General features: G+C 30.6%; 4 protein-coding genes, 1 long non-coding RNA gene and 2 other non-coding genes across 11 annotated transcripts in view; 6 read left to right on the forward strand and 1 right to left on the reverse strand.

The window, feature by feature from the left end:
* Positions 1-4,617: 4,617 nt before the first annotated feature.
* Positions 4,618-4,689, forward strand: TRNAW-CCA (transfer RNA tryptophan (anticodon CCA)). Its single transcript has one exon. It is a non-coding gene; the product is annotated as a tRNA-Trp (tRNA).
* Positions 4,690-7,553: 2,864 nt separating this feature from the next.
* On the reverse strand, positions 7,554-7,625 carry TRNAW-CCA (transfer RNA tryptophan (anticodon CCA)). Its single transcript has one exon. It is a non-coding gene; the product is annotated as a tRNA-Trp (tRNA).
* Positions 7,626-23,354: 15,729 nt separating this feature from the next.
* Positions 23,355-27,958, forward strand: LOC114163868 (uncharacterized). Of its 3 annotated transcripts, XM_028048239.2 has the most exons (9): positions 23,355-23,587; positions 24,003-24,064; positions 24,189-25,201; positions 25,319-25,409; positions 25,525-25,682; positions 25,763-25,814; positions 26,113-26,192; positions 26,279-26,372; positions 26,525-27,958. In XM_028048239.2, exons 3-9 carry the CDS (start codon positions 24,272-24,274, stop codon positions 27,052-27,054), a joined length of 1,935 nt encoding a protein of 644 aa, XP_027904040.1. In that variant the 5' UTR covers positions 23,355-23,587; positions 24,003-24,064; positions 24,189-24,271; the 3' UTR covers positions 27,055-27,958. The 3 variants fall into 3 exon arrangements, with proteins under 3 accessions (XP_027904040.1, XP_027904038.1, XP_027904037.1); XM_028048237.2 differs by having other exon boundaries at positions 24,003-25,201; XM_028048236.2 differs by lacking the exon at positions 24,003-24,064 and having other exon boundaries at positions 23,410-23,587.
* A 12,726-nt stretch (positions 27,959-40,684) lies between these two features.
* Positions 40,685-42,457, forward strand: LOC114162574 (Tetratricopeptide repeat (TPR)-like superfamily protein). 2 transcript variants are annotated; one of them, XM_028046503.2, is made up of 4 exons: positions 40,685-40,854; positions 41,021-41,157; positions 41,565-41,811; positions 42,033-42,457. In XM_028046503.2, the coding sequence occupies exons 1-4, from the start codon at positions 40,686-40,688 to the stop codon at positions 42,254-42,256; spliced, it is 777 nt and encodes a 258-aa protein (XP_027902304.1). In that variant the 5' UTR covers position 40,685; the 3' UTR covers positions 42,257-42,457. The 2 variants fall into 2 exon arrangements, with proteins under 2 accessions (XP_027902304.1, XP_027902305.2); XM_028046504.2 differs by having other exon boundaries at positions 40,694-40,854; positions 41,027-41,157.
* An 8,149-nt stretch (positions 42,458-50,606) lies between these two features.
* On the forward strand, positions 50,607-55,991 carry ACBP1 (acyl-CoA binding protein 1). The gene is made up of 6 exons (XM_028048697.2): positions 50,607-51,315; positions 51,713-51,818; positions 51,982-52,085; positions 52,894-52,985; positions 55,099-55,196; positions 55,455-55,991. Exons 1-6 carry the CDS (start codon positions 50,831-50,833, stop codon positions 55,629-55,631), a joined length of 1,062 nt encoding a protein of 353 aa, XP_027904498.1. The 5' UTR covers positions 50,607-50,830; the 3' UTR covers positions 55,632-55,991.
* Positions 55,992-58,117: 2,126 nt separating this feature from the next.
* Positions 58,118-62,959, forward strand: LOC114163984 (importin subunit beta-1-like). 2 transcript variants are annotated; one of them, XM_028048409.2, is made up of 3 exons: positions 58,118-58,376; positions 59,094-61,517; positions 61,604-62,959. In XM_028048409.2, the coding sequence occupies exons 2-3, from the start codon at positions 59,101-59,103 to the stop codon at positions 61,800-61,802; spliced, it is 2,616 nt and encodes an 871-aa protein (XP_027904210.1). In that variant the 5' UTR covers positions 58,118-58,376; positions 59,094-59,100; the 3' UTR covers positions 61,803-62,959. The 2 variants fall into 2 exon arrangements, with proteins under 2 accessions (XP_027904210.1, XP_027904209.1); XM_028048408.2 differs by having other exon boundaries at positions 58,241-58,376; positions 59,098-61,517.
* Positions 62,960-70,637: 7,678 nt separating this feature from the next.
* Positions 70,638-71,370, forward strand: part of LOC146883932 (uncharacterized) — a 947-nt gene continuing 214 nt past the window's right edge. Inside the window, exons 1-3 of the long non-coding RNA XR_014984322.1 lie at positions 70,638-70,815; positions 70,903-70,964; positions 71,131-71,370. The exon at positions 71,131-71,370 is cut by the window's right edge and continues 214 nt beyond it. This is a non-coding gene — a long non-coding RNA (uncharacterized LOC146883932). The remainder of the gene's footprint in view (positions 70,816-70,902; positions 70,965-71,130) is intronic.

Consider the following 71,370-nt stretch of genomic DNA (forward strand, 5'->3'; position numbering starts at 1 on the left):
TTGAGGGATCTTGGCATGTGAAACTAATGAGTGGGTTAGAAATTAAAGAGGCATGATATTGGTACGAGATGAGGTCCTATACTCATCATGGATTTAAAATTTTTAATTAAGTACAATATAAGTCAAATTATTTAATAAAATATAAGTAAAAAATTGTATTTCATCTTTCTAAAAAGTAAACTTATGAATTGTAAAAAAAATATAAATTTTAAGTCTAAATAAAAAAATTTGAAATCAAATAGTAAATTATTATTTTATAATTAATATCTTTTTCAATATTAATTTTATTTTGATCACCAATTTAAAAATACTTAAATAAAATTTAACTAGTGGCGGATACCGAATATTTAAATATCAAATACCATGATACTTATAAACATTCTATCAACAATAAAATAATTAAACACCCGTATTTATTACTATAAATATCCATTAAAAATATTAATTTAATATTATTTTGTTTTCGAATTCCTGAGAGTACCAATTTTTTTGCCATCATCTCTGTGTCATATAGAAAATTGTTATTGAAAAATATACTTCTTTTAATAAAAGGTGTTAAGTTTTAATCATTAAATATAAATAGCGTTGTTTAAATAAATATTATGAATAATATTTCATCTATAGAAATTTTATTCGAAAACGTGCTAGTCTGAAAAAAAAAATTATGAAAAAACCAACAATCTATATTTTATTAAATTTCATTATATTACAAAATATTTTCAAAGTTATAGAATTAAGTTGGATAATCAAAGAGTTTTATATCAAACATTATATCTAATGTTTTGATTATTTTTATAATACTTTCCCTCCATGTAAATCGTTTGTTAAAAACAATTAAGAGATTATACTTTCTTTTTATCTCTAAAAAAGTTTGAGTGAACTGGCAATATGAATGGAAGATTATTGGAAAAGACTATATTGAATTCATAAAAATTATTGCATTTAGTCCATAAAATTCAACCTAAATCTTTTTATAAGTTTTTTATGGATACAAGTCTTTTATAGAAATTATAAACATATCACACTTTGTTGCTAATCAAATTTTAGGAGAGTGGTTAATATTTTTTTTTTCAATCTTAAGTTCTTAATTCACTCTTGTTGTTGTTATTTAAAAACAACAATAAGTATTAAGTTATTTTTTGACGAGTCATGAAAAAGCATTATTTTGAACTACAAGAATTATATTATCATGATTTTTGACTATTTGATAATTTTTTCTTCCATGACCAAACTATACCAGTGTATCGATGGAGATTTTAAATGATAAAGAAAGTGATATTTTCTTTCAAAACAAAAGCTCAGATTCAGCCCAACAATACAACATAAAAAAGAGACATTTCAAACTAAAGACTCAACGTAGAATCCATCTCAGATTTGTGAGGACATCTTCGTACTAGTGAATATACAAACTTTTTGCAATATTTGAAAATGTTGTTTCTGGATGAACTTTCGTCCTCTTTAATTACTTCTTTTTGGCTTCTGTGATTCAGAAGAATGTCACATCATTGAAGTTTCGAAATTAATTATTTTAATGGATAATGATATTTTAATTTATTATTTTAATATTTTTAATGATGTGATGTAATATTTGAAAATGATTAAAACAATAAATGAAAAATAAATAAAAAATAGATTAAAATATTATTATTTTATTTTATTAGATTTTATAACAAAAATTCGGAATTAGATGTTATTATTTTTAGCGAAAACCAAAGCTGGAAGATTACATATGTATAGAACATGTAGATTGGTTACTTGTTACAAGTAATATGATCCAACATATAAAAGAAGATTATTAGTTAGAGAAGTTACGTGAGGAATTGACCCATTTTACCTTTTTATCTTTATTTTCAAGTTAATTAGCTCAAAAAGCTAATTTGTATCAATTGTTAGATAAACATGCCCCGACATTAACTAGCTCTATCAAATTGTCACATTCAGAAGAAAATTCAGTATGACGTTGATATTAGAGATTCAAAATTTTCTTACTTTTACTTACCAAAGAGAAACAAGTTTATGCATGTTGTTATGGTAGATGAAATTCCCCTCTAAAAAGGAGCAAAAGAATTTTACAAAGTGCTAACAGCCTTCAATTCTGGTCCATTATGTAAAACCCACTAAGCAGATTAAGATGCTGAATGAAGTGAACGAAAAAGAACACTTTTCTTGAAAATCATTGGAACACAAAAGTTACACAAAATCTACCGTGCCTTATCTACTAAACTTTAATTAGTAGGTTCTTTGCTTAGCCACTCCTTGCTCCACATGTATACCACTTTTCCTACCAACCAATCTTCACTCATTTTTTTACTCGCACCACCAATTATGTCAAACCTTTGTGCATTAGGGACACCTACACCGACACTTCTATTTCATATTCTATTCACAACACAAACCCAAGCGCCTAAAGTTCACACATAAACAACAAAACAACCAAAATTAGGTCTCAATCTCAATCTTTAAGCTAAATCACAAAAAGATTCAAATTTAAGGTGGCCTTCTACCTGCACCAAAACTACTCATCAACTTCAAACACTTTTTTCTTAACAACATCCTTAAACAAAGTTACAATTTCACAACTTTCATTGAGAAAAGATATACCTATTCTTAGTAATTTTTAATATAGACAAGTTTTTAAATTCTGAGAGTTCTTAAATCTCCATGTAATGTTACAGGAGTCACCGAGAATAGTTAAACAGCACCCATAGATAGATACATACACCATTGAACATGCTCTAACAATAATTATATAATTCCACCATCAATGCCGTTTACCCGCTTCTCTTGTCTCCTTATTCCGTACAAAAAGAATTCCACTGTTCACATTGGGACACACCTCAACATGCAGTGATTGCAGTGTTTAACAAAATGAGAAAGAAAAAGAAAAAGTGTGAGCCAAACCATCTTTTATGCGCTTTGGCTATAGTTTATAGTTTTTCCATTTTGTTGGAGAAGTGGTGGAGCCAAACCTATTGTTGCAAGTTTTGAATCAGTGAGAACCATATTCAATTCAAAAAAAGGGCACCACAATAAAAAACAATTCATTGTATTGCACCTTATAAATTCAGTCACATGAAGCTCACAATGTGAGTAAGTGGCGTTTATTCATCTTCGCTTTCAATTTTCAAAGTTTCAAGGAGTCAGCATGTACACACCAATAGTTTTATATATATACGACTATTCAAGCGAAGAATGCAGCACTATTGCATTGAAATGAAGCTTAATTTTGTAAATAACAGAAAAATATTCAAAAGAGAAGAAAGACTTGGGAGAACGCATGCGATCTCAGCACCATTTTTTTAAGATTTCCAGCTTTGGAATACAGCTTTAGTCCATTGAAACCGAAATATAAGGTCCACTCAGTAGAATACACAACGAGTGTGGGGTCAAAAAAACTGTATATGATCATCGCCAACTTAATATATATATATTTATATAGAAAGATAAATTTCATGATTAGATAATTGCATATTTGAAATAAAAGATATTGAAGCGAAAAGGACGTTTTTGTTGAATGGAGAAGTATGCGATGTCAGCGTCAGTGGAGTGTACATACATTGTGTGAAGTTCAAATTACTCACTCAACATCGCAAAACGTCAATGAACTTCTGTTCTGCATTATGGTTTTGGTATCAGATTTGGGCTTTCTGTGTCTATCACAGCAAGAGAACGTTCAACGTCACACACCTTTGCACTCATATCAAAACATTAGTATTCGGATTTGTTAAAGGATGGCACTGTTTTTTTATTGTAAGACCGGTAGTTGACACCAATAAACTAACAAATTTAAATCTGCAAAACATTTTGCTGTAATCTTTTCCTCGAAACATTTTGTACTCAAGGAACATGTTTGTCCATACTTTTTGTGTGGGGGAGGGGTTTGAATGATTTGACATTGTGATATTTGTTTCGTACTGCTAAGAACCACAATCTCACTGGAATTGAACTAGATCCACAAAAGTAAGCACATGTGCTTCAATGATGAGTATCTGTGAAGGAACTGAATCAAGGAACTGTGTATATCTTCTACCTTCAATCGATCACCTTAACGTGATTCTGTCCCCTTTTGCTCTAATTGTTTCTACAAAACCAATTCATAGGATCACTCTTCTATCTATGTCTGTCTACTCTCTCCTTCTGTCATTGAAAGAATAGAAAACAACAATTTTTATGTAATATATGTCTTATGAATGAGTAAACATAGATATACCTTATGTTCAGGAATTTAATAAATACAAGTAACTTTAAAATATGGATTGTTGGATATGGCTTTTGGCAAGAAGGATGGCATATTATTTTTCACTATCATCCGTTTCTGAAAGAATTTAGGCATAATAGAGAATATTGGTCCATTCTAAAATTGTTAAATTATTGCATCGCGACATTAATAAAAAAAAGTGATACACTAGAAATTATATAAAAGTTATGATACACAGTTTTTCCTTTTGTTAGAGCAAAATACAGAGCAATAATCTACTTCAGTTTAATGCATAAATGAAACTAGAGCCATGGATGAACCAATCCACAAAGCGGCCCAAAAATTAAGTATAATGGCCCAATTCAAAAATAAAGTAAATGTATAAATATTAATATTGTATGCACAGAACAACCAACAACGGATCCGTGGCGCAATGGTAGCGCGTCTGACTCCAGATCAGAAGGTTGCGTGTTCGATTCACGTCGGGTTCAAACCCCGATCCGTTTGCTACCACCGTTACATTTTTATTCAATTGAATAAATTCGAAAGCAAGAAAACTATTTTAAAAAAAAAATTGTTAAATTATTTATAATTTGAGTCAGAGTTGTACTTGCTCCTTTTCATTTAAAAAGTTAAAACGAGATAATGCTGCTTGTCACAGTCAAAGTATATAATTTACCCAAAAACTATTTTCTAAATGAAAAAGGTTATAAATGGTAGAAATGTTTTTAAGAAATTTGGTGGAACTAATGTGTGAGTATTTAGCACGAAGAAAACGACATTTACTATGTTTTTGATTAGTTAAATTACTATTTAACCGATTTGATTCTGTTGGTTAAAGTTAAGTAATATTACTTAATAAAGTCTCGTTATTCTAAAAACTTATGTTTAAATAAAAAATACTTAAAAGAATATTTTAAGTATTTATATTAAACTTCAAATTAAAATAAATATTTATTTTATTAATTTTAATATATGAGTGATTCTCTGGTACAAAATGCTCAAACTTATATGAGATATTGTAAGATTAATAACTCGTTTAAATAGTAAATATTCATTTTGGATCCTATTTGAGATTTCTTAATCGAAAATTAAAAAAAATACATCGAAATAATTACTAAAGTTTTAAGTTTTTTTTAATCAGATTATAATTTCTTTCAGCTTCTAATTATTATGTGTAGTTCATAAAAACATCTAATTCTAACATATGTAAGAAAAACAAAAGTAGATAGAAGTGATTATTTCTTAAAAAAAAAATACAGTGAAACGGGCCTTACAACGAATAGTGACGATACAATATATTAGGAACTTTTTCTATTTTTGTTAATTACATATTTCATTTTAAGAGAAAGTGTGAAATCATATGCGTCAGTGAAGAATAAATAATTAAAATTATAATAATTCTATAAATTATTATTGCAATGCATATTAATCGGTAATTTTACAATTTACCAAGACATATATGAAATCAATTGAAATAATAAAAGTTTGAACATATTTAGGTGTTCAATGCATTTCTACAAGCATGTTGGAATTAAATGCAACAACTTTAAATTAAAACTTCATAATATTAAGTTCTGATTATGTAAACTTATACACTCAGCTTAAATATCTTGATTCCTATTCTTTTCGTAATTTTTTGTGATAATATGACAATTATATTCTACCAAAAAATCTTGCATTTTGATAAGTATACAAAACATATCAAAGTTTATTACAATTTAATTAAAACTAAAATGTTGTATTTTCGTGAAGAATTTTTCTAATAAAATTTTTTTCATTATCATATTGTACATTGATGACACATGTTGATTATCCGTGATAACATGAATGTCCCTTAAAAAATCAAGAGAGAGTTGATCAAGTATTTTGTAATGAAGGATTTGAGTCTAAAAAACAAATATAATTTATGTTTTAAAGTAGGATATTTAATTAAAACATAAATTATATTATTTAATAATAAAAATAATTGTGAAGTGGGTGCAAAAGATTAGATGGTTGATAATCAATTTTTACCCAAATTGAATTTTACTTTCAAAACTAGCATTGTTGTATTCTAACAATAAGATAGTCTTACATATTACAATTTCATGAAAAATGAAAAAAGATATAAGATGATTTAATCACAAGATGCATATATTTTGTTTCAGTTGAATATAACTTGTTGACACCAAGCCATTTAAAGAAGTTTTTGCTTTTGGGATGAAACGTAAGTTAAAAAGTTTTGATATTCATTCTTGAACTTGAAGAAAAGTATTACGAAATCAATCATATCTAATAATTCTTCAAATAAAACATTATATATATCCATATTAGATTAACTGTAAAGAAAGAGCATTGGAAGTGTCAAAGTCCCACACCGAGGCCCTATGTCACTCCATGCCCCCTTGTTTCCTGGACCTTTCTCTATAATACTCACTCTCACTTTTCACCAACATTTTTCCTAAACCCTCGAACTTTCGATTCGTGCCATTCTTATTTAATTTACCATTTTCTGCTTCCTTCAAACTTCAAAAGATAACCCTCTTCTTATGCATGCACAATAAACCCTTTCTTTCCTCGTCTACACACCATGTGTTTGATAAAATCCCTCAATGAATCGAAATTATCTACTAATTCTTTAAACACGATTTTATGTTAAATATTAAAAATACATTTTATTAAAATTTTAAATATTTTTTTAATATATTTTAAAATATCAAAATTAATAATTAATGTATTATGAAGACAAGTTTAAAAAATAATAAAACATAAAATCTAAATTCTTCCTCGATGCCTAACACTTCTATCGAGATTGATATCAAGGGATTCCTTCCGGTCAACTCTTTATGATTCACCGCACAAAGTTATGATTTCCACATTTTGTTCATTGAACCCATTTTTGTGAAATGAATTAAAGGAATTAAATTTAACCCGTTCATGTTGTTTCAACAAAAAGCGTGCTTTTGGTTCCATTAATCCCTTCTTTCAAACTTTTCTGCCTTCTCACTCTTCCCCAACCGCTCATGCGACATTGATACTTAACATAATACAGGGTTCAGATGTTTAAAATTTAGTTAAATGTTACGTCATAATTAATTTTGAGGGATCCAACTTAACTTCCGTGATTCAATGACCTTGAATCCTTAGTTAATACTATTTAAGATGTATGCCAAATATTCTGCCAAACTCTCCTCCTACCTAATGTATATTTGGTGTATTTTTAATTGGATAAACTTATTTTATTTTAAAATATAAGTATAAAATTCATAATTGCAAAAACTAAGATTATTTAACTAGTTTTCTTCCTTAACACAGTTTTTCATGTAATAATATTAGAAAAAAAATGTACGACGGTAGCCAACGGATCGGGGTTTGAACCCGACGTGAATCGAACACGCAACCGTCTGATCTGGAGTCAGACGCGCTACCATTGCGCCACGGATCCGTTGATGACAGCTTTACATATAAAGTTATACTATCCTTGTACAACCTTTTAAAAAAGTATTATCTTGATGATTCTAGAGATTCCAGAAGTTCATAGGAGTTTATTTTGTATTAATTTTAACGAAATAATAAATGATGTATTAATGTGATCAATTTATAACTTCATTCCAGTTTTGCCTTTTGAGATTTCACTTTAATAAAATAGGTGCGCGCCAATATTATAAACTAGGTTCCTTAATTTCAAGGGAAATTTTTTACTATATCTACTTTTAATTCAAAATTTATAATATTCTGTATTTTCCTTTAATATTTTAGTTGGAGTGAATAGGTTTGTTTGAGCTTTTTAAAAGAATATATTTCCTTTTACAGAAATAAGCACATTTGTATTTTATAATATCTGTTTGTTAGTGGATAATATTTATTCACCATATTCTCTTCTCCCGTAGTTTTAATTTATACAGATACTACAATTTTAATTTGTGAAATACTACTAAATAGGATTTTTTTTTCTTCATGTAAATAAAATTTACAGCAAACCATCCACGTTTATTCTCAGTCAACCCCAGATCCCTCGACATGAATTGCCCCTTTCGTGTCATTTGTTAATCAATTAATTAATTAATTGCGATTAATTGGAAAATATTCGATAAATTATTTGGTAGTTACGCCCTAAATGATTAAATAGCATTATTGCTGATATTATTGGCTTTTCCAACTTTCGATGATACCTTCAACTATTAAGTTATTAGGTTTTGAATTAATTATTTTCTCTTGATTTCTTAATTAGCCTTGACCTTGCATTTTGTTTCACGATAATGCATTGCCAGAAAGCGTATTGGTAGAAACTAGTTAGTGTTTAGTAAATTTGGAAAAGTGAAATTATTTAACTGGAAATTGAAAAGGAAAGATAAAAAGGTAATGAAAATAAAAATATATACTATTCAACCTGTTGTTGCAAGAATATAACGTTTGTTTGTATTTGGAGCAATGAGGCTTACCAAACATTAACTAAACTAAAATTGGACGGTGGTGTCGGCCAGAAGACACGAACAAAAAAAACACTAAAATATTTAATACCATGCTTATACACTTCATTACCGACACATTATTCACATTAATTATTTATTTAAATTATGTCGGTTTTCAAATTTATTGAGCAGATTATGTAGCTCAACTCGCTCGTCACTTCATCGTACAATGACAATCTTAGATACTGAAAAAGACAGAGTATATAAGAATGGTTAACTACTTAACTTCTTCAAACACAAAACACAAAAAAGATGGTTTATCGTGATTCTCAAGGTTTATGTGACATTCCCACGTATACAATGCAATAACTACTTTCCATTTTATCCACCTAATTTTACTTCTAATATATATATCTCTTCACGTTGCAAACACGCAACATATTAACACAAATAAATATATTTTTTATTTTAATTAAATATATTAATATTATACTTTTTCTTTTGTAATAATGTTAATATTTTTTTTACTATAGATAGTTTAGTAACTACACCATTATTCAACTTTCAAAACGTAACCACTAAAAATTATCTCCTACTTCATTCAGTACACAACTCCTCCATGCATTCTTATCAATGGAAACTAGAAAATTGAAAAAGGTGTTAAAAAGAAGAAGAATTAATCCAAAATATCGGATAACAAGATTTCCAGCCTAAGAAATTACAACGGAAATGGAAAAATTAAGATTTATATTTTGTGGAGAGAAAATTACATATTTTGCAATTTTTATTTAAACTTTATAAATTTAATTTATTAATTTTTAATAACTTTCTATCAAATTTACAGAAACAACTAAAGCACACAAACCATAACCTAAATAAATATGTTCTCTTCATATCATAATTAGACTAAGGTTTAAACGCAAACTAAATTTAATTCAAAAATAAAAAAATTAAACCATACCTTATATATCATACAAAAACTCAAATCTTTACATACACCAATGTAAAACTGTACTACATGACAAAAGTAACAAACAAATAAATTTAAAACAAAACACAAATCCTTACATATATCAAAAAAGTATATGTATATATATACTATAAGCTAGGTCTTTAGAGGGAGATGTTCAGTGGAAAGATACTAAATCAATGAAACATGAGTCCAATCACATATGGAATTGACATCATTCTCAACAAAAAATCTTAAGACAGTGGATTTATGTAGAGATACTACACTTAAACTCACACTTAGATTTCCAATAACTTTTTCCTCAAGGGTGAGTCCTTTCCACATTAGTATACTCCCTCCAGCGTAATTGTTCTTCTTTAAGGGACACACTTAACTGAACCCTTGCCATAAATATTTTCGATACAAGGACCATTGTACTCGTCTAAGTCGGTCACTAAAACTAACCATCAGTTCTCCATCGATTCTAATACCACTGTTAGGTCTTTAGATGGAGGAGACTAATTGGGAATATACTACATCAATAAAATCTCAACCCAATTACATAAAAAATTAACAACACTCTCAACTTAAAAGCTTAAGATGGTAAGTTTTTGGGTTTTTATCCTTAAAAAATATATAGAAATTCAAATTCACACATTTATTCTGCCTCAAATTCATAACAAAACCTTAAAGATAGATTCAAGTTAGACAATCATACAATAATTTAATAAAATTTTCTGTTTAATAAAATTATATAGAAAATGTTTAATTATGATTTACAGGTTGATTTTTTATTATAAACAATATGTTATATTGTTGTAATAATTGTGATAATTTTAATATTACTTGTACTCCACTTGGCATGCATGATAATCTCCTATCGCAACCATGCAGACTCGTGTGTGGTGATGTATATTTGTCAAATAATATAGTTTGACTTTTGTTTATAATACTAAATTAGTTAAGTGGTCCTCTAAAACAATTTTCCTCCGTTGGTAGTTGGGAAGGTATGGTTTAGAGAACACCATGCATGCAGTCTTCAATGACGGTGTCCACGGAATTATCATCAAATTATCTTAGTATATACTTTTTTATTTTATTTATTGTTAAACAACTTTTATTAATTAGTATTTTAAAAAAGGCCGATCAGTAAATTGGTAAGTATGAGTTTACTAAAATACAGTATTGTTTTATTTTATTCAGCAATTACCAATTTACCATAAAATAGCAGTAGGAAGAGAGTATATCGTTTTATTTTAGTTTACGCATCCAATCAAACATTAAATAGAATAAAGTATAGAATAATAGTGAAAAAAATGTTCTTAAGATATATAACTGATTTTTATTTTTAATATTTAAATATTTTATATACTGGATATCTAATAAATTATAAAATTTTAATTTAAAATTTTGAAATTAAAACTATTTACATTTTCCCCTTATGTTGTCATTTTTTCTCATCGTGTGTTTCTTCCAACAATAAATGGAAGTCCTTTGGTTGCTAAATGTACCCATCACCAAAGCCGTTAAAAGATAAATGACTTTTAAATAAACCTTCCGGACAATTAATTCTCCATAATCTCAATCTCTTTAATTAAAATATGCATGCATGTCTTCTTCTTTTTTTTTTATCAGAATTTTAAGTTGTTTCTCGCGAGTTTTTTTTTTTATTATTATTTGAAGATTGCGCAATTTTAACGACCTCCTCATTCTTAATACATAAGAATTAAAGTATTTTTATATGATAATCAAGCAGTTCCTTAAATATAAAAATCTAATTAAATAATTTAATAAAATTAAAAATACTAATGCGAAAAATCCTATTTTACATCACAAAAGAACATTAGTTTATAAGTATTGATCTGGTATTATATATTGACTTAAGTATTAGTTATTTTTGATATAAAATGTTTCATTTAAAAATATTTTTGTTCAAAACAGTTAAACACTAAATATAGTAACAAATTAAAACGTGGATATACCCAATACACAGAAGAAAAGAACTTTATAGATACTCACATGTTTGGCTCCTTAATGGACCAGTATTATAGTTGCCACTGTTCAACACAAAGTTGAACCAACAGATCTTTACACCAAGAATGTTCAACTTGATCACGTTCAGAGGCAAGAAAAGTAAAAAGCAACAAAGCATGTACACAACAATCGCGTTTCATTCACTACTAAAAATATTATATTACATCATTTTTTTTTTTGTAAATTTATTAAGAAAATTTAGAAAAAAAAATTTCTGCTATTTTTTTAAAAATCTTAATTGGTAGGTAATTATTTTGTAAATAATTATTTTTATAAAATTATAAAATTCGTAAATATTTCTTACTTTGTGAAAAATATTTTATACAAACTATGTTGCAAAATAATTGACAGTTTTATAACAAAATTTTAAAGTATTTCTTATAAAATAAATTTTAAAACAAAATTGACAGGGAATATGAATTTTTTTAGTAATGATTATGGAATTTTGGATTATATTATTGATTTTTTATTTTATTTTTAGTATTGCTTTATGTTAATTTTCAATAAGAATATTTAAAAACTTTTTTAATACAATTATGAATTAAGATTTATTAAATATTACGAAAGCATGAATAAAATTAAATAAAAAAGTAAAGCCACACAATTTTAGAGAAGACATTGAGGGCATCTATGAAGAAATTAATGATACACTTAGACTCATCAAAGCAGCATGAATTTGTCTCGTATAATCTGGTAGTCTGCTAAAGTCAAAATGTTGACCAGTTTATCTTGTTTAGTAGTCCACAATATATTTTAATTTTTTATTATTATGTAATTATGATAAACAATCTTTATTATTGAATTTAAGTAATCGTTTTCATTTGTTATTTCATCTATATTAAATACTTACAATCTACATTTTATTAGTTTTTCATATTACCTAATGATGAATAGATATTAAAAAAATTGTGTGAAAAGATGGAAAAAATTGATAATTGAATTTATTGAGGATAGCTTGGGCGGTGAGATCATGAAAGAAAGATGGAAAAAAAAAAATGTAACGTTGTTGAACGAAACTTATCTGAGCATAAAAGGTGTTATAGTTATTGAACACTGTTGTGGCCGGAGAAGTGGTCACCGGCCACGTCGCTTTCAAGTTTTAAAAGGTGTTATACTCATTTCAATTTTCTGCTACAACAACTATTCCCACTTTTTTTTAAAACATATTTCACTTTCATATAAAAAACATTCACAACATGGAGTTTTCGTATTAATAAAAATACCATTTTAAGTAGATTTCTTGAAAACCAAGAAATTACATGCAAGACATGTCAGTAAAATTCACATCAAAATAATATTTTATTTTTTTAAAAATATTCATAAAAAAACGTTTAAATTAAGTTAAAATTTATCTTAATCCGAACATGCTGAAATTTAAAAAAAACAAATTGTGTAGAAAACGAAAACTGTGTAGCGACTACTACTGCACCAAGTGGTCGCGGGTATTGAATGCAAGTCAAAGAAAGATGGTAGACTTATAAACGCATGCGCATGTATGAGGTATGATGTGATGCGACTGATGCTAAGGCTTGAACCAGAAACAAATTTTGAACATATGATCCAACAACACAATGTTTGGAGTTAGCAATGTTGGAAGAGATGGTGTTTTACGGTACTAATAACAGTCTAAGATATCTTCTCATTTAATATCGACAGCTACAAATTCTTATATTACATTAAAAAAAATTATAAATTCATTAAAAAAAATTTAAAAAAAAGACTTTTTTTTGTTATTTTTTTTAAGAATTTTAATTGACAGATAATTCCTTCGTAAGTAATTATTGTCTATAAAATTATAAAATTCATAAATATGTTTTAGAAAATTTATTGTGAAAAGTCTTTTGTACAAAATATTCTGTAAAAGAATTGACAGTAATTTCCTATAAATTTTTTTTTATAACAAAATTTATAAGTATTTCCTAAAAAGAAATTTCAAAACAAAATTGACAAAAAATAAGAATTTTTTTTAGTAATTATAATTACTTTCAAGTATCATTGTTTTGATTTCAATATATATATATATATATATATATATATATATATATATATATATATGATTCAATTTAATTCTTACATATGTCTCCTTAATTCAATTTAGTCTCACTTATTTGTAAAATAGATCAATATTGTCTCTCTCCAATTTAAGATTAAATTTATTATTTATATAAATGTTATACTAATATTTTTATTTATTAAAAATGACTTTTTTAACATATTATATTGTATATTATTAACCTAAGTTTTGTTAATCAGGACTTTCGTCACTAAATTTTAATATAAATATTAATACTTTTGTAAAAATATTTATACTTAATTCATTTAATCTTATAAAAAACATAAATTAAAAAAATATATTTGAATTATTTTAACATTAGAGATTACATTTGACAACAACAGAATTTAAAAAATAAAATAAAATAATGAAAAGAAATTAACAAAAATAAATATTATTAATAATTTTTTTAAAATAACCTAATTAAGACATCTTTTCCAAAAATTGTGATGCAATTAAATTTTTTTTAAAAGAAAAACTAAATTAATACATTCGTTACGGGACTACAGTAAAATGAATCAGATATTATTAAGTTTTTTTGTCACACAAGAACAAGTTTGAAAATAATCAATATTTTATGTCTGAAAATTATTTTCAAAGTAATAAGATTTCCAAAATATTTTTTCAGGTGACATGTTATTCACAAATTCACAATATTTATCCAAATAACATCTTTTATTGTTGTTCATGGTTAGATCCGTTCCAATAAACTGAATTCCAGACTTCATTTTTGACATCTTAATGAAAAAAAAAAGGTTAATGAATCCACGTGACTTACGCTTCCAATCAAATGTTTTCAAGGAGAAGATTCATCGTTGGAAGTTTGGGTTTGCTAAAGGACAAGTAACTTCTTAGAAATGGTTTTTCTTTTTCAAACTGTCAGGTTTAGATGTTTCGGTATAAGAAATAAGAAATGGACTTCCAAACAAAATTTTAGAAAAAAATAGGCCTATGTAAAAAAAATAAATAACAAGAGATAAATATTTTTTAATAAGATATTTAGTATTTGAGGACTGGTTAATAATAGTTTGAAAAGGAACAATCCTTGAAGTACTTATTTTGGTAAACTCATTTTTATTACTATAGAAGTAATAAAACTAGTAAATTAATTATTTGCATTTATGAAATTTAAATTCTTTGTTAATTCTTTTTTTTTACTAAGTCTTCAAATTATAATGATAGTCACTATTTTTTTTATGTTTAATAATATAGTACAAATCTTTTTGTTTCGGGTGTAGGGACCGAGAACCTACTAAAGAGTCTCTCCAAGCTGGCTCTACTTCCCACTGCTACGATAACTTCCAGAAAATCCACTTCTTAGCTCGATCGGCTGGGATGACGATCGTGGTACCTGTCTAAAGTACTCCGATGCTTAAGTCAGTAAAGGACCGATCGGTGTACCAATATATCTGCTGTAATAAATGCGAAATTAAGATTCTCACCAACCTACCTTTGAGCCCTATTTATAGTTTTCTGTGTGGGCCTGTGATTAGGGTTCCTTAATCACGGCCCAATGATCCCTTAATCAAGATTACTGACTCGTTTAACTTTAATTAACTCGTTTGACTGATCCTTTGACCGCGTGACCGATGGCCGCTTGACTGGGTTAATTATACTGTAACAAGTGTAACCTTCGTGTATGTCTGATCGACTGTCAGACGCATGCGAAGGACTACACAAGTCTAAAGAGATTGATCAACCGATGGTTGATTCGTTGATTGTCGCGTTATGGTTGGGTGCAACACGTACTTGTTTGATCGACCGATGTGCCATTAAGAGCCGATGGACCGATGGATATGAACATGGTTAGGTCGTGACTTATATGTTCAACCGTTTGACCGATGGTCTTATAGTTTATTCGTGATCCGTTCGACCGATGGTCCTTTAACGATGCTACGTGGCTGATCGACAAAGCCGATTCGCTGTTCGACCGTTCGACCGCTGGCCTTTCATTTATTACTTCTTCAACTTTGACCTATCGACCGATGGGACGTACAGTACACTTTTTAATATATCAATATTAATATTTTGGAAGTTCAGTAAAAAATTAATACAAAAAAAAAATCAGTGAAAAATTTGGATTCGAATTCATGTCATCTTATTGTAATTATTATTATTATTATTATTATTTTTATTTGAATGTCAAAATATATAATTGTTATTAATTTAAGTTTTTTAAGATTGCGTAAAATGAATCTTAACCAAAGAAACAGGAAAACAGGAAAAATACATTATTAACCTTAAAAATATTGAATTATTTATTACATAAATATATAAAAATTTGAATAAAAACTTTATGGACGAAAATGTTGCAAATAATTATTTTAATATTAATTTTAGTTAAATGTTGATTTTAATTAATGATTATTTAATGTTGATTAACCACATGACAAATTAGTACACAAAATTTAACTATTTTACTAATACATCATTTAAAATTTTAGTTTTTGGCATATCATAAATTTATTATATATAGTATATGTTTTCGTACTTTTTATTTTTATATTTCTCTTTTTACTGATTTAATAGTATGAGTTAGAAGTGACAGGAAGAAGCCATGTCATGTCATTCTACTTTGGCTTGCCTGTTTCTAATTGGTTAAAACTAAGTTACCACAGACTAAAAACATTAGAACAACTTCATAGAAAACAATTGTCAATCCACTATTTTTTTTAATTTAATTGTGTAATATATATATATATATATATATATATATATATATATATATATATATAATCCACTATTTTTTTTAATTTAATTGTGTAATATATATATATATATATATATATATATATATATAATAATTATTATTATAAACTAATATCATGATTATTTATAAAAAAAATAATTCTTCTAATAAAAGTATTTAAATATTAAGTTAATTTTAAGTGTACAATTAAATTGATTTAAATATTCATTTTTTATAAATAAAATACATACATACAATTTATTTTTATTTATAATGCATCATAACTAATTTATTTCATATTTAAAAATTGAAAAAAAAGTAAACATATAAAACAAATTATACCATAAATATAATATGTAACAATATAAATTAATTAATAAATTTTTTATTTCAAAAAAATTAACATATAAAATATCAAAAAGTAGCGTAAAAGATAATAAATAATTTAAAATAATAATTAATCATTTCATTTTAAATATAATTAATAAGAATTATTTTAATAATTTTTATAATAATATTTAAATGGAAAAAAAATATTGTATTAGTTAAATGTTAGTTATCATTTTAAAAAAAACATATATACTAAATATAATTTAAAATTAAAATATTAATTTATATAAATATAAAATTTAATTTGATAATTTTTAAAAATTTCTTTAATAAATTTATTTTTTTAGTCTGTATATTTTTATTTTTAATTAGAAATTTTATTTCTTAGCTTTGGATTAGCAACAAAATCATTTAGTAGCAATTATAACTAATTAACTACAATATTAGTTTATCGTTAATCCTTTGCTAATTAGAGACAAATTAGTGAGCAAATTATTTTTTTCACTTATTTCTCTCGCAAATTAGCAAATTTGTTGTAATGTGTTGATGTTAGTGCTACATAACAATATCTAATATTGAATTCAGTACCTATATTTAAAATGTTGACCAAATTGGAGTCCAACCTTTTCTTTATTAAATGATCGACACTCATCGTCTTTATTGTTTTTGTACATGTTAGTTTATAGTATTTTCAAAATTTTATTACTTTTTTTATTGTTACTGTTTTATTTTTCTATTTTTTTAGTTTTTTTTGTCACATGTCAGATCCTTATAGTGCCATATGGAAGCGTAGGTGATACGTGTCACTGTCAATGTCATATGTTGGTATCCGTTTCACATAAATTGAGACTTAACTGAACAAAGAAAAAAGGTCAATTTAAATATCAGTATGAACTTTGACATCTTAAGTATATCGAACCAACAAAATTTATAATCAATTAACATCATATGAAAATTTATTAAAAAAATAAAATAAAAAATACAAATTATGAAGAGAGTCACCACCTAGGGATGTCAAAAAAATCCGTACGCGCAGGTGTCCGCAGATAAGACCTACAACAGGTAGGAAATAATATTGTAAATGGATACTCACAGGTAACAGGTACGAATATTTTTTATAATTGCATGTAACGGGATGAGTATGGTTATCATAATATTTGTACCCATGGATACTCGTACTTGTTATACTTCAATTGAAATTAAAAAAAAAAACATAATTAAAAAATTAACACATCAATTTTGAATGAATTATTTTTTATCAATTAATTTTAAAAAAGACTTTCTTTTGTAAATATTCACGGATATCCGTAATATATATAGATATTAAAAAAATATATAAATACCCGCATATATCTGTATAAATATAAATACGAGACATATATTTATCTGTCAGATAAGGTAATTATATGCACGTTAACATTCCTATGGCCACCAAACTTAAATTCATATATTTAATTAGCAAAATTAACTTAAATATTTTAGCAACGTTGTAAGGATCGACCTATTAAATGAATTTAAATGCTTAATGAGTTTGTTTTGGATCAGTTGAGAATTATCTTTTCGAAAATCTCATTTTAAGTCAATAGTCTTTTCATGAGAAAAACATTATGTAACTAATGTTTAACAAAATAGCATTACTTGTGATTTTTAGAAAGTTCAGGAATCAATTACGTAATTTTTCGAAGTCTCAGGATAAAAAATATTCGTGATAAAAGTTGAATGGGTAATACCGTTTCCAAAAATTTATGTTCGACAAAACACGAGCAAACACAGTTTTAAATTTGAACCCAAGATTTAAGCAAGAGTAAAAAAATGATTTTTTTTTTATCGAATAACAGTGTAGTTGAAAGCTACAATCCAAACATGATATGAGTTGCTCACGAATTACGATTAATAATAACAAAATTAGGTTTGAAATAAGGGGTGATTAATTATTACACTGCATGAAAGGTTTGTCGGCATGTCGATTAAGCCTGTGCAACCTAAAACTAGGTAGGAACAAAGGTGGAAACATGGAATCATTAATGTTTTGTGTGAATACAGTGAGTGACCATTAAAAAACATTTTCTGATTTATCTCTCTTTTTCAGCACTCTTTGTGAAGCTTTATCATAATTACACTTGTTCTTACACTTAATCTGGCATATACAATAAGACAGATACCAAACACTTTTAATTAAATTGGAGGGTGGGTACTAGATTAAGGATAGTGTAGGGTTAGTAGACAACAACAATAAAAGAGTTAATAAGTAATTTAAAGTAAGTTGTTGGATTAAATTGAAACAGAGGATGTCATCTTTTTGACTTTCTAGGGTTTGTATGGTTCTCAAGGAGACAACCACACCCCTTAATTTCTACCCTAATCTCACTTCAATTGCTACCAAGATATATATAATCATTTATTTTATTTTATTTTATTTTATCAGACTATTGTTTCAGTTTAAGTATCCTTTAATCTTAATCGTCGGTTTATGTATGACCACGTAATCCCTGTTTATTTGTTTTACTTTTTAGAAAATTATCATCACTACTTAATCCGAAAGCAAAGTTGATATCAAAAGCTTTAAGTGTGATTAATTCAGAAGCAGTTCAATGGCCCATTTCCAAGAGTAAAACTTGTGAAGAAATATATGCTTGGAATTTCATCCAAGAGTGCTAGTTATGATTGTAAAAAAATAAAAACAAATTAATTAGTACATACTTTCAATCATTACAAGAATCTTAAATGAGATTTGTTTTTCATAAATTTTTAAATATTTAAATTTGACTATTTTTTGGTAAGAAAAAGTTATTATCTTGAAATTATGAGTATTAATATTATAAAAACATTAAGCAAAAATCATAATATTAAATTATATAATTAAAAAATAAATAAATTAAACATATATATAAATAAAGATAAATACTTATAATTCAATTGAAGTTTATTAAACCCAATCCAATTTAGAATTGTCTTTTGATTAAGCTAAATATATTTTAGCTAAACAATCCGTCTTACATAATTTGTAACTTATGGTTAGTAATGAGTTGGTTTATATTTGGACTACATAATTTGTATTGACTTAAATTTTTAAAATCCAGCAACACCAACATAACACGCCACATGTGTTTCTTCTAAGCAATTTACTCATTTGTGTTTATTCTCCAATCCATCCAAAAATAACTTTCTGATTCGCTTCTCTTTCCTTGTTTTAGTTAAGTTCATGGTTATTTCTATCTTCGATAAACTTGTAATTACACATTACAAATTATAAACTTCTAAATATTGCTTATTTTAAGAAAGAGACTTGTAAAATTTATTATTTCTACTAATTTAATTAAATAAAAGTAAAGTTATAAAAATTCTACACTCTGATATTTTACAAAGGAAAAAGAAATTACAAAACAATTAAATTTCTTAACTGAGTTGCGAGCTAACTTGCAAACCCGTGGACGAAATGTTATGCAAAACGAGTTAAAAAAGTTAACTTACAATTTTTTATGCAGGACGGATCAACCCAACCACCTTTTACAGATCAAATGCAGAAAGAATTAAGACATGAGGAACCGACTCATATTATCTATCACTAACATTATTTTAATTTATGATGATAAATAATCATATATGTCACGAGATAAAGTGAATTACATTATCCTAATCTATGTAATAATTGCTTCACATAAAGATGACGATGGCAATTGCATTCCGAGTATGATCTCCCATATCCTGTTCCCATTTTTATTCTCTGAAAAAAAAAAGGAATATTTCAAGAAAACGACCAAAATTATAATGACCCAATAATTATGAGGAAAAAGAAAAATAAAAAAATATAGATGGATATTGAGGATGAAGTACGATCCTTATCCCAAAATATATATGCTGGTGGATTTTTGTCCCTGTCCCCATTTACACGAAGTAAAAATAAAAATCTCGACTTTCCCATTACATCTCTTAATTGTAGTGACATGGTGAACATTATTAATCTAATCAAATCATAACATCACTTAATTCTGCTATTTTTTTTGTTTTCTTTTGTTCGTGTAACAATCGGATCCAACACCTCTACCTTCTATTTTATATTCATTATCTCACTCCACAACACGTCCAAGGGAATACAAACACACTATTTCTCGGGAGTACCCAACACAAAGCAACAAACCCTAATCATATTATTATATATGGAAGCACAAATTAGTTAAGAATTTTAAAAGTTAAGGTCCCATCGTGGGGTTCTACATAACATGATTGAGATATACATCTTAACAACCGTTAAAATGACTCTCACACACTCACACTCTACAAAGGAAACATAGATGCATGTAATAGTATCATTGTACTAATGTTGAATAATGAGGATACTGTTTTTCGTGGCGATTCTGTGTTTTTTTTTTTACGTGAAGAAAAAAGCACTTTTGGGTATAAAAGGACGTTTGTGAGGGTAAATTTGGCATGACATAATTTGCCCATGCCCTGCTAAATACAAGGTTAGATGAGCTGGGAAGAAAAGGTGACAAGGAAACCATGTTTGCTTCAACAGTGTTTCTCAATTATAAAGAGAATAAAAACAATTTATGGGTCGTTTCTGACCGTTGACTAATTCCTCTTCCATGCCCCTTCATTCTTTCCATAAATAATAATCAATAATACACTTTTTACCAATCAATTCAACCCTAAAAAAATTACAAAAAGAAAAAAAAAACCTATATAATATATGAAGTAGGTATTACTGAAGCATTTCCGGGTCAAAGAGTCGTGCTATATGTTCGGTGCAAGTTTAGGTCATTTGGTTTGATATATTTTATATGATCAAACTCTGTTTAAGATTATGTCAAAATTTGACTGAGTATAGTGAACTATAATTAATCGAATATTTTGGTCATAAAACAAATCATGGTTTCTTGAAAAAAACATCAAATTTAATTTTAAACTGATTAGGACTCAGTTGGTTATGACCAAAAGAAGTCATTGTTGATGTAAGGGAATGTACCTATCGCAGTATAAATCAAATCCATTTTTATTATTATTAAAACAATGCACTTTTTTTAGTTTGTACGCAGATTACGTGATTTTACATGATTTTACAGTTATTTCTTTTTATTGTGGGAAGTAGGTTAACCAGTTTTCCACCTAAAAGGTTTATTATTTTTCATTCATTACAAGAAGTTTTTTAGATATGCTTTATGAGTGTTTAGTCCATTAGATTTGAGTAATTATTATTATTTTATTTGAAATAGTCTCAAAGTCATATATTTAATAGGACATGATATTTGTTTTGTGAGAAATAAAAAAAAAAATCTTACTATATATGAAAGGAAAAACTTTTTGATTCAATATAAATATAATGAAATATATTCCTATATCTATGAATTTGATATTGTACATCAAGATTTAAAATCCAAACTCAGGTTTACATTTCAGTTAACTGAATTTAAGTAAATAATATTTGTTAGCATGAATAAAAAAATATAAAACGGCGGGAAATACTTTAGAAAATAAATTTGCTTGGTTGGTTGAGAAAACAATGTAGTTGGTAAGATCTAATATTTGATAGTGTCAACTTTTAGATGTGATGATGATAAATACAATATATATATATATATATATATATATATATATATATATATATATATATATAAACAATAAATCTTAAAATTATTATCTTTTTAAGACAAGTATGTAAATTTAAATATAAAAGTTGAATGAGATCTAGCTCCGTATCTCTGAAAATTAAACTTATATCAAATGTATTTTTTTTTAGTATGCACCCCTTATATCTATCTGTTAGAGTAATTGAATTAAATTTATATAATTTATTTAAAAATACAAAATATACCACAAAAAAATGGTCGGTGTTTGTTGTATTAATTTTTTATCAATGGTAGCTGAGTACTCCGTCAATAGTATAATGTAATAGTAATTTGTTAAAAGTATTTTGATCTGAATAACACCGTAAACATATTTTTTAAGAGTCTATAAAAGAAACAAAGTGTACTCATCATATTTTTAGTAAAATTTATATAATATATTTAATGATAAGTAAGTGAAGAGATATAAAAAAAAGTATTTAAAATATATATTTCAAAAAATATTATATTTGTTTTTCATCATTTTCTGATGAAAAAAATAGAAATTATTGACACTTTTAAGTTCTAACTTATTTGACATTTAAATGGATAAAAGTATATAGAATATTTGATAAAATTTGTAGGGATTTTACTACAGAAAAATATGTTGTGATATCATTATATCACTTGTTATCTTGGGTAGCAAACAAAAGTAGTAGAATGTGTTAATGATGATAGGTTGACATGTTTATAATAATTGTACAATAATAACACGACACTTACTTTTGAATGAGGACATGATTTTGTTAATTCAAAAGTTTGACAAAAGCAAAAATTAACTACCCCTGAAATAATTTATTTATTACTATTGATTAGCAAAAGCAGAATTATTTACTATTGGGTCAGAGAGATACAAAAGCTTCATGAATTGTCTTTCTGTGTTTTTCTTTTTTATTTTAAAGTTTTAATTTCTCGAGTAGCACAACAGAAAGAGAGAGAAAGAAAGAGACAGAGGATGTTGCGTTGCGTTGCGAGCTCACAACACAAAGTCTGAACAGTGTTTCTCCCAATATCGTTTCTTAGGCCATAACCATCACCAAAATCGATGAATGTGTCATATTTTCCTGTTTTACCCTTTTCAACCCTCCTATTTTTTTTTTTTTTTTTTTTTTACATTGAAAACGGGTTTTCTCCCTCCGACTTGTTCACTTTTTGCACTTTAACATATTATTCAAGCATGTATATATTCCACTTCGTATTTTCGGCTTTGCTCGCTCATTCTGCTGCTCCATCGTCTCATCGCAACACAAAGCAGTACTTGGGTGCTATCATTTTTTCGTCTAAACCCTCTAAACTTCCCAAAATACAATCTTATTCTCATCATCAACATACCCCATGTAAGCATATATTTCGTTATTACTTTCTCCTTCTGTTTTCCCTTCAAAAGTTGTCTCCTTCAAACTATTCATCTGCCAATTTCTCTTCTCTTTTAATTCAGTTGTCTTCGTGGGGTTTTAATTTTTAAGGGTTTTGCAATTTCCACATACTTCTTTTGTGGGTTCATTTTGATTTCTGTGTTTTTTTTTTATAAAAAAAAGTTCTCATTTTTGTGATTTCTCGGAAGCGGTTTGCGCTTTACATTCCCAATTGTCGAATGTAATAAGACTAGGTTAAATGGGTGTGGATTGGGATCTATGTTGGATCTCTCGGTATCTGTTGTTTTATTAAATTATTGTCATCGTTGTTGTGTGGTTTAGTGAAATGTTTATTTTGGCTAATATTGGTTTCTGTGCTGCTTTTTTTAATGCGTAGTTCATGATCTGGGTGGCTTCGTCTGGAGAGAGAAAAAAATTGGATTTTGACAAATTCCTTGGGTATAAAATGTTGCTTCTTTGAGGGGGGGTCTCATGGGTTGAATTCAGAGAATCATGGGTAGCTTCACTGAAGACGATGAATGTCGGTTTTTCGATGCTCAAGAGGATGTTTTTTCTATTGCAGATGATGAAGGGGTGTCCAATGCTTTCGATTATGGATTGTGGATTCGGAGTCCAAGGAGTGTTAGAGAGCGTAAGGGCAAGTTTATGAAGAGTATGGGACTGAGTAGCGTGGATTTGACTGCCCTAGAAAGTGAAAATTCAGTAGATGTGGATAGTGTTCTGTGTGAAGAAGGAAAGGATAGAGTTGAATTTACTAGTGGAGCTGTGACCCAAAATTGTGTTGTTGAAGAAGAATTCTGTTCAAGCCGGACATCAATGTCTTGTTTGCATAGGGAGGATTCTTCAGAGGAGCTTGGTTTGGTTGATAACTCGCCGGGTGGAGATGAGAATTTGGAGGGTAATGTGGATCAAGAGATGAGTGATGGAAGAGATCTGGATTCAGATCGATTGGTGGTTATGGCAGAGCCTAAGGATTCAGAGAATGGCTTTAGGGAAACGGATGCCAATGCTTCTGGTGGGAGGACAAGCCAGGTTAGAAAGGGTTGGTTCAGGAGACTGCGGTCAATATCATGCATGGTTAATAGTCACGGGGAAGGTGATTTTGGAAGAGAAGGCCTTGGTGAAATGCCAGGGTGTAGGCTTCCGAAAGTTAAGGTCCGTCAGTCAAAGAAGCCAATGAAGGAACTTTCAGCCCTTTACATGAGTCAAGATATCAAAGCTCATGAAGGTTCAATTTTGACCATGAAGTTCAGTCCTGATGGGCAGTATCTTGCTAGTGGTGGTGAAGATGGGGTTGTGCGCTTGTGGCAAGTGGTTGAGGATGATAGATGTAATGAAGTTGATATTCCAGAAATTGATCCATCTTGCATTTATTTCACCGTGAATAATCTCTCTGAATTGACACCACTATTTATTGATAAAGAAAAAATAAGCAAACTGAAGAGCCTGAAAAAAACATCAGATTCTGCTTGCGTAGTTATTCCTCCTAAGATCTTCCGGTTGTTGGAAAAACCATTGCATGAATTTCATGGGCATAGAGGTGAAGTTTTGGATCTCTCTTGGTCAAACAATAATGTGAGTGAATGACATTAATACGGTTTTTGGTTTTTTTTTTTAATAAACTAAACACCATACACTTAGGTGAGATAAAAGTTTGGAAATTGATTTGGTTTTTCATCTTCTTGAATGCAGTATCTTCTGTCATCTTCAGTTGACAAAACTGTCCGACTATGGCAAGTGAATAATGACCGTTGCTTGAAGGTTTTCTCACACAGTAATTATGGTGTGTCTTTGCTGCATTGCTCTAATTTTTTTCTTCAGGCTTCTTGAGCCGTCACTCTAATTTTTATCATCTTCACAAATTATCTCACAGTATGTTTGTGTTTGATATATTGCAGTGACGTGTATACAATTCAATCCTGTGGATGATAACTATTTCATTAGTGGATCTATAGATGGAAAAGTGCGCATCTGGACAATTGCTGATTGTCACGTTGTTGATTGGATTAGTATCAAAGATATAGTGACTGCAGTATGTTATCGGCCTGATGGGAAGGTAAAATTTTCTTCAAAACAATTTCTTTTTTGTAGAAAAAATTCAAAATGATCTTAAGATGAATGATATTCTTTATATAGGGAGGGATCATTGGCTCCTTGGCTGGCAATTGTCGATTTTACAATGTATCAGGTATCATCTTTTCACATATATCTTAATATTTTGTTTTGCCTAGTTAAACCAGTTCGGTGCCATTTGGTATATTTCCTTATGATTGTAAAGAAGTTAATATTGAAATTGTGTTAATATTGGTATATATCTTAATGTTTGATTTATTGGTACTGCTTTATCAATATTCTGTATGCCTTGAAATGCCAATCAAGTTATCATTGGCATATTACGAGTTTCATTACTTATATATTACAATTACAACCATATGAACTGAAATTTGGCCTTTAACTAATCTGATTATCATTTTTGCTTGATCCAGAGAATCGCTTGCAATTAGATTCCCAAATATGCTTAATTGGTAAAAAGAAGCTTCTTGGCAGAGAGATTACTGGGTTTCAGGTATTTTACTTTTTCTCATGAATTTTTGGTTTTCTATATAAGCTTACTTATTGTGTTGTAAACTAATTACCTGTTATTTGTTTCAGTTTCTTCCACAAGATTCTAACAAAGTTATGGTCTCGTGTGCTGATTCACAAGTCAGAATCTTAGACGGCCTTAATGTGATTGGCAAGTACAAAAGTATGACCTTTTGTCTAACTCCGATATTTATTGAGCAGCATATCTGTACAATTGTCTTGCTTTTAGTTCCTATAAAAAACATGTTTCGTATTAATTTGAATTTTATTTCATTTGTATTCTATTACTAAGATTCTTATGTATTTTTGTTCCAGGCCTTAGCACAGGGAGCCCAATATGTGCATCGTTTACTTCTGATGGGAAACATATTGTATCAGCATGTGAGGACTCTAACGTATACCTATGGAATGTTAGTGAGGAAGAGTCTAATCCTGTGAAAGCTAAGAAGATTACGTCTTGCGAGCGATTTTGCTCAAATGCATCTGTAGCAGTACCTTGGCATGGTTTGAAATCTAAAAATATTGAAAACGAGCATCAGTTGAATTTGTTGGATAAAGGATCATCTCAAGTTTTTCAGCTTAGTCCACCTGCATCCTTCTCTCTGAGCCAAAAGTTTGTTTTGGAGTCTTTTTCAAAGGGGTCTGCAACTTGGCCCGAGGAGAAGCTTCCTGTTTCAAGCTCCAAGGCTAAAACATCACTGATTCACCAATCTGAATACAATTTCTTGAAGTCTTCTTGCAAGAGTACCTCATCTGCTCATGCGTGGGGTATGGTCATTGTCACTGCTGGGTGGGATGGTAGGATAAAATCATTCCACAATTATGGGCTACCTATACCCGTTTGAAGTGAAGTGACTTTTCCTAGGTTGGAAAGTAGAATCAAGATTCAATCATTCCTTTCCTTGGACATATTGTCCTTGGAAAATTCCATGCAGCTCGGAGATTTTATGAACGATGCTAAATTTGGCAGAGTACCAAGGTTGAGGTAAAAACCTTCAGCAGTAATTGCAGTTCCAATGAGTTGTGATGGTTCCCTTTCAGATTTCAGAGGATTCATACTACTCATTGGTTCATGACAAGCGGTGGCACTATTGTGGTTCTAATGGCCAAGTTTTGCTACACAAGAATCTGCTGGCCCCTAAAAGAGATGCAAAGTCATGTGTTGGAAGTTGAGAGGGGGCCTATGAGATATTATTATGATATGTCGTGGGGCTATTATTTTGGTGAGATGAGAGGAGGAGATTGAAGAGGTAGTGGCTGAAGCTCTCACTGTGATGAAAATGCTGGAGTGTTGATGATTTTACTATTGGCAAGACTAACTAAATGAATCTCTTTGTCTGCCAATTTTGGCGCCCATCTCATGGTAGGGCCTGATGTGCCTGAAGATGATAGTTTCAAGTGTGGTGAGGATGTGTGTGGCGGTCATTTCTGTTCGAATAGATGCTTTTAGCTGCCTGTTGCTGCAATCATACAAACAGTACGAACAACCAATCCAATTGCTTTCTGTTTTGTGGCTTCAACTCTACTTGACTGTCACAACTATTATTATTAACAGACATTCTGATTATGGTCTCAATTTCAGACTGACATCATTTTTTTTAGTTACATTACAACTATCTTATTATCCTTTTTAATTTGACACCACAATACTATCTCCATTCTACTGTAGGCAGATTTGTACATTTGTAACCAATGTAAGTAAAATTTTGTGGGCTTGGTGGAAATACAATTAAACACGAGTTCTTTCTATGATGCTTCTTTTTACTTCCCCTTTTGTAGTGTCTTTAGATTTTTGGAAGTGCAAGTTTTGCAATGTTGGTACACATGTTTGGTTTTACGTCTAGGATATGAATCTTAGAAGGTAATGGTTATGATTTTCACATCTTAAATATGATGTCTCAGTTCACAACTAGTTCTCAAACACATTTCTATTGACATTTCAAACATCACAATCGACTTTCAACGTACGCACTTCCAATGTAAAATTTGTGGTTAAAATTACTTCAGATACACATTTCAGTTTTTAAAGTAAACTTTGATGATTGGTTATATAAAAATCTGAATAAATGGACAACTTAGTGATGAAGAAAAGATAAACTTTTTTTCTTGAGAAATACTCACTGCTTCTTCATCAAACCGAAAGGCCAGAATCATGATTGTTAGACTCTAACAATGCCACGATGAAAGGTTAATTAATCATATATACTTTAGTGAAGGGACTTGAGGGGAATAAGTCACAAAAGTTGTAGCCAATAGATTTGAAGCGACTTGATGGTTACTTTGTCCCTTGTCACAGAACAGTTGCACTAACGCGTTGCTTTGTCCTGCGCTCGAATTATAACCCTCTTTTGGTTTTGATTGCTCATTCACATGAGGTCTGTGCTTAATTCAGTTTTGTGCTGCTGTTCTCTTTTGTGGCTCAAGAGTTCGAGCTAGTCTTTATAATCAAATGTGGCTTTCCACTTCCTATTTTGATGTATGAGTGATCATCCTTAGTTTAATGAGTATTGGAACACGTAATGACAACGTGGTGACTACAAAAAACTACACTATTTTCACATTCAACTGTTGAAGGAGATCGATTCATGAACATGCCCACACATTGCCGATGCAATATTGTCTTCCCTGCATATTATAATGCTATTTGATATTTCAAAAGTAAAATACTTTGTTATTGGGAAAATAGAATGTGTGATTGGCACATGGAGGGTATTTATCATTAGTTTAATCTTTTTTATAAATGATTAGTAGGCTTTATTCACTAGTGCTTGAAGGTGGTGTTTGGTTTGTTTTCTGTGTTTTGACACCTTAACTGTCACAAAATTAGGTTCTTTTTTATACCTCTTCTTTACCTTTTGTGTTGCACAAAATAGATAGATACACACCAGATACTTGCAAAAAACCAGCAAGGTCCTGGTGAAGAATATCATGATAGAAAAGGGCAAGTTGCAAAGGGAAAAATCAGTGAGATAGAATCATATAAGCAACAGGATTAAAACCTACTAAAAAATAGGAGCATTACTTGAAAGAATATTTATGTTGTCTTGAAAATAAGATATTGGATGTGAATTAAAAGAAAAAACGGGTTTTGTAATGTTGGAACACTCTGTATGGTCTATAATTGTGCTGAATAATATTTAAAAAGGGAACAGAGGCACCTAAAACATGATATGGTGATTGAAGAAAAAGCGTCTTGATACATTTACAGACTAAAACTTTTGCAGAGAGAAACAAAAGATGATCAATTAATGAAGGTCATTGGAGAAACAGAAAAGCAAAAACAGGCAAGCCTAATCAAATGCACATGGTTTCGAGCATTATGATGGCAGATAATAGACCCAAGAAAGGAATCGAATTAGTGACACAGAGATTGGGGGAAAAAATGAATGTTTATTTTGAGTAGAGCCGTGGGTCGCCCAACCCGGCTCATCACGGGTTGGTCTTTTAGTGGGTCAACCCAATCCGGCTCACTTATTAGTGAGTCAAAAAATTTGAATTCGGTCCAGTCCACCACGAGTTGGTGGGTTAAACGGATTGATTCACTAGCCCGTTTAATTAAAAAAATATAATTTTTTTCTTAAGTTAAAAATTATATTTTGGAATAAAATTTAAATAAACTTGAATACAATCTCAATATAATCCAAAATGATGTTAAACTCCGATACAAACCAAAATAAATAAATAAAAATACAAATTACTATCTAAGATCAAAACATTCTTGTGACTTACCCAATCTTTTATTGAATGCAATACTTTTTTTCAGAAACTAATTATACTTTTTTCCAATAGTTATACTTTTATTAGTTGAAGCTAGGTTTCCATTTGTCAACCCACCAATGTGTTTGGTTAAAAAAACAATCAAACATTGCAAAGTTCAACATAATGTGTGTCACCATGCGGGTTGGTGGGCCAACCCGGCCCACCACGGGTTCAACTCGGATGAGCCAGGTTCTTGGTGAACCGGGTCAAAAATTGACCCGTACTGAAATTTGTAAAAAAATTTCAATCCAATTCGATCCGAATCCGTGGTGGGTCAGATTGGTCCACAGACTCTGATCCACTTTGACGGCTCTAATTTGAGGCAGTTTCAAATTAATGAGTTGGGTAATTGAAAATCCAGTGTGAGGCTTTTTTGTATTTAGGGGTTCTTTTAAATTCAAATTTGTAAAAATGGGTCTGTTGAAATTTTTTTGCAAAATATGGTCAAGTCGTCGGGGTGGAGGACGACATTAAAGGTGAAGTCGTCCTCCACGGTGTCGATTTTTTTTCTTTTCCAAAAAGCGAAACCGTGCTCTCAGAAGCCGGTTTCCATTTACTTTAAAAGTGAAGTCGTCCTTAGGCCTGACGACTTCACTTTTTGTTTTTTTTTTTTTTACATTCAGCTTTATATATATATATATATATATATATATATATATATATATAAATAATTATATATTATTTTTTTTTAAATATTTATTTACAGTAGAGAAACAAAGTGACATCCTCCTTTACAATTTTTCCGCTAGTTTCTTCCGATTTGGTCAAAACGTTCTCTACTTCTTCGTTTGATTTTACAAATTTAGTATTTTATTAAATGATACCTGATAGTTAGTAGACTAACTAAACCACAAATAAAATAAACCTAAACAAATTAAATATTCAAATATAATTATCAAAGGATTTTTTAATATTTTTTAATTTGTATTATTTTATCTTTTTAATTTTGTATTAAGATTTAACGACTAAGTATTTTAGAATTTTTTAAAACTATTTTTTATATTTTTACTGTAGACAAATATTTAAAAAATAAATAAATAATATATATTTAAAAAAAAACAAACAAAAAGTGAAGTCTTCATGCCCAAAGATGACTTCACTTTTAAAGTGAATGAAAACCGGCTTATCAGAGCACAGTTTCGTTTTTTGGAAAAAAAAAAAGGAAATCGGCATGGTGGAGGACGACTTCACTTGTAATATCGTCCTCCACCGCGACGACTTGACCCTATTTTGCAAAAAAAAATTAACGGACCTACTTTTACAAATTTGAATTTAAAAGAACCCGGAAGTAGAAAATAAAAACCCGTGTGATCATATCATATCTGTATGCTTATTCTTTTGAATTTTTTTAATGTGTGAGTTTAACCTTTTGAAATTAAGCCAACCATGGTAGTAGACAGTGTTACCCACCAAAGAGCATTGGTGCAGAGAATGAAATGCTAAAAGCTGTGTTAATCAATGAGGAAAAGACAAAAAGCATAACTTTGGATTAACTTAGCAGAGAGATATGTTGGATAAAATTATACATACACCCGACAAAGAAACATGTAACAATGGTTTTTCCTCTCCAAGCTCTGCATCATCATTATAGTTAGTTAATTGTTGATTACTTTAATAAAAGCTTTGGGTTTGTTGTGTAGTGCTGTAGAATGTTCAACATTATGTATTTTTGAGAAATATAAGTATGAGTAGTTTTAGAAAAAGTTAAATAACATGTAAAAAAAAGAGATTTATAAACTTTAATGCTGTGTATTGCTAATCAAAATTTTCAAAAGATTAATCATGTTGTATATATATGTTAACAACATTCAAAACCATGTTTAATATATATTTTTCATTATGTTGACTATTGTTGTTGTTAGTGTGGGGGTTTAAATTGATAAAAATGGTAAATGTTTTTTCACATGTTTTATGTGATGAAAGCAGTGGTTTGTGTGTAGTGGCTCGTCATTCTGCAAATGTTTGTTTTCTAGTAATATTTGGGTTGGGTAATTGGTCGTTATCGTGCTTTCATGTCTCACTCTTAATGCATTCTTTGTTTACTTTTTCTAACTGCGTGTGAAAATTATTTTTGATTTTTCATATCGTTCAACTTTTTATTTTTTTTTATGTTGTGTAACAAATTAGGTTTAATTATGACTAAGTCTTCACTTTATTTCCAAAATTCCAATTTAATCCTTATTTTTTTAGAAGTTTCAATTAAGTTTCCAATTTTATTAAAATGTATCACATATGTTCTTTATGTGAAGTTATGGTAAAAGTAGTTAAGTAAACAGTGACTTGAAATGGTGAGGGTAAATTTCTTTGTTAATATTTAAAAAAGTTTCCAACAAAAACAAAAGAAAAATATTTTAAAACAATAAAAATAATTGAACTAATGGATTTATTCTAAGACAGAACTAACTTATCCATATGTAAAATGATTTTATTAATTAATTTATTTGTATTTTAATTTATAAAGATATCTGTTTAATTTTTTCTTCTTGTTTTCCTTTATAAATGATTACAAAATTTTACTCAACTCAATTTTATAGATTTTTGTAAGGCCCATTAAAAATCTTTTAGTTTTTCTGCCCTTGTAAGTGGGTCTAAGGCCAGCCCAACATATATAGTCTTTAGGTCTGCCCTAAACCTAGTATTCCTTACCATTTCAGAAAAGTTGCCGTCCTTGTCTTGAGCCGCAGCCGTCTTTCACTTCTGCTAGGGTTTCGACGTTCTTCAGATTCACGCTTGGCTTGACCATTGTTCTGCTCACTTGCGAATCGGGCTCTAGGAGCTGCTGTGGTCCTTGTTCGTACCCAAAAACCCAACTGTTAGCCTTTTTCCAGGTACGGGAAGTTAGAGCTCTTGTTTTCCAGTAGTTTTAGTCTGTAATGGTGTGGATTCCTGCTTGCATGATTCAATCCTTCGATTTGGTGTATGAGAATGCTTTGTATGCTGGTTTGGCTTGATTTTTCATGGCTGTTGCAGTGAAGAACAGTGGCGAGACCTGTTAATCTCACCCAAGCGAGTCCATCTCGCCTAGGCGAGATGAAACAGGGAAGCTCGCCTAAGTTTTTGCACGAAAGGTCGCCCAGGCGACTCGCTTAACTTTTGAGCGAGCAGGCAACTCGCCCAGGCGAGAGGGATCTCGCTTAAGCGAGATCCCGCATTGCTCTTGCACTTGTTTTTGTGCTCTCGCCTAGGCGAGGGGGAGGCTCGCCTGAGCGAGCATGTCTCGCCTGAGCGAGACCCCTCAGCCTGAGCGAGATGCTGGACGAGACAGTGCTGTGATTTGGATGTTTGATGTTTCCTGAATGATCTGTTTTGGTTGAGTATGATTGTATGATGATTGACCTGTATATAACGGAGCATGAAGTATATTCTTGGGTATGATTCATGAATTGTGGATGAATGGGTTGGTATGAGACTTAGCATGTGAAACGAATGTGAAGTTTGAAATTAAAGGAACATGGTATTAACATGAGATGAGACACTAGACCCATGGGATGGTGAGGATCAGAGGTATGAATTCAATATGCGATGCGTATGAGGAATAAATCTCATGGATGGGTATGGAATTGTAAACATGCTTTTGATGTTCTCCGAATATATTGTTTTATGAATGTTGGTCCGTGTCAGCGTGTAATTCCTTGGGGTCTCTAGGTGAGACCTCCGGGGCTACGCTTCAGTGGTCGGGACGTAATTCCATGGCCTCTGTTAGTGGGTGTCCATGGTGGTGCCCCATCTGTATAACTAGGTAAGGATTCAAGGTAAGGTTGCATCCTGACACTCTGAGGAGCCAGTTAGTCTCACCTAGAGCGGACTGACTCCTGTGGTGAGAGTAGCAGGAGGCCTGAAATCCAGTAAGGGCTAACCTTGTGGTGAGGGAGATTTGATTTATCGTAACACTTGAAACACATAGCTCAGGATCGAGCAGCTCAGGATCGAGCAGAGGTATCCACCACAAGTGCAAGCATCCGCTGAATCCGACCAAGTTATACGTATCCGGATGAGTCGAGTCGAGTCGTAGTGTATTGAATGAAGAGTCATGACATGTTTGGTTGTTATATGGATGTGAGATTATGAAAATATATTTGACTGTATGATGAGTATGTGTTGGCTCTAGCTTACCCGTTTTGTTGCATGGCTGTGTTGTATGCGGTTGTTCTTCTTTGCGATGATCATCAACTTGGTTGATGGGAGCAGATGGGCGAGGTTCTCGTGGTCAGCAAGGGAGCGGTGATTCAGTAGCTTAGCCATCTGGGCTGGAGGCATTTTTATTTACGATTTCTTTAGGGCTACAGCCCCTGTACCATCTTATGATTTCTTACTCTACACTCCTTGTTAGATTGTATCTGTTTTATGTTGGCATCGTGGTGTGCCAGGTTGTAGAGATTGTGTTAAGGACCCCAAGACTACGCTGCTATACTTTATCACGTGACGTTTTCTTTAATTTAGTTTAATAATTAAATGGGACGTTACAATTTTGATATATAATCGTAATTCTAATTGAGTTTATACTAACATACTAAAATGCTAATTGCAAAATTTTAAGCCGATCTTTTGAAATAAAATCAGATTAAATTTTAGAATTAATTAAGATATACTAAAATAGTAAGTGATAGCTTATACAATAATTTTTTAAACCTTATTAAACTTGTATTAATTTGAATATTTCCAAACTTTTTAAATTAGTCTGTACTCTAATTTCATAGTAAACCTTAAATACTTAGAAAACAATATATTTAGGATTTTGGAAAAATAAAACAATGAAAAATCAAAATTACATATGTAAAAGTAGAAAAACTTAATTAGTTAGAAAAACATCGAGGAACAAAATCACGCACAACTCCAACTAAAAAAAAAACCTAAAATAGTTATCATGTCATGATAAAATTTGCCAGTTTTAGTTTTAAAATTAAGCTAACTAATATTGGTAATAAAAAAAATTGCATTTATTTAAGAAATCAGCAGGTGTTGAAATTGTCTTTATTTTCTTTAATATAGTATTAAACATATAATTTAGTGTTTTTGTCCATCAATTATCAATTTTATTCATAACCGTATTATATAGCAATTATTGAATTATTGTATGTGCGAATGTTTTTTGTATGGGCCATTCATCATGTATTTTTTTTAAGTCCTAACAAAGTAATATATTTTAGTTTAATCCATGTAACACATTTATACTTTTGATCTTATTTGTAAGGCAATATTAAAACTGCAAGTAACAGATATCTAATTGATAATATTTTTATGTGTAAATAAGCTTTTATCTATGACGGGTCAATTTCAGAATTTTACACACTATAGGCACTAAATTATATGTTTATTTAACTTTTAAACAGTTTATAATCGAAATCGTTTAGATAAATGGGCTCTAATTATTCAATTGTGATTATTTTTTTTTTACATCAATAAGATTTTATTTAAACTTTACAGTACTTTTCCTTTGTATGTTGATAAAATTGACACAGAACACGCACAACAGAGTGAAAAGAAAAGCATTTAAATTAAATTGTGATATGATATGAACACATATGAAACTGTAGTTAAGTAGGCTCTTACAAATGTTGTCTCCCTAACACCAATCAAGTACATTAGTACCTGTAAAAAAAAATGATATTTGACAAACTTTTCAATTTTTAATGAAGGAATTCAAATTTTTCGATTTTTAATCTTCTTAATTTATTAAATTCACATAAATGAGTATTTTATTTTTTATTTTAATTCAAGACTATTTAACTAATTCATTGAAAATACAAAATATCAACATTTTATAAGGTTGGATTATACTAATTTGAGAAAATATAATTAGAGTTCATGCCAATTTCATAAAAAAAAATCCTAAAATCATAATTAGGATTCATACTAATTTGGAGAAACTTAATTTGGGAGAATTATCATAATGAAAGAATCATAAATCTAACATACATAAATCATACTAGGATACTTATTCATGAGATTATGTGAGTATGCATTTTTTGTTCTCTCTTTCTCTAATTTCTTTTTCCTAATCAGTTTTTCTTTTATTTCATACTTTTTTGATAACTTGTTGTAGAAAAGCCTTATAACCAGCTATAGAACCTTAATCTCTTTAATCCAATTATGAATCCATCAAATTAATTTTTATTTTACTTTTTTAAACAATAAAAAGATATATGTAATATATATATATATATATATATATAATTTAATAAAAAATAATATAATAATATAATTTTTAAATATTTAAATAAATATATATATATATATATATATATATATATATATATATAATAATAATAATAAATTAAAAGCTCGAAAGAGCCATGACTCTCCCTTAATTCCAAACAAGTTCCGTCAATTCTCTACTGATTTTTTTTTTTATATTATTCCTATTAATAAAAATATTAGTGTACATGAATGTATTTTAAATATTTTAAAGTAAGAGCAGACTGCAGAAAAAGCCACATTGAATATTGCTAATATAGGATATGTTTGTGATTAAAAACTTGAAAAGTACAGTGGTGTTAAAGTTAACTATGTCTCCCACGGTGACATGCTTTTACACAATTTTATGCTTTTACACCATTTTAATATAAGCTTCGGCCTTTTTACCATTTTTCATTATTTATTTCCTTATTTGGTTTTATCACATTTTATTCGTCTTCTTTTTCTATTTCTTAATAATTTATACAATCGTTTTTTTTAACATTTATTGCTATTTGTATTCCATTCACCGTTTCTTTTCCTTTAACATTTTGGAATTATAGTAACTTAATTTCTGAGTTATTACATACTCGTATTTAAATTTAAAATCTTTTTACCTATTAATTTTACATTATCATGTTTATCTTTTAAAGATATTTCAGATTTATGTATTTTGTTTTCAAGTGTATAAAGGTGATCATGAATTGGAATTTTTAAAATTTAATCTATATATAATCTAAATCCAATAAAACAAATTAGTTCTAAAATTCACATCTATTTTAAATATATAACATTAATTTATATTTTTTCAATCTAATTTAAATTAGATCAAATCCAATTTGTCAAACGTTAAATCCAACATGGGATTGACCTAATCAACTCAATGTAAGATTAGTTTGACATGATCCCAAACACATATAAGTTTGATGCATTGGTTAAACACGCGTCCAAAATGACTTGAACCAACCTTACCCATTTTGTCTTGATCTCATCTAGATCCAAGATGACTTAACAGTAAATTAAAATATCAACCTACATAACTTAATAAAAAACTAAATAAATTAAATATTCAAATATTATTAAATAACATTTTATTATTTAAAAAGATCAAAATGACAACCTACATAATTAGAAGTAGTAAATAACTATAATATAAAATGAAAAAATAGTAAAAAATTAATAAAAACTTATTGTTGGTGGGTTAAAGGTCAATCTACCTTCAACCAGCTCAAACTCGTTCAACTCACAAGTTAAATGAGTCATATTCAATTAGACACATTTAATAAAACTAAATTTCTCAACCTAAATCGGCTCGAATTAGGGTGAGCTATGTTGACTCATGGATTGAGACTCATTTTAACATTTCCAGGGTTGACTCACCTTGACCTAGGCTTAGGTTAACTCAGCTCAACTTGCATCTAGACTTACTTGTTTGACTAGGGTCCAAGTTGACATGACTAAACCAAGGCCCAAGCCAAATCGAACCAGTTAGGGTTGATGCCTACTTGGCTATACCTATAACCAGATTGACTGAGCTTAACATGGATAAGATCGACTTGGCTCGATAAGGGAACAAGACGACTTGAGTCGACGTAGGATAAGATCGACTTGACTCGATCTGGGATAGGACTGACTCTCCTTGACCAAGGATTGGGCCAACTCGACTCAACTTGTTCTCAAGTCGAGTAGCCTTATCCTAAGCTCGAACTAAGTTGCCTTGACCTTGGCTTAGGCTGAGTCACCTTGACCTCAAGGCTTAAGCTTGACCTAAACCTAGGATGACTCAGCTTGATTGAGGCATGGGCTGACTCACCTAAACCTAGGCCTTTATTGACCTACCTTGACATGTGTCTAAGCCAATTCGTCTCGACTTGAGCTTAGTCTAACTCAACTAACTTAGGTTTGGGCTTATTAACTTGGGCCCTGACCAACTTGACTCGACTTAACCTAGGATTGATCCAACAAGGCTTGACTATAGTACAAGTCGACTCCACTTGAGTAGGAACTAGGTTGACTTAGCTCGACCTAGGTCGTAGCCAACTCAGCTTGACCTTGGAGGATTGACTTAGCTCGACATGGGCCTTGGCCAATTTGGCTCAAGATTGGCTTAAGCCAACCTACTCGACATGGGATTGGGCTGACACATTTGAATTGGGTCTAATCTTGATTCGGTGGGGCTAAACTTGGTCTTGATGGGTGAAGTCGAGCTGACTTTAGCCCAACTCGACTAAATATGGGTTGGCCTTGAATCAAATGAACTTGGACCCGTCCCAACTCAATTGAATGTCGATTCACCCCAACTTAACTCAACCGATGCACCAACCGACTTAGTTCAACTTAGATCTAGGTTAACTATAATTTACCTAGGCCTGTATCGATTTAGCTCTACCTAGGTTAGGATAAAATCAATTTGAGATGGACTCAAGTTGAGGTGGCTTAACTTTGACCCAAACTTATTTGACGTGACCTTGCATTAACTCGGCCTAATTCTATCTTGGGTCTAACTCGAAATATAACTTAAAATGACATGCATAAACTTAGGTTTTACATTTTTCAAAATAAAAATAAATGTTCAATCTAAATCTATTTAAAAGAAGTTTTCGCAAACAAATAAAAAAAAAAACTTCCTTGTACATGTTAATGTCATTTGTAATTTGTTAGCGTTTATCTCAACCAAAAATAAATTGGACATTCATGCACATTTGATATACTATTGTTTTCTATCTTCTATGCGGACACAGTTAAGAATATAATAATTACCAAAATCTTAAATGTAAATAAATATCTTTGAAAATAAATAAAAAACTAGGAATTAAATCTTGTAAGAGGAAACAAAGGTGATCGAAAAAGATTAAAATCCCATAAATCATAGATTATTTTTGCAATAAATAAAATAATGAACAGATATTTTCTAAGAGATTTTATTAAACTTACCTTAAAGCCCTGGAAAGGTGAAATGTGGAATTGCTATGAGGTGGAATTTCATAATACAATAGGATTATCGAATTTTACATGAACGTGAGATTTAAAGAAGAAGAGGAGGGTAAAATGTAACGACAAAGCAAACAAGAGAACGATGCATACATACATACATATATATATATATATATATATATATATATATATATATATATATATATATATATATATATTACAATTACGGATAAATTGAGATTGGACAAAACCAAAGAAGTGAAACAAAGGTTTTGAGGGTAGATTGAATTACTGTTTGGAGTTGTTAGAGAACGATGTTGTTTGAAGAGGTGGAAGAGGAGGAAGAGGAAAGGGAAGGGAGAGGGAGAAGAGCATCGTCCTTATCGTCGGTGGAGAGATAGATGCAAGAACACCGTACTAGGGAAGTGAAGAACGTCGTCGCCAAGTTCACCTCAAACCACCTCGCCACGGTGTCCCACGCTCCTTCTTCTTCACCCTCCATCTCTCTTCCTCCCTTAACCAACAAGTTTGATTTGTTCAATTGCTTTTGTTAGCCTCTATTATCAGATCACGCAAAAGTAGGACTATCATTTGCACAAAACTTGGTGCAAAGAAAGTAAAAATAAAAATTATATAATGTTATATATATATATATATATATATATATATATATATAATTTAATATTTTAAATAGAAATTCCTTTTGTTGAATTGAAATCAACTTTATTTTTGCTTTATCAATTATAATTTTTTTTTTCAAATTAACTAATATTTTAGCCTATGTAAAACATATGATAAATATTCATTTCATTCAATTATAAAACTAAAATTTCTAATAAATATAGAAAGATGATATACAAATTAAAATAACCATATTTGATGAGAAAATTTGCCAGACTATTTTTTAATTTCAATATTTTTAAGATTTGTACATCAACAATAAAATTATTTTAAGAATCTTTTTAAAAGTTTTATTTCTTTTACTTTATTTTAAATCAAGATTTAATAATTTTAAAATGAATAATTATAAATAATATCTTGATAATAACACTATTTGACCATCATTTAACAATTCTTGAAAAGATAAAATAGTTTTAACAAAATTAAAAAGAGAAAATAAATAGTAATTAATGATACTGTCAAGGAGATGTGGTATAAATATTCTATATGCACCTAAAATATGCGTTATACGTTAACATATTTTCTTATTATAGATTTTAGTTAAAATATAGCATCTATTAGAATTTATTATAAATTTTATTTTAACTATGAAAAACAAAATATTTATCTTATGCATTGCAGCTGGCGCAAGAGTAGCAGTAGTTAATCAATTTACTATTTAATTAAAAAATAATTTGATATGTAACTTATGACAGCCTACATCTAAAGTTTTGAGACAAGGTCCAACAAATGTAGTGTTCAAAATACAATTTCTTTTTTTAATTTTATCTCAATTAGTTAACATGTACAACTATCAAAACTATTTCTTTAAAAGTTTCAATGTCTTTTCTTTATTTTATTTTATACAAAAAGAAAATGTTTCAAAAAAACAAGCAATGATGTAGAGCCACGTGTGATGCCACGTAACATATTTATCCGCGGATAAGCGATGGCGGAGAGGTATGTGGAAGTTCCAAGTTCCAAAACTGAAGTGAAGAGCGAAAAGAAAACAACAATGGCGAACGTTTCAATTCCACTCCCTCGAAACGGTTTCTGCATACCCAATTACGCAACCAAACGCCCATCTTTCACCCCTCCATTCACAATTTCTTGCTCTGGTCTTACTCTTCCTCTCTTATTTTTCTTACATTTTTATATGATTTAAATAATGCTTAGCTTACCAATTTTCTCTACGTGTTGTCTAACAGTTTTGCCTCTTCATCTCCGCATGAAACTTAGATAACTAATTATTTTGTTGGTAAAATGATTACCCGTGTTTTGTAGGAGTAGCTGAATTAGATGGATCTCATCAGAATAAGGGAGGTTTGTTCAGTTTCAATGGAATGAAGGGCGTGGCCTGTGGTATTCTTGCAGCTTGTGCTGTTACTTCTTCTGCATTTCCCGTTCCTGCTGCAACCCAGGTTCAAAATGTGTTTAAATTTTAACAGTTATAGAAAAACTTTAATTTAATTCTACACATTGCATATACGAATCTTATACTTATTTAATTTTTCCTACTTATTTTTATCTATCCCTAAAATATGTCATATCATTTATAGATTGCAAGGTTCTACAGGTTGCCTGATTTGGTTGTAGTAATCATGTAAACTACATATGTAAACAGAAGCTGTTGCAATTGATGTGCTTTGAATTCCTAATTTTAACTTTTAAGCTCCCATTTGCTCTCAGAAGTTAATTTGCCCAATGAGGAAATTTCATGGATGAGTTTTCCTTTTAGGAGGCTCTTGTTTGAAAGGAGAGTGGTAAAGCAGGTTTTTGTGCAATATAGGTACTGAAATTGTTTAGTGCTTATATATTTTCCATGCAGAGACTTCCCCCATTGTCGACTGAACCCAATCGCTGCGAGCGTGCTTTTATTGGCAACACAATTGGTCAGGCAAATGGTGTATACGATAAACCATTAGATCTCCGGCAATGTGATTTCACAAATGAAAAATCAAACCTGAAGGGGAAGTCCCTCTCTGCAGCACTCATGTCAGATGCTAAGTTTGATGGTGCTGATATGTCAGAAGTTATAATGTCTAAGGCTTATGCTGCTGGTGCCAGCTTTAAAGGTAACATTTTTCACTTGTGCAAAATCAATCTAACGTTAGAGATCAAATACAAGTTCTTCAACGTATCTATATTTCTGAAATGTTTACTAAGCTTGAATGGCAGAAGATATAAAACTATTCGTATTATTCATCTTTCACACAACTGTAGACAACGTGCAAGTTGTGATTCATTCTATTTGGCACGTAGACAAAGCAATGAATGATCCAGGGATATTTTACAGGGGTGGACTTCTCAAATGCAGTGTTGGACCGTGTGAACTTCGAGAAAGCTGATCTTGAAGGAGCTGTATTTAGGAACACAGTATTGTCGGGCTCCACCTTTGACGAGGCTAAGCTGGACAAGGCTGTTTTTGAGGACACTATTATTGGTTATATTGATCTCCAGAAACTATGCACAAACAAGTCCATCGGTGATGAAGGGAGAGCTGAACTAGGATGTCGATGAAAAGAACAATAGTATGCTGCTATGCCATTACGTGCCACGGCTATTTTGATGAGGGTAGCCACTGGATTAAGTCTACGCCGAAAGAAAATTGAATTCTTTCTTTTTCTTGCATGATGCTGCATAACTTTGTAGTATTCCTCATGATTTTAACATACAAATCGAAGACCTTGGTATATTTACATGTATTTGGTTTTTTTACTATGTCCAGTTGATTCTAAACAACCTTGTTAACTTCGCAGTTTTCGCCACGACTTTAGATTAGGAAATCTAATCTATAAGCTTTATTTTGTACATTACTGATATCAATTTGGAAGCATGGCTTAGAAGCAAATGACGAGTGTTGTTTAGAAGAACTAAACCGTAAGAAGTATCTGGTGTAGTGGTATCATAGTACCTTCCAAAGGTAAAACTTGTATTAAATTGGTATTATGTCATTCGAATGTTGAGGAATAAGATTGACTAAATCGATGAAAAAATCTTACGTTGTCTCTGTCTTGCACTCCCGGGCACATGATGGGTGTTGTGATCTTCCATCATTTCTCCCAAAGTCGCCAACAACGAGTGGTATATGGATTGACTTAAAGCTAATTTCATACAAGTTTAAGAGATCATTGAGAGATGGCGTGTCTTTTTAAACTAATTTAAGGCATGACATTAGGGATAATTTAAACGGGAAATTTACAAATTTGGTGCAATTTTTGTTGAACATTACCTAAATTGGTAGTGTTTTTAAAAGTTATGGATAAGTCTTGACTGAGTGTTTTATGAACTCGACTTTAATATCAGATTTGACTAAATTCGTGATTGGTATGACAACTTCAGTGATTGAAGAGAAGTATGGAAGATGCGCGACCTTTTTCTTGTGGAACTTTAATTGAAGTCACAGAGAAGCTGCATGAATTTAGTGTCTCGGTGGTTAAGTAAAAAAAAGCACGAGTGATATCTGAGAAGATATATTATGAGAAGAAAGAGTTGGAAATGTTATAAAAACATGAACAAAACTTGATTCATGAAGTGTGTATGATGTAGGTTCATTTTATAGTTTTGCAAATATGGTGTTGTGATCATTAAGAAATCTCCATGAATATTTCCATGAAATATTAAAATAACAAGTTATCTAGTTGTGAATGTTCAATTTTATAAGCTCCAAAATAGAAGAGAATTTATTTAAACCAAGAAACAAAATAACAAGATTGCAAAGGAAACATAAAAACAGAATGGAATTAAGAAGAAGATGAACAAAAGATGGAAAGACATGAAAGGGGAGGGGATGACAAGTGATGACACACCACTTAGAGGGGTCACAAAGCCAATCCAACCCTTAAGATGAATGATGACGCCACCACTTGAGACGTTGCTGAAGGTAAGGCTAGAGAAGCTTCATCCAAAGAAGAACTCCTCCCTAAATGGTCGAATAATGTGTATTATAACTCAAAAGATTCAACCGTATACAAGTCAAGTAGAGCCCCTTAAATTGGTGAGCATGAAAGCCCTCTAAGCAAAGAAAATACAACCTAAGGGTGTCTAAAAAGCTAGCTTCTAGAAACTAGGTTAAAAGGATGACAAATTTGGTGTGGTAAGTGGCTCCTGCATGGTTTGTGCCTATGCATGGTACAAGGGACCACATGGAGGTACATGGTACATGTTGATTTTACTTTATGCTTTCCTCTCTCACCACCTTGATTGGATGTAAGCCCAAGCTCTTCTCCACTCCAATTGGTGTTATTCCACTCCTAATTAGCATAAGCTTAACATATAAAACAAAACAAACAAAGAGTCAACATGTCAATTTAAGTCAAGTCAACCTGAATCAATGACCAAAAAGTCAACCAAAATCAACTTAGGGAACACTTAACATAAGGTAATAGAAAACAAATAATTGGGAGAAGGATTAGAGGTCTCCCTTGTGGTCATGCTCCTTGTCACTCTTCTAGGAAGGTACTTCATAGCTTCATGGTGAGTCATGGACTCATCCTCCCCTTCTTGGAGAGAATTCAACCACGAATTCTTAAAACTTATATCAAAAGGACACATTAAAAGTGTCACTCATGTTATAGTTAGGGGCTAAATCTAACTCTATTACGTGTTTGGAAAGTGTATCAAATCGTACAAGTAATACAATGGACAAGTCCAGATATCATATTCCACATGATTAATGTGGTTTAAATTGATTTGTTACTGATAAAAGATGAGAATACCAAAATATTTGTAGTTTAAAGGAAAATAAATGTAGAATTAAGATGTAAAATATAAACAAAATTTGACACAATGGAAACAAATAACTTGATTGAGAAAAATATAAGATAAAATCTTCATCGGGATTGAATTTCATAATCTAATTTAAAGCAAAAACACCAAATAATATTCTTCTAATTCCTACTCTAACATTCACACCTTATGTAACAAAGCCTAACGTCTTAGCGACAAGTTTAAACTTTAATAAGAATCATAATGTCTTCGACCTTTCCTTATTAAGATTCACGATTATGATCAAAATTTTGATGTTATGAATGACCAATGATGTACTCTAAGCCTAGATGCACAATCAATTAGTTGTCTACTCTAGTATAGGTTCTAATATCGTGTTCAGTAATTAGAAACCCACACATATGCAATTAATAATTATCATGCAATTAAAACAAGAATAGAATACATGAGTGATGGAAAAGAATTATATTGAATAGTGAAGTTCATAGAGAATTAAGAATACATTACACCCAATTCCCGTGAATGAGGAAGTTAGCTACTCCTAGACATACTGAACACAAGACTAATGTTGAAATTGTTGAGTGATCCTTTTGTGTATGTGTGTGAGTTTTATCTTGAGCATGTGGCTCAAGTGGCAGCTCCTCCATTTATCTCATTGGTTCTATTGAGTGACATGGAGATGGGCACAAATTCCATTTGTAATAAGTTTCTTCACTTATCTCACGAGAGAAGGGAGTGGCGTGATGAATAACATGTTAATACATCATACTCCATCCCTAATCCACATAGTTGGCAGAACATGTTAAAGGGGACTAACAAACTAAAAATATCAGTTGTTTCACTAAATCAGTAACAAGTTCTCACCCTAATATCATATACTAATTATGAAATCCTAATATATTTGGAGATGACTCGCATGATTAGTTATAAAAGTGGTTAGATGTCAAACCCTTTTGCACGAATCATATTCCTCCTAACTCATGTGAAAATTATTTAGCTTAATGCATACGTATCATACAAAATAAACTATTTTAGAAAAAAAAAATGAAAAAAAAATCTTATTATTGTTTGGATATTTATGGAGTAGAATAAATGGTTGTTTTCTACATTATTAAAATTTTCATTATATAATAAAAAAAAGTCTAATTTAGAAAAGTTTCTTTTGCATTGCAAAGATGTCTTCATTATTTTGGATTAACCGAATCAACTCGATAATTGATATATACAAATTAGGTTTAATTATGTCTTTGGTCCCTATTTTGGAGTCAAAATCTCAAAATGGTACCCAAAATTTTAAAAGTCTCAAAATGGTCCCCTTTTTTGTTGAAACGTCTCACGTTTGCCCTTGCCGTTAAGTCAACATTGACGCCGTTAGAGGGAGTGCCACGTGTCAGTTCCTCGATTTTTTGAATTTTTTTATTAATTTTTTTTTGAATTTTTTTATTTTTTATTTTTTATTTTGAATTTTTTTAAAAAAATTAAAAAAATTGCCACGTGTCAAGTTGTCATCGTGCCACGTGGCAGTGACAGTGACACGGATCAGTATTACGCCATGTGTCATTTTTTTAGTCTCAATTTGGTCCCTTTATTTTAATTTGTCTCAATTTAGTCCCAATTTTTGTAAAAATTTGCAATTTTGTCCCTCTCCAAATTGAAATCAAATTTAATTTCTGTATAAATGTACACAAATATTTCCATCAAAATTGATATTTCAAGTAAATATTTTTAACCAAATTAAGTTCATTTAATTAATATTTTACATTGAACTTTATTTAAAATGGTTTAAAAGTTGTTAATAGAAAATAATGTTTATAGAAAAAAATTCATAAATTACCTAGTTCATGTTACAATAAAACACATATAAATTTAAAATTTTAAAACAATTTTAAGTAAAGTTGAATGTGAAACATAATTTTAACTAAACTTAACTATGTTAAAAATATATAATAAAAATATCAATTTGAATACAAATATCAAATTTAATAAAAATATTTGTATAACATTTATATAAAATTAAATTTTGTTTCAATTTGAAGGGGGACAAAATTGCTAATTTTTACAAAAATTGGGACTAAATTGAGACAAATTAAAATAAAGGGACCAAATTGAGACTAACAAAATGACACGTGGCGTAATACTGACATGTGTCACTGTCACTGCCACGTGGCACGATGACAGCTTGACACGTGGCAATTTTTTGATTTTTTTAAAAAAATTCAAAAAATAAAAAAAAAGAAAAAAATTCAAAAAAAAAATTAATAAAAAAATTCAAAAAATCGAGGAACTGACATGTGGCACTCCCTCTAACGGCGTCAACCTTGACTTAACGGGAAGGGCAAACGTGAGACGTTTCAACAAAAAAGGGGACCATTTTGAGACTTTTAAAATTTTGGGTACCATTTTGAGATTTTGACTCCAAAATGGGGACCAAAGGCATAATTAAACCTACAAATTACATTAATTTAATTTTGTTTTGTCTAATTGGATTAAATACAAACAAAAACCACATAAACTTAAGAATGATTTGTTTGAATATCGTATTTGTGATTTACTCATATATCAAAAATTAAAATAAAATAAACAATGTTAAATATTATTGATATTTTAATTTTTTAGTTTCTTTACCAAATATAATTTACAGTTATTGTTTTTTAATATGAGTATTTATACAAAGGTCATCAACCACTTCAAAATCATATTTAGAACTCAAACTATACACATTGATTGAGATTAATGACCATTTTATTATCGACTTAGTACATAAAAGTGTTTTCAATAATGGGTATATATCTTTACAAGGAAAATAATACTCAGTACATATGTCTTTGTTGTGGCACTTATATATGTTTCACACATTAATAAATAGATAAAGCAAGCTTATCTAAAGACTCTTACATGTTAAGAATGAAGTTGTCTCAAAATGTGAAGTTGTTAGAATAAAAATGGTTAAAACTCGTTTTTTGAAGAATAATATGTGAACATACATGTTTTAAGGCATTAGGCAAAATGTCGTTTGACATTAGACAATAAATCTTCTTTGGAATAAATGAATCATCTATACTTAAATGAAACACAATTTATATAGAGTTAATTGTATTTATGACTGGAATTATATTTAATATAATTTTTTGTAGTGTAACGTTTACGAGAAAAATATATGTTAAGACAACAAATTGTATAAGAATTATAAAAATGTGTGCTGAGAAAAAAAAGGCCTACCCCTATTACATGTAAATTTCTTATGCATAACAAGTCTACTATTATAACAATTTTATCTATTATTGACAAATCAAATATTATACCATGTGAAAAAAAAAAGAAAACTCATTAACAGGAGTGACAATTAGGGTCCGGCTTACCAGCCCGCTGGCCCGCACAAAATATGCGGGACGGACTTAGAAGTTGAACCTACAAGTCTGTCACAGTTCGGCCCGCATAAGCCCATAGCTAGCGTGAGCTGGCCCGCGACCCGCATAAAAAAACTTGCATTTGTATATATTAGTTACTTTTTTTATAGACTCTTGCATTAATATTTCAAATTCTTGTATAACTAGAAAAGACAAGTATTATATATTTTTTAATGTGCTAAAATTTAAAGAATACATTATGTATGTCATAGTATGAATATGAATATGATGAAAATGTTAAATTATCAATTTATCATCCAATTCTTCAAAGTCTTTACTTAATTTTGTGAACTTCTTAAAGTTTCCTAATTTTTAAACATTGAAAATTTTATCATAAGAATTAAAAAAAAAAAGCGGACTAACCCACGTGTCCGCTGGCCAAGTGATGTGTAGGATAGACCAATAACTACAACCCGCATAAATTATAGTGGATGAGACGGACCAGTCCGCGATGAGTGGACTTTATGCGGATCAAATCAACCTGCATTGCCATCCCTAAATTTTAAACCATAGGTAGATTATGACGACGAATTTAAAAATATCCGTCGTTGTAAGTTGCACACATGATAATAATTATAAGTTGAAATATTATTTAATTAGTACCATAATTGCTAACTTATTTAATTAGGATGCACTGTATCGTGTAATTCTCATGTATGGTATAATTTATACTTAAATAGGGGAGTGGAAATTAATAAGCAGCCACTTTCTCCTTTTTTTTTTATTATTTAGTTTGTAACTTTATGGTTGGATCCTGCTTTAGCATGTTATGATTAACTAATTGCAGGATTTTTATTACGTGCTACAATTGATACCACTTTTCTCCCTCTTATAGTATTTATGAATAGGTGCAATTTATGAATCTTAGCCACCCAAAATGTGTTTTCTTAATTAATTTCTTTTTCCTTTGACTTCTATAAGTTTAAATGTACAAAGACAAAATACATAATTATTCCCGGTTATTCAAAATAAAAGACAACTAATGTGTTAACAATGTAACAATTAAAGTGAACAAAGATTTCTAAATATTAATAGCTCATTTTTAGTGAATGATTGATACTATTTATTTCATTAGTTATATTTTGGATACATTTTCTATATACAAAGAAAAAAATAAAATAATAAAAAGAAATTAAAATTTTGCATAAGCTAAATTAAGTTTCTCATCAAGGTAGGATACTTAAATTAATTTTAAGTTATAAAAAGCTGAATATATTTTTATTTTTATTTAGCACTTTGAATTTGAGTACTTTTCTTGGTTTTCAAATTACAAATTAGTTGTTTAGTCTCTTAATTTGAAAAAGCATTATTTTTTTGTCTCTTAAATCAAATGTCTTTACAGTCATGATTAACGTGATTAATAGTATTTATGATAATAATGACATATGTTTATGTTAATAATGACATATGTGACTAAATTATACAAAAAATTACGTTTCCTTTGTAATCTCTCAAATTTATATCCAATTTTATTTCAGTTCCTCAAATTGAAAAATTAATTAACACCTATAATTTCTAGTGTAATAATTTGGATTTTTCACTAGGTTTTTTCTCTGTTGATCATCTGATGTACCTTCAAAATTATTAATTTTAAAATTTTAAAATATGTTAAAATTATCTTTAAAGTAACAAAATAATATTTCTAATACTCACTAAAAAAAACGGACTCAATAACGTAGAACTTTCTGTTTTATTAGGCTATTTTATATATAAAAAAAAACTTTTAAAAAGTTGTACTTAACGTCTATATCAATGTTTTTAAGAGAATATTAACACGTTTCTACCAATTTTAGAAATAAAATTACCATAATTTTAAACTTTCAAAGTTTAAATTATTGAATAATGTTTAAAGATAAATTTATTTATGATTGTAATCAGTAAAAAATGAATAAAGCAAAAAGGAAACATTGTATCCATATATTCTAATAATTATTATACACTTTAATCTCAAAATGAAAACTTCTTTCATAACAATGAAATAAAGTATAAGATAAACAAATAATATTGTAATTAAAGTAATAATCACTTTGACCAATTTTATAAGAAAAGGGAGAGTGGGACAAAGACAAAAAAAGAAAATTCAAATACTATTAAAATAATCTTTCTCAATTTAAATATGCGTTGGTTATGTGAATAATTTAAACATTGTCAACTTAAAAATTATAATGAGTTATTTCCCAATTAGAAGTTTAAAAAATAATTTTATTTGACTATATATATATATATTTAGAGGATTAAAATAATTATTTTAAATTTGAGATGCTTAAATGTCAATTTTACATTTGAAAGATAAAAAAAAGACACTTTAAATGCTAGGCTTAAATAAAATTTGGTTCAAACTTTAGGGAGTAAAAAATATTTCAGTAATTATTTTAGAAAAAAGAAGAAGGAGAACTTCCATGTAAATTAAAATTTTACTAAAAGAACAAAGTATTTTGGCTGTAGTGTAGAGTTATTTAACAAAAGCACGCATAACCAAAACATCACTTATTTGGACTAAGAAAATTCGAAATCAAAAGGAACAACAACCTGGTCCATCTTGTTGGGAAAGGCATAATTATTCCAAAGATTCGTTTCCTTTTCTCCATTCTCTTTAACCCTTTGAATCACGGATCGTCGGTGGTGATCTCACGTAGACTCATCAAAAGGTGACACGTGTCACTCTTTCAACAACTATACGGTAAAGCACAGGTAATTCCAGGAAGCACCTGATAAGTGCCCCCGAGCGCCAACAGCACAGAGAGAGAGAGAGAGAGAGAGAGAGAGTGAGAACGCTCTCCGTTTCCACCGTGCCAGCGCATGCTCCATTCTGAAAATTCCTCTGCAATCTTCTCAATTTCTCCGTCAACAATCCCAACATGATTTATCTCCTACTCTCGCTAGGGTTTTAGCTCACCCTCGCGACTAAAGCGATTTCTTCGTGAACCTATTTTCAGCTTCTAGGGTTTCGTCAACCGCCATGGCCGAGTGGCAGTCTCTCCTCCAGTCGATTATCGTCGGCCTCATTTTCTCTTACCTTCTCGCCAAGCTCATCTCCATCGTCGTTTCTTTCAAAGACGACAACCTCACCGTCACGCGCGCCGCCACTCCCGCCGCCGCCGAGCGTGTGGAACCCGAGGCTGCCAAACGCGAAGACGTCGTTCCCGATTCCGCGGCCTCGCTCAGGTTAGAGGAGCAGTCCGTGGTGGCCGAGCACGGTAGCGTGAGGAATGATAGTGACGGCGACTACGACGATGATGATTGGGAAGGTGTGGAGAGTACCGAATTAGACGAGGCATTCAGCGCAGCGACGGCGTTCGTGGCCGCCGCCGCCGCCGATCGGCTATCGCAGAAAGTGTCGAGCGACGTGCAGCTCCAGCTTTACGGGTTGTACAAGATTGCCACTGAAGGTCCCTGCAGCACGCCCCAACCTTCGCCCCTCAAAATGACCGCACGTGCTAAATGGTATATTCTTCGCTATTCTCTGTTCTTATATGTGCTTTCTGCAGAAGTGACAGTGTAGAGGAAAAGAAAAAAGAGAAGAAATTGAAATAGTTTAAATTAATAATCTTTCATGCTCTTCTGTGTGTTTATATAGCAGCGTGTGAAATGTAGGATTGGCGATCATTGAGCTTGTTTTGGATGTATTTGTAGTTTGTACTATTAAAGCTGAGATTGATACCACATACAAATCCTCTTCGTCTTTTTCTTTTTGGTTTTTTTCTTTTTATGTAAGTAGTGTTTACCTTTTTTTTTAAGCCTAAGTGTTTGCGGAATATCTGATGTACTATTACTGAATATTGTATGTAAATGGTCAACTGATGTTTTTTCCCCCTACCTGTCTCATTGCCCCCCTTTGTAGGCAAGCATGGCAGAAATTGGGCGCGATGCCTCCTGAAGATGCAATGCAGAAGTACATTGATATTGTGACTGAACTGTATCCTGCTTGGCTTGATGGTTCATCTTTGGTGAGCCAAGATGCTGTTTCTTCTTTAGCTTTAGATGGATGAATCTCTGCTTTCTCCAAAAGGAGGAAAAATTATGTTTAGAATCAAAGTACTATGTTTAATTACATTCTTGGTGTGTTTATTTTTTCATTGCTTTGCCTAACTCATAGAGCTTCTGTAACAGAGGAGAAGAAGTGGCGATGGTGCTGGCTCTGGTTCAGAGGCTAAGGGACCAATGGGGCCAGTTTTCAGTACTTATGTTTATGAAGAAGAATATGGCAGTGACTCGTAAGATTCCTAAAACCAATAATGATTTGTTCTGGGAGCCTGTGTGTGTGTGTGTGTGTAATTATAGTGATGTTTCCTTGATGACTTTAATGTATTTAGAATGGCGGAGTATCTTGAAAGGATAAGTCAGAGGGTTTAGTTTCTGTACTAATCTGCTTTGGTCCTACAAGATTTCTCATTGCTATTTGTGAATTTTTATGTTTGTTTATTATGAATTTCAAAAACTATTATGCATATAAATCATGTTCATTGCTGATCACAACTTACCAATGGGTATCTCCCAGCCAAGTCACGTACATAACAGTGAAATTTTGAATTTAATGGTTTTGATGATTTATTTCTTATAACTAATTATTTAAGGCAATTACTTTGTATGTAATTCTCTCTCAGTGGGAATTTTTTCCACCTATTTTTGGAATTTTTTCTATCGTTTACTTGATAATACAACTAATACAAATCCTTCTGAAGTATTTATTTTTAATATGGATGCAGTTCATGTCTCATTTCCGCTTTCTTGTACATCACCTTGTCTTTACACTAATCATCAATCCTCACCTATCACTAAACTCCTTAATCCTTTGACATATTGGGTGGTGGATTGTATGAGCTGATCACGAGATTTTTTGGAAGTTATAAGTTGTCAAACTTAATATATACTTAGTATCAATGATATTTGTTGATGAATAATAACTTTTGAACAGCCAAAGTAATAAAACTCAGTAGTTAGGTGCTTCATGGAAAGGGTACTGTTTCTGGAATGAACAAAGTATCGATAGGCATATTGATTTTTAATTTTCTTCCTTTACAGGCAAATGGAAGCCATTCATGGATTTGCCAGGGAAGGAGACATGGCTAATCTGCTCAAGTGTATTGAAAATGGTGTTTCAGTTAATTTGAAAGGTGAGTTATTTATAATAGTTATTTGCTTTTCCTTTTGTATACATTGCTCTCTACTGAGCTGTGAGTTGTCAGTATTTCTTTTTTTTTTTTTGGTTTTTGAATGCTCCAAATAAAACTTGTGGCTAGCACTAGAAATTACAGTCAGTGATTTAGTGAAACGTCATCTACCTGAATTTTAGCAGCATTGCTTGATAAGTCTAGCATGAGTAAATTTGTTTTCATTGTTTTTAAAACCAAAGGCAGGTGCTATGTTTTTGTTATTACTTATGAATTACAACCCAAAACCCAACCCATAATCGGTACACACGCTAAGCTACTAATTGAAATACTACTTACCCTGGTAAGCCTAAGTTGCTCAAAACATGGTTACCGAGTGAAAGAAATTGTATTTTCAATGTAACCAAAAATTCATTAGTCTATACATTTTCAACATCTTTTTTCTAAAAGATAATAATCACCTGCTGAAAGATATGTGTGTGTGTGTGTGTCTGTATGCAGTCTAGGAACATTAACAAATACGGTACATATTGTTCTATTACATTACAATATTTAATGCAATTCAATATATTCATGACGAGTGTCCTATAGTTGCAGAATTCCCATACTTGCTAAAAAATTCAAGAGGGGACTATAAATCTAGTGGAGGCCTGTAAAAGAAATAATGTTCTTGGAAGGACCATAACTCCTAGCTTGTAACTCAGTTGCATGATAACATGGATAAAATAAGAATGGAGACTTGTATAAACTAAGGGCACAACATGTACCATGATAAGCTAGAAAGGCCATAACAATGTAAGTGTGGTTCTTTTCTATCCAAACTCCATCAGAATATGCTAAGATATTGAAGATAGTTCATAACCACTTCATTAAAATGAAAACTGCAACAACAAAAGCCTTATCCCACTTGGCGAAGTTACCATTCATCTTGGTTGAAGGCTAAAACTTCAGAGATATTATTTACCATGAGATACCGAAACAACTTCCTTAAATGTCCTTCAATTAATGTAGGAGAGAATAAAAATCAGGAAACTTATAAGCCAATCATGGTAGAAGCAGTAATCTTTGTGTCCTCTAAAGTGAGAATAATTACATGCAGGTAAACATGGAATATAACATGTGAATAGAAAATGTTTAAAAATTTAATATTGTAGGGGTCACAAGAGAACCAAAATATGATGGGGCAGCTTCACCTTGTTTAGAACCTTCTCCTAAGGGTAAATCTTCCCTTAGGAGTGGCTGCATGAAATGGAGAATCTTTTCTTCTCGTCGGATTTGTTGCATGAAGTGGAGAATCTTTTCTTTTCATCTTTCAAGCTAGAGTTGGAGAGTGAGGTTGGAAAGAAAGAAATGTAACAAAATGTGAGGAAGGTGAATGAAGAACAAGTTGAAACGTTGAAAACATGTTTCTTGTGACTATAGTTCCCATTCATCTGTTTCTCCCAATTACACACATTTATTTTTTTTCTTTTTTCCATTTGTTGATTATGAAAGTTGAGAGTTCCAATATTAATCAGCAAGCCTGTGTAATTTCTTGAAGGTGCATTTGAAGATAGAAAATTGACCGATGACTGATGTGACACAAAAGGAATAAATATTCTAGGACATGCTTTAGTAATTTCCTTTTTATTGTGAAAATTAGCTGAAGTGGAGAAATCTGTGTTGTTACATGTTCAACCTTCAATTTAATTTCGTTCCCATTTGTTGTCCTGGTTCCTACATTTGTGAGCGAAGAGTTATACCAGTGATTTTGTGTGTATTTTATTTTCTTTTTGTTTAAATATAAGAAAGCTTGATATAGAGAAGTAGCTATATTCACTCTAGTTGCTCTTCTCTATCACAAGTTTGATACACAGTAGGGGAAGTAGGTATAACCATGGAAAGTCTTGATTATTTTAACTGTAGAGGATACAATAACATTGGTCATCAGATGATATTAGGGATGTGGATAAAAGTTTTTCTCCCTTGACACCTAGTCACTAAAGGTTCCTCCGCAATCTCATCATTTTTGATATTTGCTGTGTCGTGACAGTGGCTTATCAAATTAATATTTGCGTTTGATTCCTGTTATTATTTTTCCTTTCTATATCAACATGCGTTTTTGAAATGAATGCAGACAGTGAGGGCCGGACACCATTACACTGGGCTGTGGATCGTGGCCACCTTAATGTCACAGAGTTGCTTGTGAGCAAGAATGCTGATGTGAATGCCAAGGTATTCCATATGCTTTAGAATCAATAATATATGCATTAACGTCAGGGACTACTCATATTTCATGACATTGCCGTATCTCCCCAGAATGAAAATAGAGCTGAACCATTGGATTCTGAACCAGACAAACCTCACTGCAGAAGTTGAATAATATCAAAGTTTAGCTTAGGCTTTTGGAGATGCTTTTTTGCATTTTACAGTTAATGATAGTAATGTGTCTTTAGCCACTTTGTATTGATATTATGTTTTCTTTTTTGGAAGGATAATGATGGACAAACTGCCTTGCATTACGCTGTTACATGTGAGAGAGAAGGCATAGCTGAGTATTTAGTGAAGCATAATGCAGACATAAATTCAAAAGATAATGATGGGAGTTCACCGCGAGACATCTGTGAGCCAAGCTGGCCATGTTTGCAGCACGTGGGGGAAGTGAACTGATTGCTTGTTTGCTTCATGCTGGTTCTGGCCATTGCAACCATTACCCTAATCCCTTCAGGATGTACGTGTCTATATAACTTTTTTTTGTCCTTACGCATGGTGTATACACCCTTTTCTGTCTATGCACCGCTTAGGTAATTGTTCATCAGGTGTATTCTGTTTTAATATTGTTCCTCTGCTCAATTCAAAGATATAGAAGGAAACTAGAAACAGTAACAGGGAAAGGGAGAGAATCTATAACGATAAACGTTCCTCGGAAAACCTTCTACCCCTTCGATTGAAGGTGATACAGATTTACAGGGTTATTTTAGATCTTAAATTGGTGTTAATATTATCTGGATTCCCGTGAGATTTTTGATTGATCATGCTGTCGCAAGTACGTAGATTCTGATGTTTTGCCCCCTCTCTTTTTCCTTTCCATCTTTTTCAAGAAAGACAGTTTATGAAGGAACGGTTAATTTTTACAGTAACAAGTTACTCATACCACGTGATGAGGGGAGAAAGGTTGGTAATACAGTTATGCGAGTTTGATCATAAACATTTATTAACGTATCAAGTTAGTCCATGTATTAGAAATCCGAAAAAAGCATAACAAATTTTTGTTATACATTACAAAAAAACAGAACAAGGCATGGGGTTAATTTGTTTTTGTTTTATTTAGTAAATAAGTAGAATTAAAGGTAAAGAAACATGACAAAACGTTCTTTAATTTATTTATGTTTTTGCATGCGTCATTATTTAACAAGCAATGATTTTGTCGTAGTTTATGCCTAATGTTTAGAAAAATATTAGAAATTAGAAATTTCATAATCATTTAAAAAAAGTTGTACGCCTTTTAAAGATATTGTAAGTATTGTTGCGAGCTACATTCATTGCATTATTTTGGATTTAGTAAATGCAACAGTATTTCCTGGTTCTACAAAGTCATCCTCAACCACTTTCTAATTATCTTGGACACTCAGAAGAGTCTTATCATAGTTGACAACTTTATTCAACCTGAAGAAGATCATACTTTTTATAAGATTGATCATCTATCTCATTTAAACTTTTCGAAGAATAATCAGACATTCAAATTTTGATGTCAATTTATTGACAACAAGTTTTCTTCTGTGAATAAATTGATTTACCTCTTATGTTGTTTTATTTTTGCGATCATCAATATAATTTATAAACTTCTTTTTATGGTTATTAACATATTAATTACTTATAAGATTTCAACGACTAACGCATAAATTATTCATATAACTCCACTGATTAACCTATTAACTATGAGACTTTAAAGACCAATACGTTTATGTTTACTCCAAACCCAGCAGATTAATAGATAAATAATTTTAAAAAAATTCAATTACAAATATATCTCTAAAATTTTCAAAGTCATATTAGATTTTATTTTTTTTATCATTGAACAAAACAAACTCAAATTATTTAACATGTACTTCTATTTATTTAATATTTTTATACTTTGTATTTATTTGCGTTGATCAATGAAACCCAATTCACAAACATTTTTATTTTGTCTTCCAAAAATTATTTTAAAAAAATGGTTCTAATCCATTATTTTGAATCACTTTGGATGTTTTCTATATATTTGATTGAATTTGAACACTCTAAATGGTATTATAGTTTGTAAGCACTATTACGTGTTGTTAATTTTACTGGTCTAATTTAAGTATCAAAACTTCTAACAAATACCTATCGTTTTAACAAATACTCATCCTCACCCATAGTACTTAATCATGTTGGAAAGTCGGATCAATAAGTAAAAAGAATTTGGAAATTATTTTTAATAGTAATAATTATTTTGTGTTGTTAACTAGACACATTAATATATTCATTCGTGTCTTTAGAAAATTGTTTATTACAATTTTTGTGACTTGTGATTATGCAAAAAAAAGTTGTAAAGGAATGAACTAAATAAAACATATAAATAACGACTTAATCAAAGGATGTGATGTGTGAAAATTTATGTACTAAATAATAATAATAATAATATTCATTAGATAGTTATAGATGAATTATTATTGGCCTCAATGAAAGTTTAGTTTTCTTCAACTCGTATGACTTAAAAAAAAATTCTTAAAATGACTGTGCATATAAATAAATGGCTTAAATATAAATAATTTACTTTTTATCCTATATATATTAAAATAGGCAAAGTAAACAGAAGAATGAAATGGAGGCCGTTGATAAGAGTCTAAGAAGGTCAACAAATTCATGGAAGAAGAACAATAGACGTTGATATGATTGACTTATTCTCTCTTAAATAATTGAAATGTTATACAAAAGCAAATTAGTTTCCTTCAATTATGGATGACACCAAAAACAAAAAAAACAATAATTTTATTCAATTCAAACGCGGGCCCGTCGCCCGGGCAAAAGACACCGCCTTTAGGCTGTACACAGCACACGCTATCACTAATCCATTAATTATTATTCTCTAAATCACATTAACATTAATAACTTTTACTCAGGAAATATGAATTACTTCAGAATCCCAAAATAATAATCCTAATCAACGTTATGTTTATTGCTAAAGAAAAATAATAAGCGCGATTATTGTTAGCGCGTGCTTTTACAATTATATAATTTTTTATATTTTTATTTCTAATATTTCGAATCCTATTGCCCTTGGCTGTTGCAGTTGCTTCTTCATCTTCCTCTTGTTATTCACTCTATTCTCCGACTCTCTCACTCACTCTTTCTTCTTCGCTTCTATTCTTCAGATCTCTTTGCCGATTCCAGGTGATTTTATTCATCCGATCTCGTTTCTCTTCTTTCCTTTTTCTTTCTATTTACCTTTCCGATTCGCCTTTTTTGTTTTGTTTTGCGTTTTAGGTTTTCGTTTTGTCTTGTTTCAATCTTGTTTGGGTGCTTCGATTTGATGGTTGTGTTACTTTTTTGAATTGCGATTGATATGAATTATTGTTTGTGTCGACTCGGTTTCGATCTGTGGTTGAGTGATTCTGTGGCTTCTCACTCGGATAATTGGATGAGATGAGGCGCGAGCGGTTGCCAAAGTCAACTGTTCTTGTGGCCACAAAAACTGTATTCCGTATGCACTTGTTTGCGGATTTAATTGGTTTTTGTTTTGTAATTATCATAATAGAGACCGGAAAACGCATCTAAATTAGGTCTATCGTTTCGATTAATCTGATAATATTTAGGGCATGTTCTTTTGAGGTATTGAATTTAAACATATGTTTGTCCAGTTCTTTTTGTGTGCTTTGTTCTAGAGTCACGTGAATTTATAAAAGTTATTTTCTTGCTGGATATCATAATATTTCTATTTTTGAATTCTGAATGTGCTGGTCATTTAGATGATTATGGATCTGGGGTTGGGATAGTTTAATTTATTCATAGAGATTTGCTTCTTCAATTAAATTCCCCCTCCCATATTTTTCTTCTTTGAATTTTCACTCGTGATTGAACAATCGGGAGCTGATAGTTTTGTGCCATTAGGTAGAGCATGGCAATGGAAGTTACTCCGGTGCTTTTGAATGCTCAATCAATTGATGGGAATGTCCGGAAGCATGCCGAGGACACTCTGCGACAATTTCAGGAGCAAAACCTTCCTGGATTCTTGGTCTCTCTGTCTGGAGAATTAGCAAGTGAAGATAAACCGGTTGATAGCCGAAAGTTGGCAGGTTTAATACTGAAAAATGCTTTGGATGCCAAGGATGAAAGCAGAAAGCAGGAATTGGTCCAAAGATGGTTGTCTTTGGACCCTGTGGCGAAAACTCAAGTTAAGTCATGCTTGCTGCAAACACTCTCTTCTCTTGCCCTCGAAGCTCGGTCTACAGCAACTCAAGTAATTGCTAAAGTTGCTGGAATTGAGCTTCCTCAGAAACAGTGGCCTGAGCTGATCGGATCACTTTTATCAAATATTCATCAAGTACCTACTCATGTAAAGCAGGCGACTTTGGAGACTCTAGGGTATTTGTGTGAGGAAGTATCTCCTCAGGTTGTTGATCAGGAACAAGTAAATAAAATACTCACTGCTGTAGTTCAAGGTATGAATGCATCTGAAGGGAATAATGATGTTAGGCTTGCTGCTACAATTGCATTATACAATGCTCTTGGATTTGCTCAGGCTAATTTTACCAATGATATGGAGCGTGATTATATAATGAGAGTTGTTTGTGAAACAACTATGTCCCCAGAAGTGAAAATACGTCAAGCAGCCTTTGAATGTTTGGTTTCTATTGCTGCCATGTATTATGAGAAATTAGCTCCTTACATCCAGGATATATATAACATCACGGCAAAGGCTGTTAGGGGTGATGAGGAGCCTGTTGCTCTTCAAGCCATAGAATTTTGGAGTACAATTTGTGATGAGGAGACTGATATCTTGGAAGAATATATAGGTGATTCCAACGGAGACTCTGAAATACCTTGTTTTTATTTTATAAAGCAAGCCCTTCCTGCACTTATCCCTCTGCTGCTGGAAACATTACTCAAACAAGAAGAAGATCAGGATCTGGACGAAGGTGCATGGAATATTGCAATGGCAGGTGGTACATGCCTTGGGTTAGTTGCTCGTACTGTTGGAGATGATATTGTGCCACTGGTAATGCCCTTCATTGAGGAGAATATTACCAAACCAGATTGGAGGCAAAGGGAGGCAGCCTCTTACGCCTTTGGATCTATCTTGGAGGGGCCTTCCCCTGACAAATTAGCTCCTCTTGTTAACCATGCGTTACCATTTATGCTCAGTGCTTTAGTGAAGGACCCAAACAACCATGTGAAAGACACCACTGCTTGGACATTGGGACGGATGTTTGAATTTCTTCACAGTTCAATTGTTGGTACACCAATTATTAATGAGGGAAATTGCCAACAGATTATTACAGTTCTCCTTCAGAGCATGAAGGATGTTCCCAATGTTGCTGAGAAGGCCTGTGGTGCTTTGTATTTTCTTGCCCAGGGTTATGAGGATGTGGGACCAACATCTCCTCTAACTCCCTTTTTTCAGGAAATTGTTCAATCCCTTCTGACTGTTACTCGCAGAGAGGATGCTACTGAATCGCGGTTGAGAACTGCAGCATATGAAACACTGAATGAAGTGGTCAGGTGTTCCACAGATGAAACAGCTCCTTTGGTGTTACAACTAGTTTCTGTCATCATGATGGAGCTGCACAAATGTCTCGAAGCACAAAATCTTTCTTCGGATGAACGGGAAAAGCGGAGTGAATTGATAGGCCTTCTCTGTGGGTGCATGCAAGTAATTATTCAGAAGCTAGGGTCTTCAGAAGGTACCAAATATGTCTTCTTGCAGTGTTCTGATCAGATAATGGGACTATTTTTCAGGGTCTTTGCTTTTAGAAATGCCACTGCTCATGAGGAGGCAATGCTAGCCATTGGAGCCCTTGCCTATGCAATAGGCCCTGATTTTGCGAAGTACATGCCAGAATTTTACAAGTTTCTTGATATGGACCTTCAGAACTTTGAGGAGTACCAAGTTTGCGCTGTCACTGTTGGTGTGGTAGCGGACATATGCACAGCATTGGAGGATAAAATACTGCCTTATTGTGATGGGATTATGACACAACTTCTCAAAAATTTGTCGAGTGATAATTTGCACCGTTCTGTGAAGCCCCCCTTGTTTTCATGCATTGGTGATATAGCACTTGCAATAGGAGATAACTTCAATAAATACTTAATGTATGCAATGAACACACTACAACTTGCTGCAGAGATGTATGCCCACACATCAGGTTTTGATGATGAGATGACAGAGTACATCAATTCTTTGAGAAATGGGATATTAGAGGCTTATTCTGGGATTTTTCAAGGGTTTAAGAATTCATCAAAATCCCAGCTTTTGATTCCTTATGCGCCTCACATCCTCCAGTTTTTGGATAGCATATACATGGAAAAAGACATGTAAGAAAGGAGAAAATTCTTTTTCTTTTTTCTTCTTTGTTGGGTATTCATTACTTTTAGTGACTTCCTTGCCTCTTTGAATGCAGGGACGAAGTAGTTATGAAAACAGCAATTGGAGTTCTTGGAGATCTAGCTGATACACTGGGAAGCAATGCTGGTTCTTTAATACAGCAGTCTTTGTCAAGCAGAGACTTTTTGAATGAATGTTTGACCTCAGAAGATCATTTGATTAAGGAATCCGCTGAGTGGGCCAAGTTAGCTATCACTCGAGCTATATCTGTTTGAGGTTCATCGGGGTTAGCATATCCACTGTCATAAACTATATGCATGCATTTGGGTGTGTCGAGGTGGGTCTTGGGATTGCATGTGTCAATTTGTCTCCATGGTCAGACAACGTGAAGGTTATCAGTCTAAAGGTCTTCTTGTTGTCACTAACTCTTGCATCATCACCAATGCATCACTGACTTTTGCATGAGCACCATTAAGTCCAGGTCTGTCAAGGGGAAGAAGGTAGCGATGAGTTTGCAAATGTGGGTGTAGGTCTTCATGAAACAAGTAATTGATTGAATGGCTACGGGGAGGCAACTGATTCCTGATTCAGAAACTAAGTTACTCTTAGTTGGAATTGGATGATGAGTTTGGAGTTTGATGTTATGAGAAGATAAACCCATTCGAGCTTGAAAACGGTTTTTTCCTCAACTGATCATGCTTTATTGGAATAGTTGAATTCGCGGGGTTGAACTGGTTTTCATCAACACCACCCAAAGTACTTTATTTCAAGTGAATCTCTTCCTTTTTTTTTTTGACTTTTAACCTGCATCTTAAACCATTTGTTTTTTACCCTCCTATTGTGTATAATTGTCCCTAGGCTGTTGGCCATCCATATAATTTTTTTCTCCACACATTGCTTTTTCAGGCTGGGGATCGATTGTTATTGTTGACCCAGGATGGGAAAGATTACATCTTTCTAGCATTTTGCATTTTTTGTTTTTACTTGTCAGTTGGTTTCTTAGGGAAAAAATCATCATGCATTCATGAAATCATCAACCTTTAATTCCTTTGTTTTAAAATGCATATGTACATCATATATATTGGCTATTCATGTGGATACAAAAAAGAAACTTGCCGTATATTGTGATGTTACCAAAAGAACTAGTTTGGTGGATTGTTGTTGCACTTGTTGGAAGGAGTCATCTGGGTATAGCCTGTATTCGTGTTATCTTTCTCTTGTCTAAGTAAAAAGTTTGTGAATTTTGGCGACTTTGATAATTTTGCCGTGTTCCTGCATATCTCATTATGGTTTTTGGTGATTTGAATCTTTTTGTTACCAACATAAAATTGTATAATGTCTCGCCAGTTTCGTAGGCAGTTTTCAAACTCCATCACCCTTTTTTGGGTAGACGAGATCATATCCTGAATGATCACTTATTTTCGTTCTTATCTATTTGTTTGTATAATGCCTTGTTAACTGGGATGTGGAATCTGATAATGAAATAACTATAAACCTTAAATATAGTTTGCAAAAGAAAAAATTTGGAGTCATTAAAATCATCAATAATTCTTAGAGTAGACTTTGTTGCTAATAATATCTGCAATTTTAATGTTGTCGTTGGTTGGTTGTCTGGAAGAACCAGAAGGCACCGCAAATTGATGAGTTCGTATAAGGACAATAATTAAGAATACTAAAATGCAACTTCATTTGCTTATAGTTACTGCTAGTTATTTTTTTCATTTCACTACTAAAACTTTATGTTCATCTTTTAATTTTTATTTATATTATTGTTATATGTTGTCATCTATTTACTTCCATTTATATACATCTTAAGGTGTCAATTTTCTTTTATAATAATTATCTATCGAGTAAACTTGTGCCTTTTTGTTTTTTAAAGAAAACGTTTGTCTTGGTTGATGAGATAGAAGAACATAGTGAAATAAAAAACTACAAATGGAAATTAATAAGATTTACAAGTGGGTATTGTATTCAATATACAAATATTAATTTAAAGTTTATCAACTGAGTTGTGCTTGTATATTAGTAGACTGATGATAGTTTATACATTATATTCAGGGGTTTTCATTATATTCATTCTAAAATTAAAACTTGTCTTCTTTATCTTGTTAATAAAACAATATTTACATTCCTTGTTTTAGTTATATTTACTGTTTATTTAATTGCTGTGTAAAAAAAAAATCTAACCCTTTATTTTAAATTAAAATAACTCTCCAAGTATATAATTCTTTTATATGTTTATCGGGTGACAATATTTTTATATATTATTAATGTACGATAATTAATTAAATCATTAAACTTTTTTATAAAACAAAAATTCTATTTTAATATTCAAATTATAATGTAGAAAATTCACAATTTTATTCAGTCAATAATATTTAACTTTAAATAAAAGAAATGCGTGCGTTACTTTATTAAAACATAAAAAAGTGATTTCTTCTTTTAAGGTGAATATAATTTAACAAAATCTAAAGAGATAAATGTGAATTTTCTTTTACTTTAATATAAAATATTATGTCTGGTAAGGTAAAAAATTATAAAAAGTGGTTGAATGATCCGCATACAATTGTCATATATGATTTCTCATGTATTTAAACAAAGTTAAAAAAATTAAAATCATCCTATTCCCCCTCCTCAAAAAAATTACATATTTTGTTTCATTCAGAGTATTTACTATATGTGAGAGAATAAGTAAGAATAACATATTTGTTCTTTCAATGAATTTGTGAGTATTTGAGAGAAATATGAGATTCTGTCTCTCCTAAAATGAGATGATGTTAGGAGATGAACAATATAATCATTAAATAATCCTTACTTTTTTTCTAAAATTTATAACATTTTATCTATCATAACTAATAATCATAATAACAAAAACGAATTAATAATTTAGTAATATTGGAAATAAATTGAAAATAATATTAACGAAAAAATAAACATCTAAATAAAATACTAATAAAAGTTATAATTACAAAAGTAATTAATTCATAATAGTATTATTTTTTTAAAATTCAATATTTAATAAAAAATATTTTTAACTAGTCATATTTTATTTTAGATTAATTACATCATTAATTTTTTTATATAAAAAATCATCTAGATTTTATTTAAATTAATTTTCACTAATTACATTTCATTTTTTATATATTTTAATCATAAGAACAAATATGTAATTTTATCACTTAATTTATTAAAAGATATCTTTACGTGTCACATTCATCAAATGATTTATAAACTTTTATAATTTTTATTTATAAATCTCTCCAATTTCACTTTCAAAATTCTTTAAATAAATAACACCACATTATTGTGTATTCTCCCTCAAATTCATCAACCTACAATCTCTCAAATCATTTCCCTAAAATGACATAGCAATCTAGTATTTGTAATTAACTTTTACCTAGTTTCGATGATTGGATATATGAATGAGTCCACATTTCATAGCAATTAAAATTAGTTCATTTATCATAGTTTAGAATAATCAAAATTACTTTAACTTCATCAAAAGTTGATTGTTTACGCACTAATGTAAAAAAAACTTTCGGAATTGTCTCGTATGTTTTGGTTTCAAGAAAATCAAAGTATTTCGAAATGTGGTGACATTTTTGAAATTTTTAACACAACTATAGGTCTCGTTCTAAAATAACTGAGACATATATAGGCCTATACTAGTATATATCTCAATTATTTAAAGAATCGAGGCTTATTCGTCTACCAAATGTTAAAATTTTACATCTCTACCAAAGCTTTTCCATCTGCGTCGCTCCACTCCTTCACCACAACCATACTTTTTCTTTTCAACTGTGTCACTCTCGAGCTCGTTCTTCTTCCTTTTCGCACTCTCCTTCTTTCTATCTTCCTTTTTCACTCTTTAGAACTTCCTCTGTTAGTGGATGACTATCTCGTGTTAGAAATTGACTATCGTGAACTTGGATCTGGAGAAAAAGTGAAGCGAGGATTGAGAACTAAATAGCCAGAGAGAGGATCGTGTCGTGGTATTTAGTTTTTCAGGAATGTGATTTTTGCTCTCTCTCTCTCTCTCACTTTCTACGTGAATGAATGCTAATGTGAATCCATTGCATTTGAAAAATGATAAAACTTTTTACCAACTAAATAGCCAGAGAGAGGATCGTGTCGTGGTATTTAGTTTTTCAGGAATGTGATTTTTGCTCTCTCTCTCTCTCTCTCTCACTTTCTACGTGAATGAATGCTAATGTGAATCCATTGCATTTGAAAAATGATAAAACTTTTTACCAGTTTCAGAACCTCTTTTGCGAGAAACCAACTGAGGTTTTTGCTCAAAGAGGTTTTGAGAACTCTATGCTCAAGGAATCGCTGGTCTTATGCTATGTTTTGGAAGATCAGTTGCAAAAATTTCAAGTGAGTGGTTCTGTGGTGTTATTGGGAATGGTGGTGGTGACTCTGTTTGTTGGTGGTTTTGCAGTGGTGCTAGGAAAGGAAATGCTAGGAAGCACGATGGTATTGAAACAGTAAATTAAAAAAAAAAGCTTCAGTTCAAAAACAACTGAAACATAAAGTGAAGAACATGTCTCGGTTCTAAACCAAGGCCTAAAGCCCTACTTTTTTTTATCTTGTTTGAATATGCTTCGGTTAAAGAATCAAAATAAAATTATCAAAAGAATCAATGCCAAAACTCTTACTTGCACTATCGACAGTTAGATACTTGAAAGAGAATGAAGTAAGATAAAAATAAGAAAAAAAAATGTTTGACACTAAAAATAATTATTTGACAATCCACTATAAAAATAAAATAGTGATAAAAAAGGTGAACTTTTACATTTATAAGAAAAAAGAGAAGAAAATGTAGTGATAAATAATGATAAATGAGTATAATTTTTTGTTTAAGTATCAAAATATCATTATCATGCGGAAAAATATAAGATGTTGACAAAACTTAAAAGTAAAAAATAAAAATAAAAATTTGGTAATAAGTGAGACATATTGTATTACTTCTCGTCCATTCTTATTTATTTACCACGTTTTATTTTATTTATTATTAAATTAATCAAATTATATAGTTTTAAAGTTATTTTTTCTATTTTTGTTATTGAACAATCAACTCTCTAATTTTATTTTATTTTATTTTTTGTATTTTTTTCAACTTATTTATTCTTGATTTTATTTTTATTTTCTATTTTTTATTTCACATAGATCATTTTGTAGACCAAAAGTGTAATTTGAATATATCTTAAGGCAAGCTGACATTGGACAAAAGTTTTTACCGTATAAATCCAACTATACGTGGCGCAATTCAGATTTCATATCTTTAGGTAATAAATTTCATAACTTAATTGATTTATGAAAATTCTATATAAATTTGTTAAATATAATTTTTTAATTAATTTATATAAAGACCTTTTATTTTTTGTAGGTCGATACATTTAAAGATCTCATATTATTTAACAGTTGAGTTAAATATAGTTTATATGCTCTTTTCTTTTAAATTATTAAACTATATTATAGAGACAAAGTTACAAAACATTAAATTTCAAAACTAATAATACTTCTAATAGATTTTTTTTTTATTTGAAAAACATGGCTGATTCTAATAATATTGTCTTAATCTGTATAATAACAATGAAAAAGAAAAGAAAAAGAAAAAATAGTTGAAAGCCATTATTACATCCCATCTATCTTCTTCATTGAGGGAATGAGATGGAATGAATAGTTTTAATTGTTTTTCATAATTAATTTAGACAGATGTAACACATGGCAACACAAATCACATACAATATATGTCTATCTATCTCCTTTTAATAATAATAATAAATTAGTATTATTTTACAAAAATCCTTTATATATATATATATATATATATATATATATATATATATATTATTTGTAAGTAAATTAGAATAAATATATTGATAGAGAGTTATGAAAAAAGTTATTATTGAACGAAAACATTTGATATTTATAGGTTACCATTTATATTGGTGCAATTATTATTATGGTTCAATGTAGTTTTTCATTAATGGAAACTTAAAAAAATACATGATTTAGGTGAGTCCCTAACTAGATTTTCGAAGTTTTTTAATTGTGCGAACCAAAATTTTATTTTTCAGTAGTTTAGGGATCTGTTAAATAATTAAACTTTGAACCCGACAGTTGAACTATCCGGAAATTTGTACTTAAAATATTAATTTATATTTAAGAGAACCTTACTTAAAATATACGTAAGGCCCAAATAAAAAATTGATTTTAAACTTTTACAAGCTAACTGTAATCTTCCCAAAGCATAATAATTTATTTAAAATTTTTCAGATAATTCAGGAATACAAATTAATTTAACTTTCTTTACTAATGTATAAATTTACTAAGTAAGTTAATATTCCTGAATAATATTTGTAATACATAAACTTTGTAATGATATAAGTATAAGTATTAACTGGTGGATAAATTTATATTATATTTACTTATAAAATAATTTTGTATAATTGAGGTAAAGTTCTTTTCTTAATATAGGAGAGATGAATGAAGTTATTATGAAAGTAATTATTATTGAGCCATTTTCTATCTCATTTCTTTAATCTATCTAATTGAACATGATTATATATAAATTAAGAAATAATAAAAAGTGAAAATGGGTATTTATTTAAGGGACTATTTGATATTAGATTTTTTTGTTTCCATATTCCGAATAATCCCAATAAGAGAATTTTCGGTGACAAATGATTACGAGAATACTTATATAAATTTTTTAGAATTAAAAAAAAAGTAAAATAGCATTTTGTTATTAAAAAAAAATAATCGTTCGTCCCATTATTTAAATTTCTCTACTAAAAGTAAATAACTTATTTATCACCTCTCCGACCGAGTAGTTTTCTTTTCGAAAATAATTTTTTGACTATTAAATTTTTGACAACTTTCTCTTATAATTTTAGGTGATATTTTTTGAATGATTTTCTATTATTTTATTTTTTTCATTCTCAATCTTTCAAAATCAAAACCACTTTAAAAAAATGACACATTATATTATAAAAAAAATTATCAAAATTTAATAATTTTCTTAATTGTACAGGAGAATGAAGTAACTGTGAGAGTTAACGCACATTCAAAGTCCAAACAGTAACACTGCATTCAAAACTCAACCTAAACTAAAAACAAGTGTATTTTTGTCTCATGAGACCTTGAAAAGCCATCATAGGAATATGTATTGTCAAAGGAAAAAAAAATGGTTAAAGTTAGGTTTTTTCCATTCTCTACACATTTTTGAGTTTTAATGGAGAAGGGATCAAATATGGGTACCTTTCTTACTTTTAAATTAGTTCAGACAAAGTGCTTCTAAGCTTTTCTGATCTCACTCCCACCAAATGTATCTCATAAACCACTGCTTTCCATGTGAATCAGATTCGCTATTCTCACTTTTCTCTTCTATTTTCATTTCTTCTTAATCCATCTTCCATCTCTAATTACTAATTACGAATCACTAATCTCAGAACAAACTCATCATGCATTTCTAAAACTATCTTAGTTTCAGAAGATTTCAAAGCATATACATGAACAAAATAAAATTCCAATTGTAATGGGAGAAAAGTTATAGAAAGAACTGTATTAAAATTTTGTCCCACAGAAAATCACACTAAGCTTCCAAAATGAACAGCATCTCCACTTTGAGCATCTCTGTAGTGACTCAATGCATTAATCTCTCACTTGACTCTTCAGTTCCAGATTTAGAAAACAGTGTCACTCACATATGCAATGTCTTTGTGTGGATAAAAATGGTTCAACACACAAAAATATGCACCCTTCTCTGTTTACTCCAATTAAGAGCAGTGCATATTTGCCAACACTACATTTTTGTAATTCTGCGATGGCTTTTTTCCAGTTGAAACAAACACTGCATATAGTTTATTCTTTATTCCAATTGTTGGTATGAGCAATGCTAAACCACACAAATCAGAATGGTAGTATAAGGAATTGAGCAGATGCGTCTATGGGCAAAGATTATATAAGATATGCAGGCAAAGATAGAAGCAATTGTGCATGGAAAAATCTTCATCATCATGCGTGCAAAGAATATTATTGATGGTACTTAGGGCACTGTCAAGTTCTAACTCCAATGGAACCTTTTTGGTTGTATAGTACGTACTTGAAGGAACAAGATGCTACATATGCACGTGGGAATATCTCTAGTGTTTTGCTATTTATAAGGCCTAATATTATAGTCTTCTGTTGCACACATTACAAGTTTCATACTATATTTGCTAAAAGCAGAAAAAGTTTTTAGGAAGCCTAACTACTCCATTTTTGAAACAATCATTACCAGCAACGTATAGATTATGGTCTCCTAAAGGATGATTAAGTTAACAATTTTCCTTGCCTTAAATGTAGGATTAAACCTGTAATGGTAGTTGAAAAACAAACACTGCATATTAGTGCATGCACCCACTAAGGGGCATTCCACATTAATTCAACTCTCTTCTTGCTCCCTATTTGAATTTTTCTGTAGCCCACTCTCCATCTCTGTCTCCATCCATTGACTATATAGAAAGTGACGAAGCGAAATGTGAGGACTCAAACCACCATTCCACCAAAGTGGTGATAGGTACCACGGAAAGTTTGAAATACACGACAACCTTTTACCAGCTTTCACCACCCAATTCATCTCAATGTGGTCTTCACCATATTCATCGATAAATAGACAAGCACACACGATTATGCATCAATGGTGCGTCTTATACTGATCGTAACAGGGAAAGAAAATAACTTTACTTGTAACCAAAGTAGAAAAGTAATTTTTGGATCAACCCATGTATCCCTAAGAGTTAATCTCCCGAAAGATTTAAAAATGGACATGTTCGATGGAAACATATACTTGGAAATCAAATCAAAATCTCTAACAACGTGATTAAGAGATAAGATTATGTTGGTAAAAACTGTAATTAGTATATAGCCATGTTGACTTGGGAAAAGGTGGAGAAGCTGATTTTGAGCCATGCAGGAAATGTTGGGAATGTGCACATGCAAACAATCACTATCTTTTCTTTGACGCAATTATGTATAGTCCTACAGAATAGTACAGTTGACTTAAGTGTTGTGCGTTAAAGCCTACAAGTTATTGCATTTCATCATCACCCTGTTGGTATTGGGTGGGGTACACCATCACAACACCACTCTCCTCTCCAATATTAAAAAGGGGTGTTCCTGCTTCCATTTCCCTGCCAAGACACGTATATTTTTCATACCTTCATTCCTCTGTCATGGCCCTTAAGATCAACACTTTCCTTCTACTTCTTCTCTTGCTCCTCCTTCCCTTCTCATCTTCAGGTCACCACCATCTTCTCTACCTATTTTCATACAATTACCTCTTTCTACACACACATATATAACACAAGAGTTTTTATTTCCTTACAGGTTTGGCTCAAGGCTTCAGGGAAAACATGCATCCTACTCATCATCATGGCTTAACTTTACAGGTACACCCCCTTGTCCTCTTGTTTTGTTACATGGTCAAGACATTTCATGTCGGAAACATACATGTTTGTTTGGTTTGGTTTGGTTTATAATGTGGTACATATATAGTTTCCACAATGTTTTATAAACTGACATGTTACTTTTTTCTGGTATTGGTTTTCAATGAAGGTGAAGTCAAGGAAGCTGTTTGGTCATGATTTTGTGTTGGATTATGATGAGGCAGGAGCCAACCCAAGGCACACTAAGAAACCTGGGAAGGGCCCTTGAAGACCTCGAAAGCTAATAATGAAATAAATGAACCTATATATATATATATATATATATATATATATATATATATATATATATATATATATATATATATATATATATATATATATATATATATATATATATATATATATATAT

This window comes from Vigna unguiculata, chromosome 9 (assembly GCF_037176805.1).
Source record: "Vigna unguiculata cultivar grain cowpea cultivar isolate G323 ecotype 2 chromosome 9, ASM3717680v1, whole genome shotgun sequence".
NCBI classification, from domain to species: Eukaryota; Viridiplantae; Streptophyta; class Magnoliopsida; order Fabales; family Fabaceae; genus Vigna; species Vigna unguiculata.

Excerpts from the sequence above, each read along its gene's own strand:
- LOC114163868 (XM_028048236.2), top strand. The coding sequence starts at position 23,428 with ATGTATATATTCCACTTCGTATTTTCGGCTTTGCTCGCTCATTCTGCT. Across the intron at positions 25,410-25,524 it reads TTTCTCACACAGTAATTATG|TGACGTGTATACAATTCAAT; the intron begins GTGTGTCTTTGC and ends GATATATTGCAG. Across the intron at positions 25,815-26,112 it reads TCGATTTTACAATGTATCAG|AGAATCGCTTGCAATTAGAT; the intron begins GTATCATCTTTT and ends TGCTTGATCCAG.
- LOC114162574 (XM_028046503.2), top strand. The coding sequence starts at position 40,686 with ATGGCGGAGAGGTATGTGGAAGTTCCAAGTTCCAAAACTGAAGTGAAG. Across the intron at positions 41,158-41,564 it reads CCGTTCCTGCTGCAACCCAG|AGACTTCCCCCATTGTCGAC; the intron begins GTTCAAAATGTG and ends TTTTCCATGCAG. Across the intron at positions 41,812-42,032 it reads TGCTGGTGCCAGCTTTAAAG|GGGTGGACTTCTCAAATGCA; the intron begins GTAACATTTTTC and ends GATATTTTACAG.
- ACBP1 (XM_028048697.2), top strand. The coding sequence starts at position 50,831 with ATGGCCGAGTGGCAGTCTCTCCTCCAGTCGATTATCGTCGGCCTCATT. Across the intron at positions 51,316-51,712 it reads ATGACCGCACGTGCTAAATG|GCAAGCATGGCAGAAATTGG; the intron begins GTATATTCTTCG and ends CCCCCTTTGTAG. Across the intron at positions 52,986-55,098 it reads TGTTTCAGTTAATTTGAAAG|ACAGTGAGGGCCGGACACCA; the intron begins GTGAGTTATTTA and ends AAATGAATGCAG.
- LOC114163984 (XM_028048409.2), top strand. The coding sequence starts at position 59,101 with ATGGCAATGGAAGTTACTCCGGTGCTTTTGAATGCTCAATCAATTGAT. Across the intron at positions 61,518-61,603 it reads ATATACATGGAAAAAGACAT|GGACGAAGTAGTTATGAAAA; the intron begins GTAAGAAAGGAG and ends CTTTGAATGCAG.